This window comes from Vigna umbellata, chromosome 5 (assembly GCF_029865625.1).
Source record: "Vigna umbellata cultivar VRB3 chromosome 5, Vumbellata_1.0, whole genome shotgun sequence".
In the NCBI taxonomy this organism is placed as follows: Eukaryota; Viridiplantae; Streptophyta; class Magnoliopsida; order Fabales; family Fabaceae; genus Vigna; species Vigna umbellata.
In genome coordinates this window covers 55528050-55600138 of record NC_142169.1, presented here as the reverse complement: position 1 = coordinate 55600138, position 72089 = coordinate 55528050, and the positions used below count along the sequence as shown (strand labels likewise).

At 34.2% G+C, this 72089-nt stretch overlaps 3 protein-coding genes across 4 annotated transcripts; 1 reads left to right on the top strand and 2 right to left on the bottom strand.

Annotated features, from left to right (window-relative positions):
• Nucleotides 1–35234: 35234 nt before the first annotated feature.
• LOC124834190 (neutral ceramidase 1-like) lies at nucleotides 35235–41476 on the top strand. Of its 2 annotated transcripts, XM_088091748.1 has the most exons (11): nucleotides 35241–35385; nucleotides 35713–35753; nucleotides 35832–36242; nucleotides 36602–36810; nucleotides 37417–37761; nucleotides 38511–38775; nucleotides 38866–39133; nucleotides 39224–39349; nucleotides 39834–39897; nucleotides 40185–40351; nucleotides 40666–41476. In XM_088091748.1, the coding sequence occupies exons 3-11, from the start codon at nucleotides 35896–35898 to the stop codon at nucleotides 41212–41214; spliced, it is 2340 nt and encodes a 779-aa protein (XP_087947874.1). In that variant the 5' UTR covers nucleotides 35241–35385; nucleotides 35713–35753; nucleotides 35832–35895; the 3' UTR covers nucleotides 41215–41476. The 2 variants fall into 2 exon arrangements, with proteins under 2 accessions (XP_047164789.2, XP_087947874.1); XM_047308833.2 differs by lacking the exon at nucleotides 35713–35753 and having other exon boundaries at nucleotides 35235–35385.
• Nucleotides 41477–53653: 12177 nt separating this feature from the next.
• On the bottom strand, nucleotides 53654–56218 carry LOC148198665 (uncharacterized). The gene has a single exon (XM_088115889.1). It carries the CDS (start codon nucleotides 56216–56218, stop codon nucleotides 53654–53656), a length of 2565 nt encoding a protein of 854 aa, XP_087972015.1.
• A 694-nt stretch (nucleotides 56219–56912) lies between these two features.
• Nucleotides 56913–60842, bottom strand: LOC124820195 (uncharacterized). Its single transcript, XM_088116803.1, has 2 exons — nucleotides 60394–60842; nucleotides 56913–58423 (listed from the first exon to the last, which is right to left on the bottom strand). The coding sequence occupies exons 1-2, from the start codon at nucleotides 60826–60828 to the stop codon at nucleotides 58181–58183; spliced, it is 678 nt and encodes a 225-aa protein (XP_087972929.1). The 5' UTR covers nucleotides 60829–60842; the 3' UTR covers nucleotides 56913–58180.
• Between the last annotated feature and the right edge of the window lie 11247 nt (nucleotides 60843–72089).

Sequence of the window (72089 nt, the reverse complement as noted above, 5' to 3'; positions counted from 1 at the left end):
CATGACGTTAACCACAATCTAATAGGAAGAATTTAATTGGATTTTACAAATAAATTAGAGGATGAAATTTCAGAAATTTCCGGCGGTTACAAAAATATCAAATTTTACTAGAGGTTAATTTTTGGGGGTTTAGAAAACCTCCAGAAATTTCCGGCGGTTATATTAAACCCCCGGTTAAATATATTTTTTTTAATTTTTTAAAATAAAGTTCTTCAGTTTCAACTCTAAATTTCTCCAACTCGCTCATCTCAGACATTTTCCTCTTCACGTCTTCCCAAACCCTAGAAATTAAGAAACCAACCTCCTATTGATCCTGCCATTTTCATCGTTGGTGGGCATTGTGAGTGCTCTCTGGTGGTCATTTTCGTTCCCAAACCTTCTTCACTTCTCCGGTTCCTGTAAGATCTCTCTCACTCTCTTTGTTTGTTAGGGTTTTACCATAGGTCTAGACATTGGTTCCCATGACGACATCGCAGAAAGTGAGTCCTCCATCGCCCTTCACCATCGTGAAGGGAACTCCCAAGGTCTGGTTTTGAAACGCAGCTACGACAAGGAAGGGGTAAGTGTCTACGTCATGCAGTTGTCGATCCCCAAGGACAAGGATTCTGCCATGGACCAGTTCTTCATCCATGTCGATGTCTCCAAACCCTCGCGGAAGGAATCGCTGATTTTCCTTTGTAGTTTGTACGAATTCTCTGCTTCCATCAGGTCTAAGCTCCAAGACACTAGATGATGAAGCTCTGGATAGTGAGGTAGGGAAAAAAGAGACAGAATCTGATGTCGAACCTGGTGAAATCAAGGTGGCTGGAGATCGAGATGTTCAATCTAATAATCAAAATTTGGTATGTTGCGATTGATTTCGTTTATTTTGTTTTAGTTCACTTGTTTTCATTTTTGTGTATCAATAAATGTGATATTTGTTTAGTCTCGGAGAAACTAGAGGCCATTGAAGTAGATTTGAAAAAAATGTCGTTTTCGTAATGCTGTTTTTTGGTTGCGAATAATTTTTCGATCTCAATTTTAGGTGTTTCTGTGTATCTCACTTCCTCTCGATGACCAAATATCGCACTCGATTGTTTGTTTTCGGATGTATAATGAGTTTTCTTTTTCTAATTCTTGAGAGCTTTTGTATAGTACCCTCTCAGTTTCTCATAGATATGTAAGAACTTGGTTGCACAAGACAAACATGAGTGAATTGCAAAAGAAGTCTCTCTAGGCGTTTCAGTGAAGAATGGCTTATAGTTAATTCGTAAGAACTGGTTATGAGTTTTGTAAATTTAATTTTGCTCATGAACTGATTTTAAGCACTGTTTATTTCATTTGGCATTACCTCCAACACTTTGGTTTTTTTTGCATGTGCACTCAATTTTTCATTTGTGTTGAACAGGGACACCTCACTGTAAATTCAGAAACTAATGAGGATATCACGGTTGATAAATTTATTAGTCCTGCAACCAATGCAGATGATGTCTCTCCTAATCATTTAAGTGTTGAGACTCAAGATGGAAAACATGCTACATATGGTCTGGACAAATGGTTATTTGAATTCTAAATCTTCCAGGGCAGATAAGTGGCAGAATGGGGGACTTGGACATTTTAAATCACTGGGGGCTGCAAAGGCTACTATTACTATGAAATCTTTTGGTCCAGATGGATACTTATTGAGATTATAGTCTCTCGAACTTGTATGGGATGTTGGTCATCAGGTAATCTTTCGTGTTGTTTATTTCTTCTTCTTTTCTAATACAAGTTAAATAACAACAAAAGAAATATAATCTTCTTTTAGAGAAAATTCATTGCTCATGACAAAACTAGAATTCTATATTTTTTATTCTCTTCTGTACAATTTTCATCATTATATCATGTGTGATGTGTGTAAGAGAGTCTAAAATGTAACCGAATTGCAGGCATACCAACACAAGATTCTTACAGGTAGAAAGTCCAGAATGCACACCATTAGGAAGACTTTGGGGCTGGCAGGTTTTCCAAAAAGGGATGAGAGCATTCATGATGCTTTTGGGGTAGGACACAGTTCTACAAGCATATCTGCTGGTCTTGGTAAGATTCTTATATTTTAAGATGAATGTATTTTCGTCAAATATATGTGTAGAATCATTTATCTCACAATTGAGCAACAACTCTGAATATTTATTAGGCATGGTCATTGCACGTGATCTACTGGGGAAGAAGAACAACATCATATCAGTGATAGGAGATGGGGCATTGACAACAGGCCAAGCTTACGAGGCCATGAACAATGCAGGCTTCCTTGATTCTAACATGATAGTAATAATTAATGTCAACTACATTACTTGTTTTCATCAAGAATATTTTTCTCAGCGTGAATGTTCTGGGAAATTCTTCAATGCCCTTGGGTCTGTGCAGATTTTGTTTATATATGTAGAAGTTGAGACACAAACAGATACAAGCCAGGCAGTTAGGCAGTTCAAAGATTTATGCAAGTATTTGTTAATGTTTTTTGCTTTTTTTCATTTTGATTACTCATGTTGTTCATGCTTTATTTCTTTATCTTATTTATTTTCCGTTTCCTTTTTGGCCAGTTATCAGAGCTATAACCACCACCACTTTGAGATCAGATATACATTGTTTTGGATTTGGTTTAATCTAAGTAAAAAGCTTTACTTAAGGTATGTTTTCCGAGAATTTGCTTAGTATTAATCTATTATATTAGGTTCTAATGATAAGATTGCGAGCTATAGTTTTCTCTCTCCCATAATTTTTTTTGGGAGCTATATAGTCTATAGTTGTCTTTTTCCTTTAATTTCCATATTTTCTTTTAACTTTTCTTATATTTTTCTTTGTTCTTATTTTTTTTTTCTTTATTACTAGACAAGATTACATCAGACCAATTAAATAGTTCGATCAATAATCAATTCTCTATCTGGTTTGATTGTGGTTCAAAATTAATCGATAATAAAAATATTTCTTATATGATTTTTTTGGATAATCAAATTTTATATAATATATTTTATTATTTACCTATACTTAATACATAAAGATATATTTATAGATGAATTTGTTTTAATTTAATTCTAAAATATAAGTTGGCTATTTGGTTTCTATTATATCATATTTTAACATTTTTCAATCATTAATAATTCTTAAATTCGTCTAATAATTTTTTTTAAATATTATTAACAAATTATTGTTTTATATTATAGGTATTTGAAAAAGGAAACTAATCAAATGATGAAGACAATGAAGAAGTACTAAGTGATGAAGACAACAAAGAAGTATCAAATGATGACGATAATGAAAAATTACAAAATATAATTATTATTCATAACATGTTTATTTTAGTTTTTGAGAAACATTAATTGTATTTCTAATGTTTACAATTTATATAATAATATTTTGGTTTATATTTAATGTTTACATTTAATTTTGGTTTACTATCATCTAATTTTGGTTTATTAATGATAATCAAATAATTTGAATAATAATAAAAATTAAATTATTTACATGCGACGGTATTGGAAATCCCAACTATGTAAACTCAGGAATTACCGACGGTTTTTATAAACTCCCATAAAATACTGGCGGTTTTGCTTAATCCTGCTTATTTCCGGCGGTTTTAGTAATACACCTCTGCTAATACCGGCGGTTTTAGTAAAACCCCCGCTACTATCGACGTTTTTAGTAAAACCCCCGCTACTATCGACGTTTTTAGTAAAACCCCCGCTACTACCGGCGGTTTTAGTAAAACCTCCGCTAATTGTGACGGTTTTTCAAAAAATCGTCAATAATTACTTAGCGATGCAGCTTTTCCCAACGATTTTTCAAACCGCGGGTAATGTACTTTCCGGAGGTTAAAACCGCTGGAAACGGAAAAAATAACCCCAGTAAAAATCTAATTTTTTGTAGTGAAAAGTGCAAATTAAGTCTAATTAAATCTAATAATAAATACTAAATTAAGATATAAAATTAAAATAAAATTTAAATCATTTATTAAAAAATAATAAAAGAAGGAATGGGTAGTTACATAAAACAAAATGGTTAGCTATTAATGAAAAAATTACAAGCACAACAAAACAGTCATCCTCTTGACCAATTCTTAACATTAGTATACACTGTTTCTCTTGTCGGTTGCATTTGATTAAACTGTGAGGGATGATGAATTATGGTGTTGACGGGATTAACCTGCAGGAAGACGTTCGTTGTTGGTGGATTAAACTGTGCAGGTTGATGAACTATGTTGTTGGAATTCACACTTGCCATGGGATGTACTGGTTGCATCTTGGCAAACTGTGTAGGATGATGAGCTTTCTTGTTGAAAGAATTCGCCTCCATTACACTATGTGTTCGTCGAATCTTGTTAAACTGTGTATGATGTACTGATTGCAGTGGTTGCACCTGTGGTGGTTGTCTTTGGTTAAACTGTGTATGATGTACAGATTGCAGTGGTTGTCTTTGCAGTGGTTGCACCTGCGGTGGTTGTCTCTGGTTACACTGTGTAGGAGGTATTGATTGTTGCGGTTGCATTTGCAATGGTTGTATCTCATAAAATTGTGAAATTGCAGGATTTGTTTTAGAAGAAGATGAATTCTCATTATCAATATTAGTATCCAAAACCATGTCATGAATGCTTTTTCTCTTTTTTTGCTCTTCTGATCTACCTTGACGGATAAAATACTTTTGTGCATGACTGGCTACTTGAGTTACATTTTTTGTTTGAATATATGCTGAAATTTGTTTCCAGTTTCCTTTCTCATATTTACTGAGTGCTTCTAGAAACCGTCTATGGAGAATAAACAAACATATGAATTAGTATAATGTGAAGAAGGAATCATAAACAATAAATAAAAAGAATAATAATAAGGTGACAGATAAAATAACCTATGCTCTTCTGTAGTCCAAGTTATCCTTTTCGATTTTTTGGACTGAACTCGCATGTTGTCACGTTGTGATGTTTGAGACGACGACGACATCGGAAGAGATTCGACGACATCTTGAACAGGGCAGCTGAGGGGGGAGGTTGTTTCCGACATATCATTGAAGTTGTGCGATGGAGAAGACTGAGTTTGAATGATAGGCAACAGTTTTGAAGGCGAAGCACGAAATTCATTCTGGCATTCATCACTCTGCTCCGTCATCTTCTTTCTTCTTTCTTTCTTTCTTTTCCAACTCACTACAGAAATTCTATTGATGCTTTCTCTTTTTTCCTTCTTTTTCAATTTATATATTATTTATTGATAAAATAACAATAAATGATATATACATATCAACTAATCGTAAACATTAATTTATCTAAAAACAAAAATAAAACATATCACGATATCATGTTAATTAATAATGTTACGTTTAAAGCACTAATTAATCTTTTATTTATGTCAAACTGATTATTAATGATCTAGTTTAAACTAGGTGATGATAACTTAGTATAGGATAAAATGATAATAATAATGATAATATGTGTTCATCGACATTTAGATAACTATACTCATATAATGAAAATATAAATAATCAAAAAGCATAAATGATATAATTTATACTATATACAAGATAAAAAAATTAAGTAAATGATAGTAGGTTTAAAATACTATTTTTCACATTATAAAATCATGAGTAGTTGTTCAAAAATTGATAATGAAAATTCCCAAAGATATCATTTAAAAATTTATATTTTGTTTTATAGGTAATTTTTATTCAATTAAAAGATTTTTAAATTACAATTAAGATTTTTAAATGTCAATGGTGGTGTGATGTGACTCTAAAAATTATAATAATTATAAAATTAATAACACATGAAGTTAAATAGATACTTTAAGTAAAGAGATAGAATAGTTTATTAGTTATATCTAATTTAAAATATTTATTTTATTTGAAGAATATGATAAGAGATAAAATCATTTAGTTAAAAGAAATTCTAAAAGATATATAAGAGGATTTAGTAATTATTTAATTTGAAAATATTTATTCTATATACAAAATTTATAAGATATAAGATTTGATGAATAATATTTTAATTAAGAATAGGGTTAAATATGTTTTTAGTCCCTAAACTATTGGTTATTTCTGGTTTTCGTCCCTCTTTCAAAATAAAGTACAATTTGGTCCTCATTCTTTTCGAAACTTTGGTTTTAGTCCTCGAAAACTAACACCGTTAAAAATTTGGTAGTTTTCAAGTTTAGTTTTCGAGGACTAAAACCAAAGTTTCGAGGACTAAAACTAAAGTTTCGAGGACTAAAACTAAAGTTTCGAAAAGAATGATGACCAAATTGTATCTTATTTTGAAAGAGGGACGAAAACCAGAAACGGCCAATAATTTAGGGACTAAAAACATATTTAACCCTTAAGAATATATTAAGTAGATATTTTAAACTGTCGTATCAAAGTTTTAAGTATTTCAAAATAAGTGTTAGATAATATTATATTAGTATCTAAGTATATGTCATAATAAAAATAAATATAAATATTAATATTGTAATATGTCACAATAAATATAAATATAAATATAATTATTAAAAAATTAATATTAAACAAAACTTATGATAGATATTTGATATAAACAAATTTTAGCCAAGTTATATTTCACTCCCTAAATGTTAGTTTCTTGTTTTTATGTTTTAATATATTAAGTTTTAAATATCTTAATTTGGCATTTTAAAAGCTTTTAAAAATGTTTGTATGGACTGTGTTTAATTATCATTAAGTTGCACTGGTACAAAAATCACATACAACATCAAATATTTTAGACTTTTAACGGTAAATTCGCAAACGACGTTAGGAGACATTAAACGAATTTTAAAAATTCGACGTTAACTTAACGTCAAATTTAAATTTGACGTTAACTTAACGTCAAATTTAAATTTGACGTTAACTTAACGTTGAATTTAAAAAATTTGATGTTAACTTCTAAACGTCAAATTTAAGACGTTAACGTCGAATTTAAAAAATTTGATGTTAACGTCGAATTTAAAAAATTTGACGTTAACGTCGAATTTTCGACGTTGAATTTTGTCAATATTCAACGTTAATCAATTTTTTTGTTTTTCTAATTAATTATGATCGATTTTTACAACTCTATGAGACCTGAAAAGCAAAAGGCAACAAATTTCAGTTTTTGGTATTTTATAATGCATGAACTATGAACGTATAGTGTAGTATCAATAACAAACAATAATAACCAACAACAAACAAGTTCAATCAAATAACAACAACAAACAAGTTCAACCAAACAACAACACCAAACAAGTTTAACAAATAAGTTCTTCAAAACGAAAACTAACATTCAAAAGGTGGGTTCATCGAAATAAAGTTTCGTCACCCGTGAGAGAGAAAGCAGAATGCGCCTACGAAGGACAAGAGCACGAAAATAATCGATTAAAACAAACAAAATCATACATAAAGTAATTAATTAACATATGATGCTCGTTAAACTTCGTTCGAGAAAATTTTGAAAAGAGAATAGGGTATCGCGCCCTAAGATAAAGTGAATGAATTTTCAATCTCCCGCTCAAATTTTTATTGAATTAAGTAACCTTTTGACGTCGAATTTAAAGGGTATTCGACATTTTATATCTTTTACGTCGAATTATAATTCTAAATGATGTTTAATAATTGTATTTATTTACAAACATGTTATCACTTATTTTTAACGTTAGTTATTCAGTGGTTGAACGTATGACGTTATACACTATTTTTGTACTAGTGTTGGTTTGACATTTTTATGTCAATTCTATAACATTTTACGAAAAAAAAGGACGTGACATAATAAGTTTATTTATTATGTCAGGTGTACAATAAGTTTAAGGTTAAAACTGTTGTTGATTTTCATATTTATATTGAAATTTTAATTTTATTTTTAAATTTTAAGTAGTTTTAATTAGATTTTTTAAATAAGTCATTTTTATTAATTATGACGTCAGGTGAATTTTAATATTTAGTAAATGATGTCTGGTTTTCTTTCTTTCTTCTTCTCCTTACTTTTTTTTGTTTTTTCCATTTTTTTATAGACATGATATTTGATCGCGTGTGGATGTTTTGTGCTACTTTTGTAGGTTATTCATAACATTTTAATCTTTTGAACTATGTTTTCAATATTTTTCTACATTATTTGGTCACTCTTCAGTTTAGTTATGGAATGTACTAGAAATACTATTGAGTTGAACTTTGTTTTTGTTTCTACTGTATGTATGAAGGTCAGCTAAAAACTTGTGAATATGTTCTTTTTTTTTTTTTTGCTTTGTGTTGTTTCTACAAGAGTCTAATACTCCTTTAGCCAAGAATGTTTTGCCAGATTTATCTTTAAAAAAATTATATTTTATTGTCATTCGTGCCTTTCTATTTCTTTAAAGGTGTTTGTCATTTTTTAACTCTTTCCTAGATTTCAAAATAGCCTTACAACCCTTTTTTTCTAATAACGTCCTTTAAAATTTTGTCTACAGTTTTGTAACTTTTTTCATGGTCTTCTGTCATTACAAAACAGGTTTCTCTTTTCTCAACTTGCTAATTGTTAACATTCCTAGTGGGTTTTTTTTAGTGACTCCGATCAGTTTCAACTCTTTCAGTTTGTGTTTTTAGTTTCTAACACTTTTTATTCTATGTATTCTTTTCTTTACATTCACTCACCGAATCAAACTCACCTCAAGTGTCGTTAACCTTTTATCATCGACGAATGTTGAATGTATGTTGAAAATCTTGTTCCCAACTCTTTTCAATTGTTTCCAAATTTCTTGTTGGTTTTCAAATCCCTAACTCTTCTTGTATGACATTCGCCATTGTGCACCAAATTTCCAATTGTTGTGCTAAGCTGTGCAATTAATCAATTCTACATAATAAAATAATTCTCAATTTCTAAGTAATAAAATAATTCATATCACTATGTTCTATGGTATATCATTGTTAACCATTTACACATTATCAACGATTTAGACTTATTTTCTACACATTAAAAAAAACTTAATTGAAACTATTCAAAATTCAAAATTAAAATTCTAATACAAATATAAAAATTATCCGAGAATTTTAATCTAACTATAACCTTTATTAATTACAAAAATATTATCAATCAATTTATTATGACTATTACCCTATACTGATCACAAGTACTATTTTCTATTAGTGATTAATTAATAGAGTTTAATTGATATATTATAAGATCAGAAAGACTAGTTTACTTGGAATATGAATGTAGATTCTAAGATATTGATTTTCGATCAAATACGATTAAATGTGAAAATAAAATATGATTAAAATTACATTATGAGGAATTTGAGCGAATGATATTAAATATATGAAAACTTTTAAATATGTGTTGTACTATATGAGATCAGACATGCCAATACATCTCTAATAAATTAAAAACCAATTAAAATTAAACAAATTTGTCAATAGATATATAAACTGTACTTTATACTTTGACAAACAAGTATAATTTTCGAACAATTATTAAATATATTTCAAATGTACAAATGCTACCATTTCCAAATCATGATATGCAAGATAAAATAAATTGAAGATAATGAAAATAATTCCTCCAAACTTACAATCATTTATGAGAACTAACTAATAAAAAGGAGATAATAATAATTACAAAAGACAATACTAGTATTTTTAAGATGAGAATATCGTTTTAATTAGAGAGTAAAAACATAAGGGTATAAGTTAATTAATTAAGTTTTATTAACATTAAATATGATTACAAGATAATCAAATCAAAAAGCACAAACAAATATCTATAACCAATCAATACATCAAAACAATAATATTTACAAATATGAAAAACAAAGAAAGAAAAACTTAAAATAGAATAAAAGTGTGATATTAATTTCTCTCAACATAAACTTTCAGTTGATCTTAAATGAAAAACCATTAACTTGTTGTAAACATTTTACCTGGACCCAATAATTAACAAAATAATTATGACAACAAATTTTCTCTAGCTTTTATTAACTCTATTAACCTAAAAGACCTTTATCTATTTAAGTGTATAATCAAGATTGTTATAATATAACATATCATATTGTTCTTGAGCATCAATAATAGGAACCTCTATTTCATTTCAAACTTATTGATTATCAACATCACCATGTTTCTTTTCATTATGAAAAGAATTTTGTATTACATAATCTATAATTCCTTTCTTATAAAATAAATACTTTACATTTGTACAAATCTAAGTTTTCTTTTTAAAAAAATGACTTCTAAATTGTACAAGTAAAACAAAAGATTTGATATTATGTAAGGATGACAAATGAACTCAGGTTCCTGGATTAGGTTAGAATTTTCAATTCATCAACTTTTTTTTAAATAAAAGTTAAAATAAAATAAATTTAAAAGATTAATTTTTATATATTATATTACCCTAACCATACAAATATATAATAATATTATAATTTAAATCATCAACACTTATAAATTAAGTTTTTATTAATTATAATCAAATTAACATGTCAATACAATAATTATTTTAATTTATTTAATTAAAAATTTAATTAATCAATTAAAACATAAAAAATATTTATAATGTGTTTTGAATATATATATATATATATATATATATATATATATATACATATATATATATATAATAATAATAATAATAATAATAATAACAATAAATTTAAAAAATAAAATATTAAAAATAAATAAATAAAAATTTTGAAAATTTAAAAACAAAAAAGTTTGCGACCTAACTCTCCAATTTGCTCTCCTACAACATGCTAGTCCAGTTTGTTATGTTTTTTACGGCAATAATCAGATAAATAAAACAAGACGAAGTACCTCGTTTTATTATCTCTAATTGAATAATTCAAAAATAAAAAGCTTTTAGATTAGACTAAACAAAAATTATAAATTATTTCTAAATTGAGTAATCTGAACGTTCATTCTATAAAAAAAAATGACTTTTGAATTACAAATAAAAGAAATGGTGCATATGGTTAATTTAGGATTTGTAACACCCCAAAATATAAAACATCTCACACCCAAATTTATTTCATTAATAAAGAAAACATCGTACAATATTACAATCCTCCATTTAGGAGTAACATAGTTCACACTAGAAATACATTATAATTTCACACATAAATAAAACACTCTTAATTTTCTTTATGTTTTATTTTTTTTCTTAAAATATTCTTCATTTTTCTGCTGCTTCCTCCTTCACTTGAATTGGTTCAGACGTCGTTCCCTCATCTGCTCCCGTATAACAAAAACATTATACGATCATCGCAAAAATAAGATTTTTCCGGCACAAACAAACAAGTAAGGGTGAGCTACCATGCAACATTCAAAGAAAAACATTACACTATTGCTATACGTAATACATTCACCATAAATTCATGAAAAATGCAATTATCATTCTAGACTCTATTATCCGGATATAATGTTGATGGAAGTCTCGGGTGGTCATGCACTTGTGGTGATTTCAACAACAAAAATTTTGGCCAAATATAATATATCATATCACCCACAAGGTTAATCCATTAATGTCTATAAACATAGACTAGGACCTCCTACTACTCTCACCACATAACACATCCTTCTCTAATTGATACTGGAAGATTATTAGAGTTTTAGGATAACCACCAACAACAGGACCCTCAACATCAACATATACACTAATACCATACCAATATAGAATCTCTCCATGAGACTCATATCATGCTCATTTTCCTCAACTCATGTCATACTATTACAAAATCTCCTCATAAAACTCATATCATGTTCAGATTCATAATTCAACATTATAAAATACATTCAACACAGAAATCATACAAGATAAATATATTACAAACAAATTAACAATAATAAAATCTTACTATAAATAGTCAACGGAGAAGAATCAAATGTTTGACAATCATTAAAATAAACTTAATAAAAACTCTTGGGGAAACAAGAAGTTGAATCTGGCAGAGCCGGTTAGACAACTTCTCATCCTTCCAAGAATACAACATAATTAAATAATAAGAATAATGACAGGTTTGGGGAAATAAGAAGTTGAATCTGGCAGAGCCGGTTAGACAACTTCTAATCCTTCCAAAAGTAAAACGAATAAGGAAAACAATATAAAGTATGGGGAAACAAGAAGTTGAATCTGGCAGAGCCGGTTAGACAACTTCTCATCCTTCCAAGAATACAACGTAATTAAATAATAAGAATAATAACAGGTTTGGGGAAATAAGAAGTTGAATCTGGCAGAGCCGGTTAGACAACTTCTAATCCTTCCAAAAATAAAAACGAAAAAGGAAAACAATATAAAGTATGGGGAAACAAGAAGTTGAATCTGGCAGAGCCGGTTAGACAACTTCTAATCCATCCATAGGCAATTAATAGCATACATATGCATAACATAATCAACATCACATTTTACAACTATCACACTTGGATCTAAGCACAAAAGCATGTTCTCATCAAATATTCAAAATCATACAGAAACAAAATACTTCACACTCAAGATTTAAGATCAACCAAAAGCAACATATACAAGACTCAAAATAATACCAAACAAAATGTAACTCCCCTTACCTCTTGTTTCGGTGTACATTTTCCTGTGTGTCTCTGTTGCTCCTGGATGTCTGGGATGCTTGCATTTCTTCAACTGTTGTCCTTCGTATTCACCAAAGGAGGGGGAGGTACCTGCAAAGATACTCCGACGCTCAAGTCAGATGTGAGTTATGGAGCTGAAGCTCTCAAGAGAGTAATTGGATACTGCTCTGAAATATTATTCAGGATCTCTAGAGCATAAAGAGAACGTACCTGGACTTGGGTCCTGTCACTGTATTTATAAGCAAAATAATAATAACCACCTTACCTAAAAGTGTGGTTAGTGGCTTTGACTGATATTTTAACTGTCTAAAATATCTAAGATATTTATGTTATTACATAAATATCCTTACTACATAACATGCCCCCCAAGTCCGAGTTAACCGTTCCGTTTTATGAACGTGGTAACTCTAGGACTTATGAGTTTGATGGAGGCTGTCTTCGCTGTAATTAGAGAGCGTGTGCAAGTAAGGAATTTGATGGACAAAAAGGAGGCGAAGACGAACGGCAAAAACCAAAAGGTTGAACAAATTTGAGGCCGAACGGCCAACTTCTTGAGTGCTCGTTAATCATGAATGTCGAGCGATGTTTGAACGCTCGCTGATACGGATTGGCGAGCGCTTATGGAACGCTCGTTGAAACGGAATGTCGAGCGATGTTTGGACGCTCGTTGACGTGCATTTGATTGTCGAGCGTTGAGGTCGACCGATTGACTGAGTGGACGATCGTTGACATTTGATTGTCGAGCGTTGAGGTCGAACGCTGACTGAGTGGACGCTCGTTGACATTTGATTGTCGAGCGTTGAGGTCGAACGCTGACTGAGTGGACGCTCGTTGACATTTGATTGTAGAGCGTTGATGTCGAGCGTTGACGCTGTACGACTGACTGAATGGACGCTCATACACATGAGTTGGCGAGCGGTTGAAACCAAAGGGAGGCCGAACGGCCGACTGCTTGAACGCTCGTACATGGATTGTCGAGCGGTTGAAACCAAAGGGCGAACACCTTTGAGGCCGAACGGCCGACTGCTTGAACGCTCGTCCATGGATTGTCGAGCGGTTGATGTTCTGGGTGTTCTGGGGCGAACATCTACCAACGGGAGTGTGTCCCTTTGTTCGATGCACCTGGGTGTTCTAGGGCGAACATCGGCCAGCGGGAGTGTATCCCTTTATGCACGTGTTGTTCGATGCACCTGGGTGTTCTAGGGCGAACATCGGCCAGCGGGAGTGTATCCCTTTATGCATGTGTTGTTCGATGCACCTGGGTGTTCTAGGGCGAACATCGGCCAGCGGGAGTGTATCCCTTTATGCACGTGTTGTTCGATGCACCTGGGTGTTCTAGGGCGAACATCGGCCAGCGGGAGTGTATCCCTTTATGCACGTGGGTGTTCTTGGGCGAACATCTGCTGGGTTTAGAAGTACTTCAGGATGATCGGCTTTCAAGTGTCCGCTTTTATGTACAAGATATGTTTATCTGCACTGTAAGAAATAATATTAAGCATATAGGTGAGACTGTTTGGTCAAGTTGCAAACCTGGCGGCTGGACACTTGAGGCCGAGCGTCAAAGAGATGAAGTGGTCGAATGCTTCCTGCGGAAATATGCGAACGCTAATGAAGTGATTGGCCGAACGGTTGCAGCTAAGATGCCGAACGCTAATGAGGCCGAATGTGGGAGCGCTCCTCTTGATGTATGGTCGAGCGGTAGAGACCGAACGTGAGGATGAGCGGTTGAAAGCGAAGGGATGCCGAACGGTTTCACACTGATTGTTTTGACGCTCGTACGCACTGATTGTCGAGCGCTCGATTCTGAACGTCGAGGCCGAACTTTGGCTGTTTGGACGCTCGTACACACTGATTGTCGAGCATTCGAGCACGAAAGTCGAGGCCGAACGTTAGCGAGGTTGTGTGTGTGACGTTTTGAGGAGGAACTGACTCCGGATGGCTGATAATTGAGAACAGAGTGGACGAACGTGAACGTCGAGTCCGAACGTTGGCTGTTGGGCGCTTGCACACACTGATTGTCGAGCGTGCGAGCAGTAACGTCGAGGCAGAACGTCGAGCGTTCGAGCAGGAACGTCGAGGCCGAACGTTGGCTGTTGGGCATGAACGTCGAGGCCGAACGTCGAGCGTAGGAGCAGGAACGTCGAGGCCGAACGTCGAGCGTGCGAGCAGGAACGTCGAGGCCGAACGTCGAGCGTGCGAGCAGGAACGTCGAGGCCGAACGTCGAGCGTAGGAGCAGGAACGTCGAGGCCGAACGTCGAGCGTAGGAGCAGGAACGTCGAGGCCGAACGTCGAGCGTGCGAGCGTAGGAGCAGGATCGTCGAGGCCGAACGTCGAGCGTAGGAGCAGGATCGTCGAGGCCGAACGTCGAGCGTAGGAGCATGAACGTCGAGGCCGAACGTCGAGCGTGCGAGCAGGAACGTCGAGGCCGAACGTCGAGCGTAGGAGCAGGAACGTCGAGGCCGAACGTCGAGCGTGCGAGCAGGAACGTCGAGGCCGAACGTCGAGCGTAGGAACAGGATCGTCGAGGCCGAACGTCGAGCGTAGGAGCAGGAACGTCGAGGCCGAACGTCGAGCGTGCGAGCAGGAACGTCGAGGCCGAACGTCGAGCGTAGGAGCAGGATCGTCGAGGCCGAACGTCGAGCGTAGGAGCAGGAACGTCGAGGCCGAACGTCGAGCGTGCGAGCAGGAACGTCGAGGCCGAACGTCGAGCGTAGGAGCATGAACGTCGAGGCCGAACGTCGAGCGTGCGAGCAGGAACGTCGAGGCCAAACGTCGAGCGTAGGAGCAGGAACGTCGAGGCCGAACGTCGAGCGTGCGAGCAGGAACGTCGAATTGCCGAATGGTTGAATTTTAGGGATTAGAATTTGGGTTGAATGACGTGGAGGAAGAACCGAATCACGCGTGGATGGCGCGATTGTTGCGGAAGACGTGGAGAATGGGTCTGCGATCAGTTTGGCAATGCGGTTTTCTTGGAGGCGCCGAAATGGCTTGTCCCCGAGTTTGGGAATTTAGGGTTTTCGGTTTGCGAATTGTGCGATCATGGAGATGATAGGGATGACCTAACGGTGCTCCTGCAATAGCAGTGCCTGGTGGCGCGACGGAGGCTGATGGGTGGACCCGATTTGGGGATTGTTTTTGGATTTTGTGGAAATTGGAAAATTAGGGATTTCTATTGTAATTGGGTTTTCATTGATTGGAATTGTGGTTTTGATCTTCGCAGCGGCGATGATGAAGGCGGCAGCCCTCTCCGACGAAGATTTCCCACGTTTACCGACAAAGGAGACGGTGAAGCCAGATACAGTTCCGATGCGTCACAGTCCCTGCATCAGTCTTCAACCCGTTCTTGTATAATTGGATTGGGACATTGTTGTTTCCTCCAAATGGAAGGGAAAACTGGGGTGACGGCGTCGACATTAAAAGAGGCAGTGAAAGAAGTTTTCTCTCCCGCAAAGGGTGTGATTTAGCGGAGGTGCTCAATGGCGCGATTTCGCAGAGGTGCTCGCGGTGGCGTCAATGGCTCGCGGAGGAGATTCCTGGCAGTGATGCGGCAGTAGCTTTATCTGAAGAAGGGTTTCGTCAAGGCCGAGGCTCCTCTCGTGGCTTCTTTGGGTTGGCACTCGGCCCCACGGTGGGCGCCAAAATGTTTCGGTGTACATTTTCCTGTGTGTCTCTGTTGCTCCTGGATGTCTGGGATGCTTGCATTTCTTCAACTGTTGTCCTTCGTATTCACCAAAGGAGGGGGAGGTACCTGCAAAGATACTCCAACGCTCAAGTCAGATGTGAGTTATGGAGCTGAAGCTCTCAAGAGAGTAATTGGATACTGCTCTGAAATATTATTCAGGATCTCTAGAGCATAAAGAGAACGTACCTGGACTTGGGTCCTGTCACTGTATTTATAAGCAAAAATAATAATAACCACCTTACCTAAAAGTGTGGTTAGTGGCTTTGACTGATATTTTAACTGTCTAAAATATCTAAGATATTTATGTTATTACATAAATATCCTTACTACATAACCTCTATTCCAGACTTAGGTTCCTCTTCTCAAACCGTTCTCCAGAAACTTCCAGAATTTCCCCTCTTCAACTAGAATTTCCTCCAACTCTCTCCTCTCACAATTTCCCTAGAATTTTGGTGCAAATCTTCATCCTCCCCCCCTTGGCTATTTATAGCCAAAAATTTTTACTATTCATTTTTACTATTCATTTTTACTATTCACTTTTACTATTCATTTTTACTATTCAAAAATTATTTTTTATTCACCATTCTTATCTCTGAATAATTGATTCTACGTGGAGTGTCCTCTTCCACAATTTATTTTAATATTTTTTTTTTTAACTATTCACTATTCACTATTCATTATTCACTATTTACTATTCATTCATTTTTTTTTTAACTTTTAAAATAAATTCTCAAATTTTTAAACTCCTTCCTTTGAAATTATTATTATTGTTACCTATCATAAATTTTAATTAATTTTTTTTTTACCATACTTTTATTAACTTTATAAAAATAAAAATAAAAAATAAAAAAATAACTATTTATTAAATTTAAATATTTTTTTTTTCATGGGTCTTACATTCTCCCCAACAACAAAAATTTTCGACCTCGAAAATTCGACACTTCACAAAAAAAAGATGGGGATAAGAATGTTTTACATCATCTTCTAATTCCCATGTATAGTCACCTGTTTTCCTATTCCAAACCACTCTGACTAAGTTGATATTTCTCCAAACCATTTTATCATATGACCTTCTATACCGAATGGTTAAATTATTTTACTAGAAGATCCTTTCTAATTTGAATATTTTATACTTCCAAAATGCAGAAAAGATTAGATACTACTACCATTTATTTATTATTTTTTTTTTTAACCGATACTATTGAAGCCTCCGGTATGCCTGACCGGAACTGTGGGCACAGTGAGATTTTGGCTATATGAGGAGGAGCGAACCGCGTTGAGCGACACTTTGAGGCGTTGCGATTTTTGAGTGTGTGAGAGAGTGTGAGGTCTTCTAAGTGAGAGAGCTTTCGAGCGATCCTCTGGGTGTGAGTGAGATCTGAGCGCTGAGAGTTCTGAGTGTGAGAGCTTGTGGGATTAGAACGACTGAGTGTGATAGATCGAAGAGCCTTTCGGCAAGCTTCAATCTTTATGTTCCAGGGCTTTGCTCCGCCTCGAGTAAGTACTTCTTTTCTCTTATCTTTTCCTTTCCTTTACCCAGCTTCTCCTTCTTCTTTACTTCTTGCTTCTTTTCTTTCCTTTCTTCTTCTTGCTTCCTTTCATGCACTTTTTCTTTTCTGAGCTTTTATTACTCGCAATTATATTCTACTCTCTTCTTTACTTTCCGCTCGTTATATTACTTCTGCTCCTTTACTTGCTTTCTTCTTCTACTATTTTTCATTTTTTATTAACTAAAACTAAGAATACACTGTCTTAACAAAGATAAGGGTATATCGGCTGGAAACCAGACGTTAATCTCCCTTCGTTTGAAGGTATGGCAGAGACAATCGGGTAGAACAACGCCACGTACCCCATAAAAATGAAACTTTAGAAAAAAAAAACTTTATATGTATGCACAAAATGGACACGAACGTAGATCCGTTTAGGAACATTTGCGAGGACCGTGAAACAGATCTATTTTTGGACATTGAGACTTCAAAAATTGGACAATGAAAATTGAACTAACAAGAAGAAGCAAAATGAAAAACTTAACTTAAATTGGAACCTGACTTCACTGTAATAAATCTTTTTACTTTTACTTTACTTTATGCACCAAAAACTTAGAAAATGGATATGGAAGCCAAGACAGTTCATAAACGATGGCGATCTACCCCGGAACAAGTTGGAATCTTGCTGAACATCTTCAATCATGGGATCATTAATCCTAGTCGAGATCAAATTCGCGAGATTACAGGACGACTCAAGGAGTACGGAGAAGTTGGAGAATATAGCGTCTATTGTTGGTTTCAAAACCATGGAAATCGGGTGAAACATCGACGCTTGCCGCAAAACGTCCCTGGTACATCTGAACCTTCATATGCCCTCCTTCGGCCGTTTATGTATGGTAAACTTTTTTTTTTTTTTTCTAATTTTCTTTATTTATCTCTGACTACTACTATTATTATTATTATAATTTTTTATTTTTATTTTTTTTTTTCACTACCGAAGATCCTTCATGGGTAATTCCACAGGCTCCAAGGCTCCTAGATCTCTTTCCCATCCCCGCTATACATGAAGAAGAAGAGAAAGTTACTCCACCCATGCCGTTTCGCATCAAAGCTCCTTCCACGGGGCTTTCCTTACGACCGCCTTCTACCGATGAATAGTCTTTATGATTTTATTTTATTTTATTTTTGTTGGAGTGTAATAATTAACGATCACTTCTGATCGACTCTAGAACATCTTTATTATTAGTAGTAGTAGTATTATTAGTATTATTAATCAAAACTAACGTAAACTAACTAACTATCATTTTTTCTTTCTCTTGATTCACGGTAAGGTAAGTCAGATCTGTCGGTTTTTTTTTTTTTTTTTTTTTATCTAGTAGCATTAATTTGTTTAAGTAGTGTAACATAGATTTTATTTATTACAAGGGTAAGACCATCTTCGGGGTAATGGTTAATCGTTTATCTATGACAGTTATAATTTATCTCTGTGATTTCAGAATAGTTGGCTATATAAGGTTCTTCTAAAACTCTAAGGAAATAGCTATGAGCTTTTTAAGAATACAGTGTGTGGAAAATCGGAGCGGTTCTCTTTGAGTTGTCAAGACGGTCAACTACCGGTTCGTCTATCGAAGGAAGATTTTAATCTGTGCTGTTCTGGTTCGTTTGCCGAAGGAGAGTTTTTATCATTCTTTTTATTCACTCTATTGTAAATCTTTAAAAAAAATTTAGTGAAAACGTTAATCACTCTTTATTGTGATTATCAACTGGATGTAGATTCTTTTGAATCGAACCAGGATAAAAATTCTGTGTTGAATTTTCTTGCTCTCTATACTTTTTACATTTTACGCATACCCACTGTTTGATGAATTTTATCTAAGGAAATTAATTTCCTAAAACTGACCATCTTAAAACGAGTTTAATCGAATGGAACCTAATAATCATTTGAACGAACGGTAACAACTCAACACTTGACCGAACGATTCCCAATAATCATTTGACCGAACGGTAACAAACCAAACAGTACTAAATCAGCACTTAACTGAACGGTACTACAACAACCTTATACTAGACATAATATATGTAAATTACACACAGACTAATAATCCAAGATAATATCATGTGAAAATTCTAATACCTACTTCACAACACCAACCAAGGATTCATACACCATAAAGATTTGTCTTTTCTTCACCACTTATCTTCGTTAAACCCATTTTTAACTTGATCAACTTCTGATATATATAATCGTTTGTTTTCCTTAAACTCAACACTTCTTAAAACTATAACCACCTAAAATCGAATTGAAACTATCAAACCTCTCTTATGATCACGCCTTAAATCTATGAAAGAATGACAATTATTCACTTAGACTAAGATCTTAAAATACTTCATTTCTTCTATACTCTATGCCTTATCTGACTGCTTCTCAAAATCTTCTTCTTCTACTTATTTATTTATTTATTTATTTTTTTTTAACCACTATCTTATTGAGATTCCAACCATTACTGATACATCGATCCATGTTACCAATCTCACACAATGCCACTCCGTTTCTCACCAACACTTCCTTCTCTTATGACTTTTAATGTTACTGATATAGTAAACGAAACTGATTTCTCAAACCTTGCTACATTCATGCTTATCCAGAGCTTCTCTTAATCTAGCCTTTGAACTCAACTCTTCGTAAGATATCTAATCTCCTGTTTTGGTTCTGGAAAACTTCTTAAAACATTACTTCTAAACACCAACATCTTTACTCTTCCTTTGAAGCCTAAATTTTTAGTCTTCTAACACCTTATCTTCGAGGCAAGAATTTGTCTCAAAGGCTTAAACTAATTCTAATAAAGGTATACAACTCAAGTTGTCCTTGAATCTGCATTCCTCTACTATTATAGAGCACATTACACCACCACAAAGGCAAGAACAAGACATGAATTACTACAGGAAACAACACTAAAACTCTAACTCTTTCTTACCTCAAACCTTCAGAATTAAGAAAGGAAATTCCTCTTTGATAAAGTCATGAGTGTGCACCCTCATTTCTCTTTATCAAGATGCTTTTCTATTCTTAAAACCTTAAGTCGGTTGCACTCATTCTATGTTTTAAACTTCGAAAGACATGACAATTCATGTCATTTATACTCAACTCTTCACGGAAAGGCACACAACCCGCAAGTTCTAAGGATGAACTGCTCTGATACCACTAAATGTAACACCCCAAAATATAAAACATCTCACACCCAAATTTATTTCATTAATAAAGAAAACATCGTACAATATTACAATCCTCCATTTAGGAGTAACATAGTTCACACTAGAAATACATTATAATTTCACACATAAATAAAACACTCTTAATTTTCTTTATGTTTTATTTTTTTTCTTAAAATATTCTTCATTTTTCTGCTGCTTCCTCCTTCACTTGAATTGGTTCAGACGTCGTTCCCTCATCTGCTCCCGTATAACAAAAACATTATACGATCATCGCAAAAATAAGATTTTTCCGGCACAAACAAACAAGTAAGGGTGAGCTACCATGCAACATTCAAAGAAAAACATTACACTATTGCTATACGTAATACATTCACCATAAATTCATGAAAAATGCAATTATCATTCTAGACTCTATTATCCGGATATAATGTTGATGGAAGTCTCGGGTGGTCATGCACTTGTGGTGATTTCAACAACAAAAATTTTGGCCAAATATAATATATCATATCACCCACAAGGTTAATCCATTAATGTCTATAAACATAGACTAGGACCTCCTACTACTCTCACCACATAACACATCCTTCTCTAATTGATACTGGAAGATTATTAGAGTTTTAGGATAACCACCAACAACAGGACCCTCAACATCAACATATACACTAATACCATACCAATATAGAATCTCTCCATGAGACTCATATCATGCTCATTTTCCTCAACTCATGTCATACTATTACAAAATCTCCTCATAAAACTCATATCATGTTCAGATTCATAATTCAACATTATAAAATACATTCAACACAGAAATCATACAAGATAAATATATTACAAACAAATTAACAATAATAAAATCTTACTATAAATAGTCAACGGAGAAGAATCAAATGTTTGACAATCATTAAAATAAACTTAATAAAAACTCTTGGGGAAACAAGAAGTTGAATCTGGCAGAGCCGGTTAGACAACTTCTCATCCTTCCAAGAATACAACATAATTAAATAATAAGAATAATGACAGGTTTGGGGAAATAAGAAGTTGAATCTGGCAGAGCCGGTTAGACAACTTCTAATCCTTCCAAAAGTAAAACGAATAAGGAAAACAATATAAAGTATGGGGAAACAAGAAGTTGAATCTGGCAGAGCCGGTTAGACAACTTCTCATCCTTCCAAGAATACAACGTAATTAAATAATAAGAATAATAACAGGTTTGGGGAAATAAGAAGTTGAATCTGGCAGAGCCGGTTAGACAACTTCTAATCCTTCCAAAAATAAAAACGAAAAAGGAAAACAATATAAAGTATGGGGAAACAAGAAGTTGAATCTGGCAGAGCCGGTTAGACAACTTCTAATCCATCCATAGGCAATTAATAGCATACATATGCATAACATAATCAACATCACATTTTACAACTATCACACTTGGATCTAAGCACAAAAGCATGTTCTCATCAAATATTCAAAATCATACAGAAACAAAATACTTCACACTCAAGATTTAAGATCAACCAAAAGCAACATATACAAGACTCAAAATAATACCAAACAAAATGTAACTCCCCTTACCTCTATTCCAGACTTAGGTTCCTCTTCTCAAACCGTTCTCCAGAAACTTCCAGAATTTTCCCTCTTGAACTAGAATTTCCTCCAACTCTCTCCTCTCACAATTTCCCTAGAATTTTGGTGCAAATCTTCATCCTCCCCCCCTTGGCTATTTATAGCCAAAAATTTTTACTATTCATTTTTACTATTCATTTTTACTATTCACTTTTACTATTCATTTTTACTATTCAAAAATTATTTTTTATTCACCATTCTTATCTCTGAATAATTGATTCTACGTGGAGTGTCCTCTTCCACAATTTATTTTAATATTTTTTTTTTAACTATTCACTATTCACTATTCACTATTCACTATTTACTATTCATTCATTTTTTTTTTAACTTTTAAAATAAATTCTCAAATTTTTAAACTCCTTCCTTTGAAATTATTATTATTGTTACCTATCATAAATTTTAATTAATATTTTTTTACCATACTTTTATTAACTTTATAAAAATAAAAATAAAAAATAAAAAAATAACTATTTATTAAATTTAAATATATTTTTTTTCATGGGTCTTACAGGATTACCAACAAACATAATCTCTCAGAAGTATTATCGTTATGACATTCAATAATTACTGACAGCTTAATCCTTCAATAATTATTGACGGATTACACCGTCGATAATTATCAAAGGAAGTGATCGTCGATAATTATCGAAGGATTCGACCATCGATATATTACTAAAAATTATCAATAATTATTGAAGGATTAGGTTGCCGATAAGTCCGTCGAAAATATTTTGGCAGAATAAAGTGTTATTTATATTTCTTATCCAACTACAAAATCAAACCTACATAACATTTCCATATTCAAAGACAGACCTGCATAACATTTTCAAAGCACAAACAAACCTGCATAATATGCATTCCACAATAATTCAATCACTTATGCAATAAACAATATCACATTAAATATTGATTTTCAAAGTTAAGAACTTGTATTTGTAATAAAACATAAAACATGTTCATTTAGACCAAGTAGTACTATATGTTTGTAACACATAACCAAGTGTAAAAGAGATAAAACATGTGTTAGAAGAAGTATGTTCAATAACAACAAAACTAATAATCTACATAGTCATTATCAGAATGGTCTTATTGTTCATCATCTTCCTACTCTGAATGATGTTGGACTGATCTAGACTGGACTGGTGTGGACTGGACTGATGTAGGCTGCTATGGGATGGCGGATGATGGAGAGGGTTGTAGTTGGGTCAGAGGAATGGTGGACTAGCTGTGAAGCTTCAGACAGCAATGTCATGACCATTTGTTTAAAGTTTAAAACTTGTGTCTCAATTCAGAGTATTCCTGGTCACATTGCTCTAGTGCCTGTGTGAGGTGGACAACGGCCTCGTCAACAGTCATTGTGGAAGAAGATGGTTGGTGCTTCATAGTACCTCATCTTGTTGTGGTGTAATTTGCAGCAAGTTATCATGCATCGTACACTCATCCCTCACTAGTACAAAAATCATGTACAACGTCGAATATTTTAGACTTTTAACGACGAATTCGTGAACGATGTCATATCAGGAGACGTTAAATTTACGTCGAATTAAAAAAATTCGATGTTAAATTTAACGTCGAATTTTGTCAATATTTGACGTTAATCAATCTTTTTGTTTTGTTTTAATTAATTGTTATCCTTTTTACAACTCTACGAGACTTGAAAAGCAAAAAGAAACAACAAATTTCACTTTTTTATATTTTATAAAGCATGAACTATGAACATGTAGTATAGTATCAACACCAAACAAATATAACCAACAATAAACAAGTTCAATCAAACAACAACAACAAACAAGTTCAACTAAACAACAACAACAAAACAGTTCAACAAAAATAAACAACAAACAAGTTCAATAAATAAGTTCTTCAAAACGAAAACTAACCTGCAAAAGGTGGGTTTGTCGGAATAAAGTTTTGTCACAGTGAGAGAGAAAGCAGAATGCGCCTATGAAGGACAAGAGCACAAAAATAATTGGTTAAAACAATCAAAAATCATACATAAAGTAATTAATTAACATGCATTTGTATCAAATGAAAGAAAGATTACATGTGATGCTCGTTAAACTTCGTTCGAGAAAAGTTTGAGAAGAGAAGAGAGTATTGCGCGCTAAGATAAGCTGAATGAATTTTCAATCTTTCGCTCAAATTTTTATTGAATTCACTAAACTCTTGACGTCGAATTTAAAAGTCATTCGACGTTTTATATCCTTTTACGTCGAATTACAATTCTAAACGACGTTTAATAATTGCATTTATTTACAAAATTGTCACCGCTCATTTTTAACGTTGGTTATTCAGTTGTTGAACGTTGAACGCGTGACGTTATATGTTGTTTTTGTACTAGTGTCTTTTTTTTCCACCAACGACATCGACTCAGCATTGTGTCCTACAATGTCGTCCTCATCGTTATGCTCGTTATCCGCAATAGGAGATGACCCATGTTCAGATCTAACTTGTGAAAGTATCGTTCAAAATTCTTCTAGTTGAAACATTATACACAATGTAAGTAAATGATATAGTAACATAAGGAAAAAGTTTAAAGCAATTAATAGTAATCGTGTTTGCTTACATGAGTTCTCTGTGACCCTTCATCAACAAACTGTCAAGTTCCCTTCTGAACATGAGTATGTGCAAAAATCTCATCATACATAGACCGCTCGTCCCAGCCTTTGTACTTGTAATAGAATATGGTGTTATATATGTACATAAAATATAAAATACATAAGTTATATGAAACAGATACAAAAGTAATGAAGGTTTACCCTGCGAATGACGTATTCATGAACCGTGATCAATCCACCTGTATGTAGGGTCCTACCCTTTTCTCAAGCTCTATTCCTCTGGACAGTAGCACACTTATTGCGAAACTCTACCAAATTCCAATGAGTCAGTAAAGAGTTCCATATGTGCTCGCCATGCCAGTAAGGGCACTCCCCTACATTGCGGGCATCTCTAAACATATCTGACAGCTTATGAGATGTTTTAGTGTGAAAATTTCTTAGAATTTGAGTTTCATGTTCAGGTTTCCAGTGCACCTTCATTTGAAACAACAAAGGATACAAACATTGATTAATTAGAGTATTAAGTTATGATTTTCAATTAACATACTAAAATAAAAATCACAATTAGTTTGATGAGTTGTTCACCTTAAAATGCTGCCAGAATGATTGTTTGTCCTGTGTAGATATTGCTTCCCAAGTAGGCCACAAACTCATATATTATTGCTTAATTGATCATGTGATGATGACCTAAGAAGCAATCATGGATGGAAGAAACCTGTATATAAAGAAATAAAAGTCATTTGAGTTAAACCAAACTTAAAACATCAAAAATAATAAGAAAGAGATTTAGGTATTATCCTCGACCATAATTAAGATTCAATCATAGTCGATCATGAAGAGACAGGTCAACACCATATCACCAGCTGAATTTGAATCGCCATATGTTGTGGCAATCTCAAAAGGCAGTACAGAAGATGATGAAAGTATAGAAGTAGAGACTAATATGAGAGGAGGAGTTGGTGTAACAATCATGGGAAAGGAGTTGGGATAATAATCATAGGGGAGGAGTTAGATAAATTGAATAAATTGAAATTATTCAATAAAATATTAAAAAAAATGATTTGTGAGTAGTTACATAAAATAAAATGGTTTGTGTATATATTATTATCAAAAAGTTTACATGAATCACAAAAATATTTATTCTACTGTCCAACTCTTAACGTTTAAACTGAGTGGGATGATGAACTAAGTAGTTGGTAGAATTCAGCTGGTTAAACTGTGTATTGTATTCCATTTGTCGTGGATGATGATTTATGTTCTTCATATGATTTGGCTGCATCATTCCTGCTGTTGACTGTGGATTTAGCAGTGGTGGAGGAGGCATGTGCATGTTGATGTAAGAATTGAAGGGTACGTGCATGTTGATGTGAGGATTGAATCCTTCTTGCACTTGCATCAACGGATGATTTAAAGTATCGAGAGACCTAAAATAAATTTCAAAATGAAATTTTTTTATTAAAATTATATTTTATTTTTTAATTGTTTTGAGACATTCTTTTAGAAATATAAAATAATTGATACTTAAGGACTTAAAATAATTAGTACTAAAAAATGATTTAGATTTTTTTTTAAAATTTAAAACAAATATTTCACCTCCTTGGATTTTGAGGCAGCCCGACCAACATCTCATGAGATTGTGAAATTGGAAGATGAACCATGTCATGAATGCTGTTCCTTTTCTTTTTCTCTTCTGATTTACTTTGACGGATAAAATATTTTTGTGCATGACTGGCTACTTGGGTTGAATTTTTTGTTTGAACGTAGGAGGAAATACTTTTCCAATCTCCTTTTCCATATTTATTAAGTCCTTCTAGAAATCGTCTATGACAAATAAATAAATATCAGAATTAATACAATATCATTCCAAAGTAAATAAATTATAAAAGAAAATATTGACACTAAAAAAACCTGTGCTCCACCGTAGTCCAAGTTATCCGTTTTTTTTTCTTCGACTGAAACTGTTGCATATGTTGACGTTCTAATGTTTCAGACGGCGGCGACATTAAAGGGACTTCGGGGACAATCGGACATGTCTAAAACAAATTTGAAAATGAAATATATTTTACAATATTTTTTTGACAATATTTTAACATCATCTACTTGTTATTATGTGATTGGTCTAAAATTATTCTACAATCAATAATAATAATAATCATAAACATCAACATGGACCAATCACAGAATAACACACAAATGTTGTTAAAATGTTGTCAAAAGTATTATCGTATTTGAATTCTCAACAAAACAAAACTTTACCTGTTTAGATGTGATGGAAACAAGTTGGCTGAAAGTGACCGAGGAGGGTTCAGGCATAGTTTCGATAATAGACAACAGATCAGGATGGATCTTAGACAACACTTCCGAAGCCTCAGCGAGTAACTCATCAACCGTCTGTTCCGCCATTGCCATTTCTTTTCAACACTTTCTTCTTTCTTTCCAACTCACTACAGAAATTCACTCTATGCTTTCTCTCTTTCACTTCTATCTTCTCTCAACTTATACGTTATTTATAGATATGATAGCACCAAAATGAGATCGTACGTGTTATTTATGTAACAAGAAAATAAAATATATCGGATATTATATTAATAAGATTGTGTATTTAAAAGTGGATAATGGAGATCATAAATGATGTGTTTAAAGTACACGAAAAATTAAATAACTATTATAAGACATAATAATATTATGTGTTCATTAAAATTTGATAACTAGATAATATATACTTAAAAGCCTATTTTTTCTTCAAAATTATGCGTTCTCTTTAAACATTAATAATCAAAAAGTATAAAAAGATATCATTTGTAAATGCAAGCTAACAAATTGTATTATATTCAGGTTAAAATTAAATAATGATCTTGAGTGAATTAAATTTTTTAAATCTAGTCTAGATTTAATCTATATATCTAATAAAATAAATTAATTATTAATAATATGATATCATTAATATATATATATATATATATATATATATATATTATATTATATTGTTATGTGTTTTTAAATTAGTTCACTTTTATACGTGGTATTATTATTATATTTGGTATTTAACATTTATTTATTTTTAGTTAGAAAGTAGGTTAGAGGATAGTTAGTATATTCCATTAACCTCTTAAACGTTTTTGTTAAAAGAAATGAAAATGAACTTACAAAAATTATAATGTAAATAAGAGACTTTTAAAACTATACTCAAACCTATTTCATTTATAAAGTTGTTTTTCTCTTCTAAAAATTATAAAATAAAATTTACAACATTACCATGATTCGTATTTTTTTTAATATTTTAAAGAAAAATATGTTTTAATATTTTAATATTGGTTACAATTAAACTTTATAGGTAAGATTTTATTATTATTATTATTATTATTATTTAATACTTTAATTGTTGTTATATATATTTATGTAAAGAGAGAAACTTAATTTATTATGTTCAACCAGACCCAATTTTTTAGGGTGGAAATAATAAGACATGATAGTGAAATATAAAATTATCTTATCATATGAACGCAATAAAGAATATATTAAATAAAATACAGTTGCTATGAAACATGAATCTAGTTCTCCACTCTTTGAAAATATTTGATTTCAATCCTTTATATCTATATTCATATCTTGGAACAGTTTGTATGGTTGAAATACAACGATTAAATTTATAATATGTGTATTTATATTTAAATTTAACTCTGGTAACAATTTATTTTCATCAAAAAAGTTGATACTGTAATTAAATCCACATAATTATTTCACTACAAAAACAATTCTTAAATTATGATCCGTTTTACTGATTAAAAATAATTAAATGCTATAATGACTAATTTAGATATAAATTTATAAATTAAAAATTATTAATAACTAAAATAGTTTTTATAATAAATAAAAAATTATAATTATTTTCTAAATTGATAATTCAAACAGTTTTTATTAAAAATTCATATATTAATTAATTACTAATATTAATTACCAAAGTTTTGAGTACTAAAAAATTTGGTCTTTAATTAAAAAATTAGCCTTTAAATATATTTTTGTTACTAAAATTGATCATTATTTATAAATTTTCATATAATATTTTTTAAGTTTGAGAATTAACTAAATATTTTTTAAATTATAAGAAACAAAACCAAACTTAAAGAAAAGTGTAAGGATAAAAATAAATTTACCCTTATGTTTAAATTTAGAGTTTTTTTTTTCAAAATTCTTAACCAATTTAATTATTTAAATAATATAATATATTATTATGTTAAATTCATTTTAAAACAACATATCTTTTAATTTATTAAAAGTGATACTACTTATGTTGATTATTAAAATAATATGCATGATTATGTTAACTAACTTATTTATAAGCGAATCTACAATTTTATTTAATAATATTTGTACTGAGTGATAATTTGAATAAGTTTTTTTTTAAAAAAAAAAATAAGACTTTTAAAAGGTTAAACTAGATTTTAAAATAATTTATAAGAATGATTTGTGAAAATAACTAAAATTTTCTTAGAAAATAGAAATATAAAACCTCAAATATTTTATAATAAAACACCAAAATATTACACTATTCATAGTATATATTACAATAAACCTTCAAATAAATAATAAATTTTATTCCACCAATCTTTATTTACGATCGATAGACATTACCTTAAAAGGCATGATTACGTTGGCAGAAATGAGTGTCCTCCATGTTTATATATTGCATTGCCTTTAATCCCCCAATAACGACGATGCCCTCAAAACAAAAATAAAATCAGGACATCAACTTCAAATTGCGAAGAACATCAATAGCATGAAAAATCATACAAGATGCATAAAACACATGCAAAAGTCAGTGCTAAATTTAGTCGTATCAAGACTATATTAACTATCATGGTTTATCACTAAAACCAAAAGTGTAAAAGCAAATATAAGGTTCATAACATAAATAAAATCTCTTTATACGTAGAAAAGTTAAGTACAAAGGAATTGCTTAAGACTTTTATATAGGGAACAAGACAGTGACATTGTTGACAAACTCTTGAACATATCTGATATATAGAAAAGGCATGACAAAAATAGTTTATTTCATTTCTTATATTTCACTGAACAACCATGTTGACATGATTCTACAACATTGTTTGTTGTATTGATTGAATTTCATTTGATTGTGTTTGTTAAGTCATATAATTGAGAGAATTGAATTGCATTATTTCTTAAATTGGTTGTATTTCATTAAACGGTATTCGATGAGGTACGTTTGGAGGATTCAATTACACAGTTGCATTTTATAAAATGGTGGAATCACGATATTTGGATAATTTTGCTCCTAATGTTATCGGAATTTGGCTTATAATCCAAATTTTGTAATCTCTATAGAATTGAAAGATATTGTTCTTACACGATCATGTATATGTTGTAAAGACTCAATCAAACACATCAAATGTTTCAAGAGGATACTCGTTTTTTTAAAGAATATTGGTCATTTTCTAACCACGTAAGAGTTGTGTATATAGAAAACACTTTGACGTATAAGTCAAACCAAGTGTATCAACAAAATAATAAATATAGTAACTAATGACTAACATATCTATTATTTATAAGCTTTTTATCTTGATGAGTTTCGTTCATGTGGCTAATCATTTGCATTAGTCTTTAATTAGCTTATCCTTCTAATGATACTTTAATCTTGATGATAATTTAGTCACTATAGTCAACACTTGTCACAGAAGTTGTTTTGGTTAATATATAGTCAGTCAGACTATCATGATATGTCCTTCTACCATAAAAGTTAATTACATTTAAGCGTAAGTGGTCAAAATATATTCGAACAAATGGTACAATTATGTATTATAGAATTGGATTAGGAACTAAACTATGCATTCATGAAATGGTTTTAAAAAATACTCCTCAACATTGAAATAGAAAATTCAATTTCTAATCCAAATTTCAAAATGCCACCGTTTTTTGAGATGTAATTGAATCCTTAATTACAGGAATCAAAATACAATTAATGAATTTCAACCAACATAAGAAATGATGCAGTTGAACTCTTCCAACTATGAAATTCATCAAACACAATTTAATGAAATGAATACACAATTAAATTTACAATTAAATTTGTCAACCATGGTTCATTAAACACAATTTAACGAAGTGCAACCAACACAAGAAAGGATGCAGTTGAATTTTATCCACAACATGGCTCATCATCATACACAACTTAAATAAATGAAAGCAATAAATCATCTACCTTCATGACTCATCAAACAAGTGAATTCGACTATTTTACAATGTCTTTTCTTCTATATATTAGAGGCATAAATGTTCAAGACTTGTCAACGTAATAACTAGCTTTCCTTTTACCTATATAAAGGTATGAAGCAATGTATTAGTACTTAACTTTTCTATCAATAAAGACGTTTTATTTTTATTTTTAGTTTATCATCTTTTTCTATAGCTAACTTTATATTGTTGCTCTTGAGATATTTTATGTTTCAATAGACAATTGAGGTCACCAAAATAGTTCCTTTGTTTTTTTCTTATCATATTTATTACCATCACTTTGCGTTATATTGAATAAAATGTAATGCATTTATTATTGTTCCATTCATGTTGCAATTAGTGTAATGAGTATTGAGTAAATTTCAATTCAATGATGCGTATTTCTACTTTAAGAAATGTTTGGTATGAAAAAAACCGTATTTTGTAGATAAATATGTACTAAGAACCTAAAATGAAAAATTAGATTCATTATAAGAATTTTCATTATAACCGACATAAATAAATTCGTTGATAAATATAAATTTATTAACCATTTATTTGTAAAATTTGTTAGTAAAATTTATCGATAATTTAGAATTTGTGTTATCTCAGTAGCTTGTTTGAAAATTTCATCAATAACTTAATAACTTCTATTATCATCAATAAATTGAGAGCAAATTTTCCAACAAGTATGATGATATTTTTTATATATTAAAAAGAAATGAGTGAGAGAAAGAAAATAAGAAGAATACAAAGAGGAAAGGGAAGAGATGTTGGAACCAATGGCGATGGTGATAATGTCATGGAGTAGTGACAACAATGCAAAGGCATGATGAGGAGGCATGACAAGGTGACAACTAAAATTAGAGGAAGAGAAGGAGAAGGAAGGTGACAACAATGACCATGGATGACAATGACGGTAGTGGAGGTGTGATAAGAAAAAGAGATGAAAGAAAGGATGAAAAAGAAAAAATAAATAAGAAAGAAGAGGAAGAGGATAAAAAGCAGATCTTAATCGCCATTTTCATTAACGGATAACGTTCAAAATTCATAATAATTATTAATTAATGTTTATCAATAAATTTATCAACTATTAATGATAGCTTATTATTATCGAAAAATTTTAAAATTTGTGGACAAATATTTTATTCACCAATAAATTTGAATTACGAATAAATTTTATTCATTAGTAATATATGACTTTTTTTTGGCCATTTATATTTAACGAACAATTTTGTTTTATGAACTATAATGTTGTTGACAGAGAAACCGAGTTAAAGATGACATATGACATGTAGAAATTCACATTATCTGGAAGTATTAATGAGTTGGAATTTAAGTAGTTGGATAAATAATTGTTTAAGTCCATTTTCTTCATTACTAATGTAATTTTTGTACGTATTTTTATTTAAATATTTCACATGAATATTAAAATGATCTAGGTCAATATTTAGTGCTTATAGGCTTTCTAAACCATAATGATAAACAGTGGGATAATGGGGAATCAATTCTAGTAGAAATAAATGCTAGTGGGGATTTATTTTTAAGTGTTAATTAATGGACATTTACTTCATATTGGTATATAAGCTTATGTGCCTTTTGTATGATTTTGGAGGAAGATTTGAATTATAAAAAATAAAATAAAAATTTCCCTCAATTATATAAGAATCAATCTTTTTGTAATTTTGGAGAGATGGATGAATTTAGAAAGAAAATAGAATTTTAGTTTTATGATGACTTAATGAAGTTCTAAATTATAAAAACCTAAATTTAATTTAATTTCATTGACCTAGTAATCGATCCCATAATTGATCATTTATTTTTCTCGTTATTCCAATTATAACAAGAAAGAGATAAAGGAAGAAAAAAAAAAGAGAAGTAAAGAAAAAAAAGAGAAGAAAAATACATAAAATGAGCCTAAGCCAGATCAACCTACTTTATAAAATACTAATTATTTAACAGAATTAAAGTAATACTATTTCTTTAAAACACTTTATATATCAAATCATTATACCATAATAAAAAAACTTTAGGAATATATGATTTGAATTTGAAAAAAGCTTTTTAATTGTATAATTCGGAAAATATCTTTATACTATATCCATAATCACTTTTTATAAAAAAAAAATTACTTTTGGATTTATACCATCTATAAGTTGCTTTTATGCCAAAATGACTTCTAGGTTCATTTCAAAAGAAAAATAAAAACTTTTAAATTATATACGAATGACAAAATGAGTTTGGGTCACGGATTAGATTAAGTTATAAACCTGTTAACTTTTTTTATAAATATAAATTAAAATAAAAAACAATTTAAAAAATTAATTTTGTATATTATATTAATTGGAAAATGAAAATATATAATAATATTACAATTTAAATCATTAACACTTACAAATTAAATTATAATTATAAAATATAATAAAATAAATTATCATATAAAGATAATAACTATTTTAATTTTATTTAATTAAAAATATTAATTAATTAAAATTAAAAAAATTATAATGTACTTTTAAATATATACATATCCCCACCCATACCCTCACATAAACATATTCTCCACCAAAAACCAAACTCTAACTTGAAAAATTCTTAGTTTATATGTGTTATTTGGATGGTATTTGAAGAAGGTGTAATAATGAGAATATCTATAAATACATCTTAGATTCTATATTTGGACACACGATCAACTAGAAATTTTATATTGCTGTCTCCAATTCCAAGGTTGCAAAATGATTTACTTGGTAAATTAGAATCAATTTCTCAATATTATAATGATGAAAGATAAAAATGGTACAAGATAATACATTTATCACTTGGTTATTTCATTCCAATCAATCTCACTTAAATATAACTGAGATTTTCAATTTGAAATATATTTTCTTTCTATTTATGTTTGTCTTAAGGGCCAAATGAAGCATTAACTAGACAAAGTATCAAACTATTAAGGAGAATATTTGATAACAAGCCCAATATTAAAACTCTTATTGGCTTCTAAATTTGAACATTATGTAAAAAGCAAGCAAGAATGGAACAAAAAAATTGTAAAATTAGGATAGATTAATTTATTAGTGACAAACTAACCCTGAAGATTAATTTTTACTTGATGTATCTTTAATAGGTACCATCCTCCACAAAAACATTTTGCAAACTTCTCTTGTTCATAAACATTTTAAATAAGCTATGAAACCTTATACAAGCTTGTGTCAAAATTATACAAAAATAAAATTAAGGAACTTATTTTAATAAACTTTATCAAGAAATCAAATAAATTTTGCAATTAAGACGCAAAACTTTATGTTTTTAAACAAAAAAAAATTGTTAAGAGAGAGATAAAAGAAATTACTTTTCAGAGTAAATTGTAATGTTAAAAAAACAATCTCTCTTTGTTCTTTAAGAATATTCTTAGTACAAACAAAGTTAATTAATAAGAAAGTAATATGTTTGGAAGTGCACAAACTCAAATTCTACATTAAGAATATTTATAACATATGAAGTTAAAGTTTCACATTTGTCTGCCATTCAAATTTAATTACCCAGCATACACTTTACCACATTAAGTACATAATCACTTTTTAATTAATTTTTTTCACATAGATATTAACTTTATAATCACTAGGTGGTTAGCATTTGGTTTTATCGCAAACACTCTGCATTATGCAGGTAACCTTGTTTGAAACAATTTCATCGCGGCTAAGCCCAATTTTGATAAAAGGGTCCATGTGTTGTTTTATGTAACAGGACAAAGAAAATCAATGTTTTTATTTGTTTATGTTACAAGCTTAGTTTGTTGATTTATTAATAATGTCAAAGGTGGAAGCTTCAAATTTCATAGGGAAACTACCCGTTTGTGTCTTTGCAAGGTCGTTGGCCGTTGGCCCTTGTAGCTGCTTCGAACATCATGTCATGTCGCTAACATAACTTTTCCTTCCACCCTTTTTCGATGCTTTTACTCCTCCATTAGACCCTCTCTTTCCTCTTCTCCCTCTCTCACACATTTTCTGAGCTACTGTCTGTGTAATCAATAGTTTCAAGAGTGGAGTGGTATAGCTTATACTGCTACCCTGTGTTTATATTCAGGTAAAGTTATCAGCTTTTCTTTATGGGTGGTGAAAAAAGATTTGTCTTCTTTATTATTGTCAACCTATATAATTTTGAAATTGAAATTTTTTATGATTGATTGTGAAATTGTAATCGATTGTGAGAGGTGTTGATCATGCATCGCACACATTTTCTGGTTCATTTTCTATGTAATCAGTAGTTTCAAGAGTGGACTGCATATCTTGTAGTACTTCCCCAAGTCAATCCTTATGTAAAGTTAGTTGCTTTTTTTTTTCTCTGGGCTCCTTTATTATTGTTACCCTATATAATTTGAAATATTATTTTTTTTTATGGTTGATTGTGAAGGTGTGATCGATTGTTGGGTCCTGATCATGGTGCATAGTTAGGTCAGGAATTTCAAATTTGATTTATGTTTTATTGTTAAGATGACTGAAAGTTTCGTTTTCGGGTGTGTTTTGGTGAAGGGGAATGAGAAGAAGTTGCTAAGCTTGGAAAACTGGTCATTTTTGCTTTGAAGTTGAACGTGTGATGGAGTTTCCTTTCCTTTATCGTTTGAATGTTTGGAGCGCATGTGCAAATATGCGAGTTTGGACCCTTTTCTTACTCCTGCTGCTACTGGAGACTGGTATTGTGTGTTCTAATTCTGACTACTTGGTTGGTCTTGGAAGTTATGACATTACAGGCCCCGCTGCTGATGTTAACATGATGGGGTATGCTAACACCGGACAGACAGCTTCCGGAATTCACTTCAGGCTACGGGCTCGTGCTTTCATTGTTGCAGAGCCAAAGGGGAAGAGGGTAGTGTTTGTGAACCTTGATGCTTGCATGGCTTCACAGATTGTGAAAATCAAACTAATTGAGAGGTTAAAAGAAAGGTACTAGCAGTATATAGTTCAGTTATCAAGAGTTACTGTGACAGAAATTGTGGTGTCTTGAGAAAATTTACTTAAATTTCTGCTTGTAGTAAAATGGATCTGAATGCTCTGTAAGTGAGCAGTTCTCAGAGAGTAAAATGAGCAATCTTAATCATTGATGAGAAAAAAATGGTTGATATACATACACGTACATAACAAATCATGATTGTATAAGATTATCAACTGTTGATTTTTTTCATCAGAGCTAGAAATAGCTGATTTTGCATGTACTTACTTTAGATGAATGAATCAAATCTTTGTAAGATATTTTGATCTCAATAGTTGTGTGATTAAAGTACTATTTCCATTTTGTTTGACAGATATGGTGATCTATATACTGAAAATAATGTAGCCATTAGTGGAATTCACACTCATGCTGGTCCTGGGGGTTATCTCCAATATGTTGTGTACATTATAACTTCTTTTGGATTTGTGCATCAGTCCTTTGATGTCATTGTCGATGGCATTGAAAAATGTATTATCCAGGCCCATGAAAATCTCCGCCCAGGATCAATATTTGTCAATAAGGGTAAGGGATACAACTTGCATACTCTCACACACAGAGCTTTTATATCAATTTATATATCACAGATGGTATTGTGCTTGTGCATACTGTTGAATCATTTCAGAAAAGATGAAAAGCTACAGGAACTGAGTTTAGCTTTGCATTTTGTGTTGCATGTTTTTTAAAGTTTGAAGACAAAAAAGCATATGACCTTAAGTAGGAGGAGGAATTAGAGTTTTCTTATTTTGAATTGGAACATTTGTGAAGTTATTCTTTCAAGACCTCATCACAACTTTCGCGTAGAATTCTTATAAATGAATTCTAGTGTTAATTGCTACTCATTACCACGGCTTGGTTGATAAAAAACCGAACTCAGAAATATGATAAGAAAGACGAAATAAATACGATACACACAGCAGGTGTGAAATAGAAGCGCACAAAGTTTATTTATTTTTTTGCTAATTTGTAGGTATGGTTCAAATTCAATACTAGATCTCCATTGTTGTACTAGTTCTGTTGTAGTATGAAATCACAGGACAAAATGGTTACTGCTGATCTTCTTTCCTATCTTTAGGTGAACTTGGATGGTAATAACTTATAACTCATTGGAAAGTTATCTTATACTTGCAGGAGAACTCTTGGATGCTGGTGTAAATCGCAGTCCCAGTGCTTATCTAAATAATCCTGCTGCAGAGAGAAGAAATTATAAGTATAATGTTGATAAAGAAATGACTCTTTTAAAATTTGTTGATGATGAATGGGGACCTGTTGGATCCTTCAATTGGTTTCCTACTCATGGAACATCAATGAGTCGGACAAACTCATTAATTAGTGGGGATAATAAAGGCGCAGCTGCACGTTTCATGGAAGATTGGTTTGAGCAAAAGGGTTATGAAAAAACTGATTCTGCTAAAATTGAAGATGGCGGTTTGCCACGAAAAATATCAAATATAATTCCTGGCCTTCACAATAACAGTACGATGCTTACAGTTTATCTTTTGATGTAATGCATCTGTTGTTGAAAATTTTGAATTTTTTTCCAAAACTGATCTAAGAAGCAATATAAATATCCTAATTGATAGCATGAATATTTAGTTTTATATGTCAGGTGGATCCATCATTTGGAATGCTAATAGTTTTTGAAACTCATGATGACATTTTAGATATTTCATTATCTGTTTCATACTTTGGTTGAAGAACAAAACAAATGTTTACCATGTTAGTAACCAAATGTATTTTATTGTTTGCTGGACTGATCGAGGGTTTTATTCAGTTCCCACGTGCTAGTTGGGAAGTAACAATCGGTTAATGCCTGGTCCTATAAACTTTGGCAATCATTTTTTTTGTGTATGTCTTCAATCATAGCTCAAATCAAGTTATTGCTATAATGCAGTTTTGGCTGCATTTGATTTGTCTACATGCTTTTGGCTGCCAATTTTTGTTGTACTTCGGTAATGTAGGCTGGGTGACATGATATTGTTATGCAAATTTGAGGGTAGATCCTTTGCATTCAAATGTTACAAGCTTTTCAGTTTGAAATTCCTAACATTTATTGACTATTGTCTACATACAAGAGAGAGAAAGATGAAAATATGCAAGCTATAGCTTAGTGAGCAATTATTGAAAGAATGATGTCTTACTTTGTGTGATTGATGTTATTTAACTAGGTCAGCAGTAGTAAGAGATCTGAAAATTATATTCTGATCGAAAATTCATTGGTGCAGAGCATGAATTACTTGAAATTGCTACCTCCTTTCAGTCTTCTCCTGGTATATCAGCAACGAAAACATCAAGTGTTTCTAAACGTGTGAGAGCTGCTCATAGGAAGGATGGCAAACCTAGATTTGTGTCTGCATTCTGCCAATCAAATTGTGGAGATGTTAGTCCAAATGTGCTTGGAGCATTTTGTATAGATACTGGATTACCTTGTGACTTCAATCATAGTACATGTGGAGGCAAGAATGAATTATGTTATAGCCGAGGACCTGGGTAATTATTTATTACATACTCATCGTCACAAGTGCATTGAAATTCCATCTAAGCCTTTGGAAGTACTAAATTGCATTATTTATGTGATAGCTACCCAGATGAATTTGAAAGTACACGCATTATTGGAGAAAGACAATTTAGAAAAGCAGTAGATCTTTTTAATACTGTGGATGAAGAGATTGAGGGGGAGGTTGATTTTCGACATACCTATATAGATTTCTCCCAACTTGAGGTGACCGTTTCCAATGAAGGAGATTCTGAGGTTGTAAAGACATGCCCTGCTGCAATGGGGTTCGCATTTGCAGCAGGAACAACAGATGGACCTGGAGCTTTTGATTTTACACAAGGTGATGATAAGGTAATCATTCTTTCATACTGCATTCTCCTAGACAGTAATCTTAAATACTTGTTATGGTGTATGCTCATTATTTGTTTTGATATGTGTCAGGGAAATCCTTTCTGGAAGCTGGTGCGTGACTTGCTCAAGACACCAACCAAGGAACAGATTGACTGTCATCAACCCAAACCCATTTTGCTAGATACTGGTGAAATGAAGAAACCGTATGATTGGGCTGTAAGTTACTCATAAATCCTTTCCCTTGGTTCAGTTTAGTTATCTCCTCTGTGTTGATTGAATAAGGGCTCTTTTTAGCAATTAGCATTCACATTCCCCAGTCTTGCCTTTGGGTAGACTTTGTCGTGTGAATTATCCCATGCCAGTGACATCCTTTTTTCCATGACCTCTGTTTTATGTGGAAATTGCTGAGTTGGATAACTATTCAAAGCTGTTGATCTGAATTAAGTTTCATGTAGAGGTTGAAATAAGATGAAGTAATGTACATATTTATTGTAGATAAGAATTTTGTACACATGAGGATCTATTATTTAATTACATAAGTTATATTTACTGATTCACTGTGTTTTAAATTTTGTCCCAAATGCTCTTTGTTAACAGAAGTTCTGTGTACAAGTTTTACTGTATAGCTTTCAGATGGTATGTGCTAACAAAAAGTAACCTTTACTTAGATGAAGCTTTCATGTTCGTGCTAATTTTGCAGCCTTCAATACTTCCGATTCAGATCATTCGAATTGGGCAATTGGTCCTTCTTTGTGTACCAGGAGGTACCAACTTGTCTCCTGCTGTCTTGTTTTATTGTAATATGCTATTGTTGGATACTCTACCCTTCATGTTCTCAACTGTTGTTTCGATTATGACAGAAACTATTGCATATAAGTACATATAAATTTTATTGGATAACTATTATTGATATAATGTTATTCGTGGATTGGTTTTGCTTATACTTTTTGCAGCTTATTTATTCATTTAAGTGTTTGTGAAACAACTTATTTTGGTCCTTATATCTCTTTTTGGTGCTTCATTCTTGTCTGCCACTGTTTTCATTTGACAGAATTCACAACAATGGCTGGGAGGCGTCTTCGAGATGCAGTGAAGACAGTGCTAACTAGTGAAGAAGATTTTGACTTCGATGACATTTACATTGTTATAGCAGGGTTATCTAACACCTATTCACAGTACGTCACTACATATGAAGAGTACCAGGTGCAGAGATACGAGGTCAGTTGTAAGAGCATGAAACTCACAACAAACATTTGATTACCATGTAGCAATGACAATTGAAACACTAACAAAAGTTTATTGTTAGTGATCCAAATTCTTAATCACATCACTCTATTGACAAAAGATAGATGGAATCAGACAGGGTTTTTGAGCATTTTTGAAAATGTGTTCCTCCTTCAAGAGCTAGCCAACTAAACATTCTGCACAGTTGTGCTAATATGCAAGGACATATCGATAATGTTACAGTGACAATAGCACATTTTTAGGGGCTATTCGGTATAACTTTCTGACTTGACCTTTCTTGTTGTCAGGGTGCTTCTACACTATATGGTCCCCACACACTGAGTGCATACATTCAGGAGTTTAAGAAACTTGCAGTGGCCCTCATCAACGATGAACCAGTAGAACATGGACCTCAACCCCCTGATCTCTTTGAGAAGCAAATAGGCTTGCTTCCACCAGTTGTGGTGGATGGAATTCCCCTTGGAGTAAATTTTGGGGATGTTTGTGCTGATGTGCCACAGAACTCAAGCTTCAAAAGTGGTGAGATGGTGACTGCTTCATTTTGGTCTGCTTGTCCTCGCAATGATCTTATGACTGAAGGCACCTTTGCACTGGTGGAGTTTCTCCAAGAAAAGGATGATTGGATTCCTGCATATGATGATGATGATTTCTGTCTACGCTATAAGTGGTCAAGGCCTTACAAACTCAGTTCAAGGAGTAGAGCAACATTGGAGTGGAGGATACCAGAGGGTGTGACTCCTGGTGTATACAGATTTAGACATTTTGGTGCGGCAAAAGGTTTATTTGGATCAATTCATCACTTTACAGCTTTATCCAGTGCCTTTGTAGTAACATAAACTAAAGGGAGGCATATTCTTGCTTGCAGACGATACTATAGTTATGATTTGTCTTGCTGAACTTTAACAGAATCCCTTCAATCCTAATGAAGGTTGATATGATCACCTTTATGCTTTTTCCCTCAAATTCTGCAGCTAACCTTAATTTTTATACCATATCTCTGGTATAAAAGGTATTATCAGCAATGTATAATGTAACATAAAGTACATATTTTATTTTTACTTTTATTATAAATGAAGGAGGCATATTTGAATTGGTAAATGATAATTTCTTTTAACTATAAAATATTTTGTAGTTTTCATATATTAAATATCATTTTTACAAATTCTTCTGAAAAGATATTTTAATGGTATGGTATTTAGTTAATTTTATCATATTTTCCAAGAATATTGTTACTATTGAGATAATGGATGTGTCTAATTGTTTTACTATTAGACCTTCGAAATTGGGTTGTGGTCAAGTGAACTGGTAATGAGTGCATAAATGAGAGTAACTTATATTAGCTTTAGATAAATAAGATGCTTGTTTGTAGGATAACATTTACTTTGATTGTAAATTTTAGGTTTAATACATCATTTGGTCCCTACTTTTGGGGGTTTTGTTCAAAATGGTCCCACCTTTTGAAAAAGTTCAGTAAGGTCCCATATTTTGGTTTAAAATGTTCAATTCGGTCCTTTTCGTGGACGGCGTTAGAAACTTAACGGTGGTGGTGTCACTGTGGCAAAATTTGAGTGAGCTGTTATGTTTTGATGGTTACGTGGCACTGTAAATTGGGGAAATATCCTAAATTGGGGACCCTAGAGTGGAAATTAGAATCAGAAGCCCTAAATTGGGGAAAAATCCCCAATCTTCTCCTGCTTCTTCTTCATCTCTACTCCCTGCAACCTCATCCAGACTAGACACACCTTCTTCACATTCCGAACCAGCACTGCAGCAACTGCGGTGAACACTCTTCTTCTACTTCTTTTTCTCCTTCGCTAGACGATTGATTTCAGCTTTTGCTTGGTTCAGCAGCCACTCCACGGTATTGCTAGCTTTGTCAAAGCCCAACATATCTTGCAAACCAAAAAACCTCCTTGCAACATTAAGGGAAAGTCTCATTCTCCTATCCCTCAGTCCCCTGCGGTGCTGTTGGAGGGAAATATGAGAAAGACTAATCGGTTGAGGGTCGGGGTTTTGATATTGGGGATTTTTCCCCAATTTAGGGTTTCTGATTCAAATTTAGGGTTTAGGGTTATTAAAACTTTAGGGTTTTCCCCAATTTAGGATATTTCCCCAATTTACAGTGCCACGTAACCATCAAAGCATAACAGCTCACTCAAATTTCGCCACAGTAGCACCACCACTGTTAAGTTTCTAACGCCGTCCACGAAAAGGACCGAATTGAACATTTTAAACCAAAATATGGGACTTTACTGAACTTTTTCAAAAGGTAGGACCATTTTGAACAAAACCCCCAAAAGTAGGGACCAAATGATGTATTAAACCTAAATTTTATATTAAAATCCACTTTTGTTATATTTTCTTTCATTACTAAAATAGGAGTAATTAGTAAATTGTGCATTTTGCCATATTAAGTCTAATAAGGTCTATCAGGTGTAGATAGAAGGAAGCAAGAAGATATTTCAAGTCATCGAAGCCCATAAAAAGTAATAAGGATCAACTTATGCTTTAGCTGGAATTAGCACATGTTATGAATTTTTTTTATTTAGTTTTATATCACAGGCAACAATAAATAAGGAAATTCTAGGTAAGTTAGCCACTAAATATAAATTTAATCACTACTGACACATTTAATTTAAATGGATTATGAGTGTGAAGATTTGCTTGTATGATATAGGAGTAGATTAAACACATAATATAAAAGTACTAATAGACATACAATTGTCGAAGATAAGATAAAAGCAAGACAATTACCTCCAGATATCTGTAACACTTTTCGGAGTTTTCTTGACTAATATTGGTGAGACTATTTTTTAATAGATATCAATCAGACTTCTTTCATTAAAATTTTGTAGTAATTATTTTTTCTCCATGATAGAAATAGTATTTCTAGACAAGAAAATTAAAATTTAATAAAGTTGAGTCGTCTTCCTTATCTAAATAAATATTTGATAAATAAATAATTTAAAGTGTATTTGGAGTTACTGAAAATTGTAAATTTTACTTTCTATTCCCATAGGCCTCAAATAGTAGTCCAGAAGCATCTTGATTTAAGACATTAAGTCTGAAGAAGAAAAACCCTTCTGATCAAATACTCAAACACCTGCATACACAAAAGAGTTTAATGATGCTAACTATATATGGAAATTAATTTGATGTAAATGGTACACCTTTAGGAACAGTTGAAATCTCACTTCTTGATCAGACAAAACAGGCTCTATTCAAGCATTATTGCTTAAATACGATTAACTCCTATAAAAATATGCCTAACTGCTTATTGAAAATTAAAGGCACAAATGCTATGCTGAAAAAACAGCAACAGAATTTAAGAAAACAATTATGGTTGTCATATATTTTTACAAAACCCCTACTTGCTTTTCTTACGTTCCTATGTAGCAACAGCATTCCAACCCATGTCATGCATTAGGTTCTGCATCTTCTGCCGAAATGTGAGATGTATACTTCAATGGAAAAAGTAGTGGTCATCCAGAAAAAGAAGATTGAGTGGTTGGCGATTAGTCAAAAAGAAGGGATAATATGAAACCCAAGAATCCTCTCAGGCAGAGGATTTCTCTCAGTTGACTTCAACAGAGATAATCTGCAGCCCACAAACATAGGAGTAGAGAAGTAAAACATGGATTACTTAGTCAACAGAAGGAGTTTTCCATTCGGTAAGGTGCGAGTGCAGTTAGGAATAGAAGAAAAGAGAAACAAGATGTAAGAAAGGATGTGTTCAGCTAACACAACCGAGTTATATAAAATGAAATTGTATAATACTGAAATTCTCTTTCAAAAATTCCTTATTGAGCTAAAACAACATGTGATAGGTTCTTTTAATCAAGAACCTAAGAATAACACTAGAAACACCACACAGGACAAGTTCTCTGAATTATACAGCCTCCTTTTATTGCCAAAGAATCAAGAAGAATGGTGAATACAAGATACTCAGAGAGCTTAACCTCTCCCCAAAGAACTACAAGAGTTCTTGCACAATCAATAAGACTCCAAAACTACTGACATACACTCGTTTCCCCCCTTTTATACCAACTACTAACAGAATTAACAGAAACCCATTTCCCCATTTCCTAACTGCCTTGGCAGTTAGGCTCATTGCCTTTACCTCTTCTCCTATATACAATTAACTCCCTATCATTACTCCCCTCTCCACCAACAACCTTGTCCCCAAGGTTGAACTCTGGATATTGCTCTTGTATAGTCGCCTGATCTTCCCATGTTGCACTCTCTTGTCCCCCTTCTTGCCATTCTATCAATACCTCAGGTATTTCCTCTGTCCCCAGCCGTCGAATCCTTTTGTCCAATACCTTCGCTGGCCAAAACATGGGCCCATCTGCTTGTAGCTCCGCTGGAAGTTCCCTTTCAACTCGCTTCTCCCCCACCGCTTTCTTCAGTTGGGAAACGTGGAATACGGAGTGTATTCTGGCTGCCTCTGGTAATTGTAAACGAAAAGCTACCTTCCCCACTTGCTGTAACACCTCAAAAGGACCATAATACCGTGCCGATAGCTTCGGATGCAACCGAGTTGGCATGGAAGACTGTCTATGGGGTCTAATCTTCAAGTAGACCCAATCTCCCATCTGAATGTCTGCTTCTTTCCTTTTTTTATTCGCCTGATTAATCATCGCTTCCTGCGCTTGCCTTAAATGCACCTTGAGTTGTTTCAAAGCCTCATCCCTTGTCATCAAATCCTGAACCACCGACTCCACCGCTGTCTCACCTGGGATAAAACGGCTCAAAGCTGGTGGAGCTCTTCCATAAACGATTTCAAAAGGGGAGCATCTTGCGGCACTTTGGTAACTGGTATTATACCAGTATTCAGCCCAAGGGAGCATTAACTTCCAACTCTTCGGCTGTTCTGAGCAAAACCACCTCAAATACCCTTCCAAAATTCTATTCACAACTTCCGTTTGGCCATCCGTCTCAGGATGGTATGCCGTGCTCATACTAAGTTGGGTACCCTGCATCTGGAAGAGTTCTTTCCAGAACACGCTCAAAAACAAGGGGTCTCTATCGCTGACCACTGACATAGGAATTCCGTGTAATCTAACTATTTCTTGGACAAACCTTTCTGCAACCGTACGGGCTGAATACGGGTGTTTCAACGCTATAAAGTGACTGTACTTACTCATCCTGTCAACTACTACCAAGATTGCATCAAACCCGTGTGATTTGGGTAGCTTTACAATGAAATCTAGACTTATCTCTTCCCAAATGGCTTGTGGAATTGGTAGTGGTTGCAAAAGACCCTGAGGGGAGGCGCTAAGTACTTATGCTGCTGACAAATCACACAACCCGCGACGAACTCTGTCACTGTTTTCTTCATCCCTGGCCAATATAATGATTGTGCAATTTTTCGGTAGGTGCGAAACACTCCAGAATGGCCCCCTGTACTCGTCACATGAAACTCTGCTAGAAGCTTTGGAATCCAATTTGATTTAGCAGACAAAACCAACCTTCCTTTATAGTGAAGGCGGTCATTCTCCAACGTATATGCGTCGTGGCTAGTTGGATCCCCCTTAAGGTCCTCCATTATCTTCCGAAGCGCAACATCTTCTTCCACTTCTTTCAAAACCTCTTGGAAATCATGCCAATAAGGCCTGGAGATGGCTCGTAGTTCTCCCTCCTCCATACCACCTTCTTCTCTCCGGGATAAAGCATCTGCTACCTTGTTCGAGCTTCCCAACTTATAAACTATCTCAAAATCATACCCCATCAACTTGGCTATCCAATTTTGTTGACTGTGCGTTGTTATTCTCTGTTCCAGCAAATATTTGAGGCTGCGCTGATCAGTAAAAACCACAAACCTCCTCCCCAGAAGATAGGGCCTCCAATGTTGGATGGCCATGACCAACGCCATCAGCTCCTTCTCGTATATGGATTTAGTACGCGACCCCTCAGACAGCGCCCTGCTAAAGAAAGCAATGGGCTTCTTATTTTGCATCAACACAGCTCCCACACCACTCCCAGAAGCATCACACTCCACGTGAAAGTCTTGTGTAAAATCGGGCAACGTCAGTACCGGTGCAGACGTCATCGCAGCTTTCAGAGTTTCCATGGCTGTCCTGGCTCTCTCCGACCACTCAAACTTCCCCTTTTTCAACAATTCCGTGAGGGGTCCGCTAACTCCCCATATCCTTGCACAAACCTCCTATAATACCCCGTTAAGCCCAGAAATCCCCTCAATGCCTTCAGATTCCGGGGCTCTTCCCATTCCAGCACTGCCTTCACCTTATCTCGGTCCATCTCTACTCCTTGCTCCGAGATCTGATGTCCCAAGTATTGAATTCTCCGTTTCCCAAACTCACATTTTTTTGGATTGGCCACCCAAACATGCTGTTCCAGTAGCTGCAGCACCAAATTTAAATGGTGGAGATGTTCTTCCCACGAGGAGCTGTATACCAAGATGTCATCAAAAAAAACGAGCACCCATTTCCTCAAGTAGGACGCCATTAATCTGTTCATGGCACTTTGAAATGTCGCTGGCGCATTCATTAACCCGAAAGGCATCACCAAAAATTCAAACAAGCCCTGGTGAGTTCTGAAAGCCGTCTTGTGGATATCCTCTTCCCCATCCGTATCTGATGATACCCGTCTTTAGGTCCAACTTAGAGAAGAACCTGGCACCCTTAAGCTCATCCAATAGTTCTTATCCGGTACAGTGGCTTTGTTCAATGCCCGGTAGTCTACATAGAACCTCCAGCTTCCATCTTTTTTTTTCACCAAAATTACCGAGCTGGAAAACGGACTCTGACTCGGCCGAATGATGCCCGCTCGCAGCATATCCGCTACCTGTTTCTCCAGCTCTTCTTTCATGAAAAAAGGATACCTATAAGGTCTTACGTTTATAGGGTTTGTGCCCTCCTTAAGCACTATTCGGTGCTGCGCATCACGTGAAGGCGGTAATCCACCTCCCTCCTGAAACACCTTGTAATGGGCATGCAGAACTGCTCTGATTTCTGCCTGCTGCTGCTCCGTCAAATCATCCATCCCGTCACCGTCTACCTGGGTTCCACTATGCACATTTCCCAAACCAAGAACCATGACTCAGCATCCGTGATCTTTGCTAGTGCGCCTGGCTCTACCAGCTGTCGAGCCAGGGCTGGATCGCCGATAATCTTCATCTTCTCACCATCCACTACATATTGCATGGACATCTCCCTCCAGTTAACAACCACTTCCCCCAATTTTGCCAACCACGCAATACCCAATATCAAATCGACTCCTCCTAGTTCAAACACATGCATGACTTCCTCCACCGTCACCTTTCCCAGCTTCAATTCCACCTTCTCACACCTTCCGCTCTTCCATCTCTTACACCCGTCACCCAGACTCACGGCGTAGGAGGGTGTTTGGAAGTCCCAGTTCCTCCACCAGTTTTCTGCTAATGAAGTTATGGCTGGCTCCGCTGTCAATCAAGACTACCACGCGTCTTCCTCCTATCAGCCCGGTCAACTTCATGGTCTTGGGAGGTGTCAGACCCTCCGCCGAACATGCTGAGAGCTCCATGGGTTTCACCTCCAGGTTAGCGCTTTCCTCCAACTCCCCTTCCTCATCTTCCGCGAGTAACAGTACTCGTAACCCCCTTTCCGCACATCTGTGACCCGGTGCAAACGGACCTCCGCATCGGAAACATCTCCCTTCTTCCCGCCTCTTTAGAAACTCTGGGTAGGGCAAGTTTCTAACCATCCGATTCTTGTTTTCTCCTCCGGTCGTGTTATTACCCTTCGCGTTGGTGCTATTCGCCACTGCCGAACCGTCTCTTCTGGCCGGGCCCACTCCGTCTGTCCCGCCGATCCTTGTCGCGAAACTGCGATCTCCCTCAGCCCTTACGATCGACGCCGAGGTTCGCGTACCCGCGTGAGTCGCCTTGATCCCATTCCACGCTCCTCCGCCTCCACGGTTTATGGCGTCCTCCACGTCTCTCGCCACCCTAATCGCAACCATCAAGTCTGGGGGACCCTGGATTCTGACTTGGCCCTTAATGTCTTCCCGCAACCCCGCCAAGAAGAAACCCAGAATCAACTCCTCCGACAGGCCCTGGGTCTGACCCAGTAACATCTCGAAACTCCTTACAAACTCTTCAAGCGTTCCCTCCTGTCTCATAGTGGCCATTTGTTCGTAGACCGTCCCCCTGGACCCACCACCGAAGCGATTAATCAACCCCATCTTCAAACCCATCCATGTCCGGTTCTTGGTTTTCTCCCGCCAATACTTGAACCAATAACTCGCGCTCCCCTCCATGCTAATGTAAGCGAGTTCCACTTTGTCCTCCTCAGCCACTTTCTGGATTTCGAAAAATCTTTCGGCTCGATTAATCCAGATGTATGGGTCTCTGATAACTTTTTGGCAAGTATACCAAATCGTTACAAGTAATACAGTGATAAATAAAGTATCGTTCTCCTCAGGGAATTTGTGTTACGTTATTCAATTAAAATTTATTTATCAAAATCAATTGAACAACAAAATATAGGTGAATTAACAGTTTCAAGCTAGATGACAATTTAAAATTGAAATTAAAATTTAAAGAAAGCTTCATTGGAATTGACTTCATGACCACATTACAGTGACTAATCTGAGCAATATAACTTGCGTTCACACATCAACATCACAGTATCTTGGTTTAATTCCTTAAAACAAGTTCTAAAGAATTATGTTCAATTCTTAATTCCTTAAGTAAGTAAACATAAACTTTGCATTAAGAACGATGTTATTGATGACCAGGAGAATTGAAACTATTCCTAGCATCTTTCCTTCTGGTTGCTTTTCTTGCGTTAATACTCAAATTTACTTCCCAGTACAATTTAAATATAAAAACAAGTTTATTTTACTTCCGTAAAATAAAATAAAAAGTAAACAAGAAAAGCATACGAACACAATTTATATTGAACAGGAAAGATTACATCAAATGTCAGCCATTACAGTCAATTCCAACGAATAAAAGTTTAGCCTATCCTAGACATCACAAACATACTCATTTCTGCAATTCCTTGCATGATGTGCAGTCTTGATGTCTTCAGAGAGGTCTCCTGATGGTCTCCAGATCAGTTCTCCTCCAAAAATTCTATTTTTCAGTCTCCCCCCTCTCTATACTCCAAAGCACGTCTTTTAAGAGACAGTTTATTTCTCATAAAACTGCTCTATTCGCTCAGCGCACAGAAGCAGATTCGCTGTGCGAATTAAAATTAATTCAGCACTCAACTGCACCAACTCGCTAAGCGCACAGCCTCTGGTGCGCTGTGCGAATGCAAGACTTGCAATCTCCAAACTGGCATGATTCGCTCAGCGAACCAATTATGGTGCGCTATGCGAATGGATTCTCCTGGCTCTGCGAATTTTGCTTCTACTATGCGAGAATTGGCTGACAAATTCACTTTTGTGCAACTTTTCCTGAACAATAATTTACAACACAATCTACTTCCTATTACGACTTTTCACTGAGTAATAACATAAATAATTACAAAATTGAGATCATTTATAAGTGTCAAAACATCTGTTTTTCACACTTATCAACTCCCCCAAACTTGAACTATTTCATGCCCTCAGGAAATAACAGAAACATATGAACAACACATAACACACCTTTGACGTTTTGATAGAATGACTTTACACATCAGACAAATCACATGCATTCCTAAAGATTCAAACAGGTATGATACAGTACAATACTCAAAAATTCACCTGTGTATAGAATATGTAAAACCAGATCAGCATTTATCAGTCTCACCACTCACAGTGTTTGTCCTCACAGCAGAATTGTCATAGAACTTCATCAGCTTTTACATTTCATTTGATTCACACACTTCACACACTATTGGTTAAGTCCAAAGGTCTTTTCAGGTTAAGGCTTGGCTTGGCTAGAAAAAGAATCATGGTTTTTCTTGGATTCAAAGACACCTATTAAGAAGAGAACAACTTCAATTCCCAATACAGTACTCAAATCCCAAAATATATCATTTATCACATACCATTTTCTTTCACAGCTCAACCTTTTCTTTCATTTTGAGCTTCTTCCTTTTTTTTTTTTTCTTTCATATTTTTTTCTTTCCCCCAAACTTGAATTCAACCTTAACCTCCTTTAAAACATAATACATGTTCTCTTCTAAGGTGTAAGGTAGGATATCATCTAATAGGCTCAAGGTGGAAGGAGAAAAAAAAAAAAAAAAAAAAAATTTTCAAGGCTCAAAAGGGTTCACAAATGTATCACAGTGTCTAAAGGTAGGCTATCTGGCCAAGTAGCTATATAATCAATACAAACAGGGCCTTTTTCATCCTTAACCAAAAAGTGTGTGTACGTAGAATCAAACTCATGCAAAATCCAAGTCCATATCCAGACAATTCAATATCTCTCAATCAGTATATGCGCTCAACACTCACAAATCTGGTCATATTCATACACACAGATAAAAATTTTAAAGCACAGTAACCACAAACATACATGTCATCATCATCAGGAATCACATAACTTAATCAGACAATGCATAGTCATTAAATCAAAACCTCAAAGTCTTTACAACCACAACCAACATCACAAATAAACTGAGTTCCACAATAACATCTAAACTGAAACATCTAAAAACAACATAACAAAAACATAAATAACACATCAATAACATCTGTCCATCAGCACTCTACCACTCTACCAGGACGCATCTGGCCTGGATCTCCACTGGCTCTCCTGCGAATGATAACTCTGCTGTACCCATCTGGGATCTGGCTCCTCTGCCTCCTCATCACCATCACCTGCCATCATGTCCTCCTGCTCATCTAACTCTGGCTCAGGTGCTCCTGGAAAGGCACTCCCCCACCTAGACTCTGGCCTGCCCTCAGGCCATGGAATCTGCGCTGCAAACTGCTCTCCAGTCATCAGTGAATCTGGAGGAAAATCAGGGATGCCCAAGGACAAATGATACATGCTCTCCTGTAAGGACACCTGACCCTGACGCATAGTATTGCACCAGTCGTGGATGTCGTCCTGTCTAGCCAGACTCTGCTGCATGTAGCGTGTGAAAAGATCAGGTGAAGGAACAGACGGCGCTACAGGTGGTCTAGCTCTGACATTCCGACGTGGAGGAGGAACTGGAGGAGGGGCATGCTCAGCAGACAACTCTCCCCTGTTAGCACAGTTACGGTCAAAGAATCTTTTGTTGAGGGGAGGTTGCAGTTTCAGAGTGATGTCTGAGACCCCTGTAACTCCATTCGCCTTGCATAAGGCAGTGATCAACGCAGGGAAGCCAAGTTTACAGGCGTCATTATCAGCCATAAGAGCAATCTCCTGAGAAATGAACGCTCCGATATCCATATCAATACCTGTGATAATGCCATACACCAAATAGGAGCGTTCCAGGTTGATATCAGATGTATGAGAGTTGGGGCAGATGTTGGTGAAAGAAAATGTGCTCCAAATAGTGGCCAGTGAGTTCAAATGCTTCCTCAATATCCGCACTGGTGTACCACTAGTACCAAGCTGATACCCATAACCTGGTAAGCACAAAGTGGAGACAATCAAATCATGGTCAGGATGTCCTGACATAAAGGTCCCAAGTGGACAGGGGATGTACATGAGAGTGTGCATCAGCCTGTTCAGAGCCTTCCTGTCAAAGCGAATGAGTTTGCCTCTCACTGTAGAAGCTCGCGTGTTAGGTGACTGTGCTCGCTCAGGGTCCCAAGCATTTGCATAAAACTCTTTCACCAACACTTCATCAATTTCATCTGGCAGATTTGCTAATACATAGTCCCATTTTCTTCTCTCAACTTCTGCCCAGATGTGGTCATACTCCCCAGGGTTCAATTCAATCCTTCTCTCGGGCAACAGTCCTCTGCCCATAATGTTCTGCATGAAACGCTCCTGGGCTATCTCTGAAACAAACCGGTTCTGATCATAGTTGAGAACCAGGTTCTCCTCCTGTGCTTGTGCCGGTTGTGATCGAGAAGAAGACCCTTTTGTGGTCTTCCTCTTTTTCTCTTGAGTATTTTTTTTGGAGGTGCCATCTGCAAATATCAAGAAACAGTGCAAACAGACGCATAGGATGGATTAGAACAGAAAATTGAAGCAAGGGAAGGTTTCTGCCTGAGCAGTTTCGCTATGCGAATGCTGTCGCTAAGCGAATAAACTCGTATTTTTGGAAAATGGGATTTTCCTCTCGCTATGCGACCAATGTCGCTGTGCGAAATCAGTGGAGCTCGCTATGCGCACAGATGTGGTGCGCTATGCGAGTGCATCAAACCAGATCACAGAAAAATGAGAGCGCTATGCGAGTGATTCGCTTGGCAGTGCAGCAAACCAGATTAAATCATTTCCTATGGAGCAACTATACGTTCGCACAGCCAATGGACTACTAAAACATGGACAAAACAGAAGCATGGAACTCCTAGACAAATGAAATCCTATGAACAGAACTATGAACAGAAACTTCAGAGAAGAAAAGAAAACCAACCTTGATGAGAAAGAAGGAACAATGGAGAGAAGTGGAGATGCAAGGGTGATCAGAACCACTAGCAAAGTGGTTGATTGTGGTGGAAACAGAGAAGAAATGGTCACTGGCGCTGTGCGAACGTGAGAGAGACAGAAAGTGAAAGTGAAAGGTTATTTTCTGAAATAACCCTTCGCAGTGTAGATTCGCATAGCGCACGAAGGTGTGTGCGCTATGCGAATCGGTGTGCAGTTAATGCACACTGACACACGTTTTATTAATTTATTATTATTATTATTTTTTTTTTTCATCTTTCGCACAGCGCACTAAGGGTTGTGCGCTATGCGAAAATCATTTTTTTTTTTTTTTTTTTTTTTTTTTTTAAAAAGTACTAATTCGCAGAGCGCACTTCAGCTATGCGCTGTGCGAAAAAGCACAACTTTCCTTCTCACATACAGTTTTCGCTCTGCTGTTTTCGCAAAGCGAAAATTAAGCCTTCAGCTCCCACAACCATTGCTCGCTCAGCTTGTCTTATGCGCTATGCGAATAAATTAATTCAATTCTAGATGCAAAGCGCATAGGATTCGCTGTGCGAGACTCTACACACTCGCATAGCGCATGGTGTGCGCTGTGCGAATAAACTCTAGCTTCCAAAAATTTCAACTTCTCGCCTAGCGCACCTCAGCTGTGCGCTATGCGACAAGTGTGTCACAGCACATCCTCTCCACACTCAACATAAAAATTACAGCAAACACAATCAACAAACACAAATATATACAAACATGTGCTAGGGTGCCTCCTAGCAAGCGCTTCTTTAACGTCACTAGCTTGACCCAGAATCTCATGGTTAAGTTGGATTGTTGATGTTGGTGTGTTTCTTCCTCTCATGACACCAACATTTTCTGAGTAACTTTCTTGTCACCAACTTAATTCTTCTTGAATATGGAGCCTCAATTTCGAGTACTCCATTTGCCTTTATGTCCTTGATGACCCATAACCTGTTCTTCAGATTCACAGGTTTTCCAGGTTTGAGTTCATCACTTTTCACTTCAATTTGTTGATGAACTCTTTGCTTTTCCTTATCTTTATCTCTTTCCTTCACTTTTGGATTGAAACAATTAAGATTATTCTTGGCCAACTTGGCAACTTGCCTTGAAAGACTAGTAATTGCTAAAACTTCATCTTTTACTTTGGAACTAGTCTTTTCCTCTTGATTTTTCTCCACCTCTTTAAAGACATTAAATATCACCTCTTCATCTTGGTCTTTTAATTTTACAGTTCCATCATCAACATTAATGACAACCTTAGCTGTCTTCATGAAAGGTCTACCAAGAATGAGAGGCATATCTACACCTTCCTCCATTTCCATGACTACAAAATCAACAGGGAATTTTAGGTTATCAACTTTAATCACCACATCTTCCACTACACCATATGGATGCTTAATGGACCTATCTGCCATTTGCAAGATCATTCTTGTTGACTTGACTTCAAGGCCACCAATCTTTTTGAGCATAGATAGGGGCATCAAATTAATGCTAGCACCTAAATCAACAAGAGCCTTCCCTATATTGTGATTTCCAATGGTGCAAGGGATAGTGAAACTCCCTGGATCTTTGACTTTTGGAGGTAGAGCTTTCTGCATAATTGCACTGCAATTTCCTTGCACTTCAATTGTTTCCTCATCTAAATACTTCTTCTTTTTACTGAGGAATTTCTTCACATATTTTGCATAAGCAGGAATTTGTTGCAGTGCTTCAGTCAAGGGCAAAGTAATCTCAAGTTGATTAAATATCTTCTTGAACCTATCCATTTGTCTTTCCTTATCCTTCTGTGAAGTATTTTTAGGATAAGGAAGTTGCTCCACCAACACTTGCTCTTTTTGTCTTCCAGCTTCATTCCTGTTTCTACATTCTTCTTCTTCAATCACCTCCTTTTGATCATCCTCTATGTGTGCTTCAACCTCTTTATTTGTCGGCTTCTCCTTGGAATCAAACCCCACTTCTTTTCCACTTCTGGTTATTATGACATTACATTCCTCCCTGGAGTGAACTTCATTCTTAGCCACAAATTTCTTTTCAGATGTCTCATCCAACTTCTTTGCAATTTGACTCACTTGTGTCTCCAAGTTTCTAATAGAAGCTTCAGTGCTTTTATGGTTGGAGATGGATACTTGCATAAATTGTTGCAAAGTTTCTTCAAGCTTGGATGTCCTATCAGAAAGAGTAGGTTGTTGTTGAAACTGTTGTTGTGGTGGTCTACTAGAACTAGCCTGACCCATGCTAGGATGAGGTTTCCAGCCTTGATTATAATTTCCATAATTTCCTGAACGGCCTTGATTTCCCATGTAATTGACCTCTTCCTTTGCATTAGACTGAATAGCACACTGTCCATTTTGGTGCTCTCCACCACACAGTTCACATCCTTGCACAGTATGTTGTGCCTGTGATACATTTTGAATTTGTAGCTGTGATACCTTTTTCATCAAAGACTCAAGCTGTTGAGTCATAATTTTATTTTGGGCTAATAAGGCATCTTGGGATTGCAACTCAAACATTCCCTTCTTTTGATTTTGTCCTCTCTCACTCTGAACATCATTGTCACTAGATGCCATATTTTCAATAATTTCATGAGCTTCATCAGGTGTCTTCCACCTAATGTTACCTCCTGCTGAGGCATCTAGCATCAATTTTGTGTGAGATTTTAACCCTCCTAAGAACAGGTTCAATTGAGTGGGGACATCAAATCCATGTATGGGAGTCTTTCTTAACAATCCCTTAAACCTATCCCATGTCTGACTCAAAGTCTCTTCAGGTTCTTGTTGAAAAGAGGATATCTCTTGCTTGCCTTTGTTTATTTTTGATTGAGGGAAATACTTATGCAAAAACTTTGACACAACATCATCCCAACCTGTCAGACTTCTCTCAGGAAAAGAATTTAACCATTTCTTGGCATTGCCTGCCAAGGAAAATGGAAAAAGACTAAGTCTGATTGCATCCTCTGACACATTCAACATTTTCACAGTGTTGCAATATTCATTAAAAGTTGCCAGATGATCATAGGGATTTTCGTGTGACAATCCTGAAAACTGATTACTTTGAACAAGATGTATCAATGCTGGCTTCATTTCCATGTTAGCCGCAATTATCACAGGTTTGGCTATACTGTTGAAAGATGTAGGTACAGTCACTGAAGCATAATCTTCCAACGTACGCCTTCTTTGTTCATTTTCACTATTTTCCTCCATCTTTTTACCCTCTTTATCAGATGAAGAACAAGCGTTTGAAGATAAGCTGGATTCTCTAGCTTCTTTTTTTCTATTTTCTTTTCTACGCCTACTATTATTTCTACGGGCTGTCCTTTCAATCTCAGAATCAAACAATAAATCTTCAGATTTTGTTCTGCGTGGCATACAGAACAAAAATCTCCAATGACCAACCCAAGAAATAACAACAGGAACAACACAATATATACAGATACACAGAAAACTAAAACAATGAATTTACGGAGATGGGAACAAAATTGAATTTGATAAACAACTAATTAAATAACTAAACAATCAATTTCCCCGGCAACGGCGCCAAAAACTTGATAACTTTTTGGCAAGTATACCAAATCGTTACAAGTAATACAGTGATAAATAAAGTATCGTTCTCCTCAGGGAATTTGTGTTACGTTATTCAATTAAAATTTATTTATCAAAATCAATTGAACAACAAAATATAGGTGAATTAACAGTTTCAAGCTAGATGACAATTTAAAATTGAAATTAAAATTTAAAGAAAGCTTCATTGGAATTGACTTCATGACCACATTACAGTGACTAATCTGAGCAATATAACTTGCGTTCACACATCAACATCACAGTATCTTGGTTTAATTCCTTAAAACAAGTTCTAAAGAATTATGTTCAATTCTTAATTCCTTAAGTAAGTAAACATAAACTTTGCATTAAGAACGATGTTATTGATGACCAGGAGAATTGAAACTATTCCTAGCATCTTTCCTTCTGGTTGCTTTTCTTGCGTTAATACTCAAATTTACTTCCCAGTACAATTTAAATATAAAAACAAGTTTATTTTACTTCCGTAAAATAAAATAAAAAGTAAACAAGAAAAGCATACGAACACAATTTATATTGAACAGGAAAGATTACATCAAATGTCAGCCATTACAGTCAATTCCAACGAATAAAAGTTTAGCCTATCCTAGACATCACAAACATACTCATTTCTGCAATTCCTTGCATGATGTGCAGTCTTGATGTCTTCAGAGAGGTCTCCTGATGGTCTCCAGATCAGTTCTCCTCCAAAAATTCTATTTTTCAGTCTCCCCCCTCTCTATACTCCAAAGCACGTCTTTTAAGAGACAGTTTATTTCTCATAAAACTGCTCTATTCGCTCAGCGCACAGAAGCAGATTCGCTGTGCGAATTAAAATTAATTCAGCACTCAACTGCACCAACTCGCTAAGCGCACAGCCTCTGGTGCGCTGTGCGAATGCAAGACTTGCAATCTCCAAACTGGCATGATTCGCTCAGCGAACCAATTATGGTGCGCTATGCGAATGGATTCTCCTGGCTCTGCGAATTTTGCTTCTACTATGCGAGAATTGGCTGACAAATTCACTTTTGTGCAACTTTTCCTGAACAATAATTTACAACACAATCTACTTCCTATTACGACTTTTCACTGAGTAATAACATAAATAATTACAAAATTGAGATCATTTATAAGTGTCAAAACATCTGTTTTTCACACTTATCAGTCTCCGCCTTCAAAGGATGGCAATTCCACTTTCTTCCTCCAGTTGTGCGATATTCCCCCAGTATCGCCTCTCCCCTGATTATCATTCACTGAACTGCTGCTTCCCTCAGAACCACCCCCTTGATGGTTTGCACCCCCACTCATCAACCTCATCATTTGTTGCAAATCGCGTCTGATTGCCGCGGTCTCCTCTTTAATTCCCTCCACTGTGATCTCCAAGTTATCAGTCTTCCCTCCGTCTCGCTACCCATCACTGGTTCTCCTCCTATCGGATCCGGTAGGTCGGACCAAATGATAGGTTCTTTTAATCAAGAACCTAAGAATAACACTAGAAACACCACACAGGACAAGTTCTCTGAATTATACAGCCTCCTTTTATTGCCAAAGAATCAAGAAGAATGGTGAATACAAGATACTCAGAGAGCTTAACCTCTCCCCAAAGAACTACAAGAGTTCTTGCACAATCAATAAGACTCCAAAACTACTGACATACACTCGTTTCCCCCCTTTTATACCAACTACTAACAGAATTAACAGAAACCCATTTCCCCATTTCCTAACTGCCTTGGCAGTTAGGCTCATTGCCTTTACCTCTTCTCCTATATACAATTAACTCCCTATCAACATGTAAATGGAGTTGCAAAATGAACAACTAATGTAATCCATTTTAAGTTTCCAGAGAAGAAAAACAAGCATTAAAGTACAAAGAAAAAACATGGAGAAAACAGAAATAAAGAAGAAAGGAAATATGCAGTTAAAAGGATATTGGGAGAAATGGCAACAGTCTTCCGTGTCATTACTGAAAGAATAGATGTCATGCCATTCCTTGCAATCCCCAAGGACAGAGAGAAGCTGCAAAAGAAAAAGAAAATTAAACAGGATGGCAAGTTCAATTTGAAGAATTTCAAGAGCATGGGAGAGAGAAACTCTGTTACTGACAGAAATTGTCTTGGTAGCAAATCAAGATATTTGAAAAAGAAAAACCCAACTAAATTGTGACAATAGAAATGAAGCTATTATTGTGGGATGATGTAATCTATTGCCTTCACTACACTCCTGTCTGGTATGAAGGGACTAAGCGCATAAAAAGTTATCTAATAAAGAGAAAAGGATGGTGCTGTCTCGTTTACAACAACTCCAAACTTGTTAGAACTTATAATGACATTCGCATCCAAACAAAAACTACATTTGAATTTCGTTGGAATAAAATTGGATTTTACAGATAAACCTCAAATAATGCTGCATTCATATATTGTGGAAATCTTAAGACATTTTGACAGCATAAGAAGTGGTTTAGGACTGGGTTTTGGGGTTTTTCTAAATGTTTTTAAGTTTGTAGAATCATATGCTTTGTTCAGTTCAGCTCTTTTTAGCACTATACTAACGTAGCAGGTTTTTTCTTCAGTAGGAATTGATCACATGTCAAGGAGTTTATTATAATTCATGCACTATGGCCAACAAGTAAACTAAATCCCAGCCAATGTTCCAGATTTTTTATTATTTTTTCTTGTTTCAGTTATCCTACCATTGGTAGTACCCTTCTATAGTCCTCAACAACAACATCATGATTGACAAACAAAAATAGTCCTGTTATGGAGAAGTGTATGTTTTCACTTTAAAGGCTCCACAGTAAATAATGACCTATACAATGTTTTTAAAAGCATTTCTTAGACTAGAACTAGGCAGCACTGAATTCAATTTTACACAACTTGAGCTAGAAAACTTAGAAACAAAAACAGATGTAGGATATTTTAATCATGTTGAGGCAAAATGATGATAATAAATGTGATAAACAGAAATCAAAAAGTAATGGTGCAACTCAATCCCCTACTGAACCATAAAATACCTCATTACTAATAACACCTTTACAAACATTCTAGGAAAAACCCAAATACATTGGGACAAAATTGCAATGAAGCTATTTCAAAGTGGGGACAAAAATAAATAAAACAGTACTATCTCTTAAATCCCTTAAAATTATAATCTTGATATTCATGGAACCCAAGAAGGAGAATATCTGGAAAGTAGTTCATACCTTATAATTGAGGCTATACATAGAAATACATTTGCATCGTTTAGGACTAAACTTAGATCTTCATGTATAAATCTTAAACAGCGATATACAGTATATTTAGGACACACTTTATCTTAAAATAAAAAAGCAGGTGTGACCCTGAAGTTTAGGACTGAGGTTGCGCTTGATTTACTGCAGAAAGTGGTGTATGTTAAGAAATGAAAATCAGTCACGGCAGACAAAACGGCTATAACTTGGTCTTTCATTAGTTGTTTTCAGTTTAGAGCTTAGGGTTTTCAGTTCAGTTAAGTTATTTTGGTTTTCTATACAGCAAGATCCAGCAACTAACTAGTCTTAAGTCCATCAACATTGTCAAGAGCACTCTTATGGGGGGAAATCGTTTTCTTTCTGCTATTGGGATTCATCAGTAAGTATTGCCCAATTCAGAAAGTTCTACCCAATATATCCTCCTTAAAGCATGTTTGCAGTGGAGCTTTTCTGAATTGAATCTTTTGCAACCTTAGCAAGAAAAGTTAAATTGATCAATCCAATGGTGAATTACCTATCCCAGTTGGTCTATGAACAGTATTGTGTTAATTACTCCAACTTGTACAGAAAATCAAAATAAAAGTAAAATAGCCTGGTCTATTTTGCAGATAATAACTCATGATTTGGGGATTAATATGCCCCGTAATGATCAGGACAAATAGAGAAAATTAAGACTACATAATATGAGCATAAGCATATAGCAGAAACACAGCTAAAAAACTACATATTGATGAACCGGGCCATATCTGAGATGCTACACCTGGGAGTCCTGCGGTTGCTGTTCTGAATTTGGCATGTCAGAACCATTTGGAGGTGTTCCGGAGAGCAACTGAGTGATGAAGTTGAAATAGGGAAGGAGCAGCTGAGTGAGGAAGTGAGAGAACAAGAATTTGACTATCAGTAAAACAAGGAAGTTAACCAGAGAGAACCAGAAAAGCTGAGCAATGAGAATCCACAGCAGTGTTTCACATGCAACTATCCCTGACAAATAAAATATAATGATGGTGTTTGGATTGCCCATGTCAGCTGCGGATGCAATAAGATGGGAACACACAGCACTGACGAGAAGAGAAAGAGTTGAATTCTGGAAAGGATTGGTTTTGGAGATTCCATACTTGATTCCAATACAACCTAACAGAAATGTTATGAGACCAAGGTAAGCTGCCTTTATGCTTTTCATGCTGAAGAAACTCATCACAGTTTAGGGAGGTTATATTCTTTAAAAGAAAGCTGTGGCCTTTTTCTTAAGAGTGGATTATATATATACACGAAGGGTAATGATAGGTTAAACTCATTTTGATTATTTAGATGTGTGTCAAATCATATTTTCTCACATAATAATGGTCATAATAATGGTCGAATGTCATGGTGTATTTTATCATAAGTGGGATGTCAGGTGTATCATTAGTCGAATGTCAAGGTATATTTATCATAAATAGGATGTCACCATGTATTTTATCATAAGTCAAGAGTGGATTATATATATAAACAAGGGTAGTAATGTTCCCATTGGTGCATTGGGGCTTGCTAACTCCATCACCCAAGTGCTAATGCACTTCCTCGTTATTTTCTTTTATTTCAAAAATGTTTTACACCTTTCTATTATTTTCTTTTATTTTAAAAATATTTTACACCTCCTCACTATATTCAACAATCTTTCTCTTTCTTTCTCCACATTAATGGAGCATTCACATAGCTCATTTCCCTTAAATAAGTTTGATTCAATCTTATTTTCACTGTTCAATATATATTTTTTTCTTCAAATTACTTAATAAATGATAAAATTTTGTTCTAAATTTCTAGAAAAATGTTTATATATGTGTGTATTTTTTTTACATTTAATATCTATAGTTTTTAACATTATATTATGTTTTAACTTACCAACATGTTTGACTCAAATAACTTGAATAAAATATTTAATTTATTAGATAAATAATATAAAAATATTATTAAATACTTAAAATATAAAAGAAAAGTTATTTGTTAAAGATTTGAAATTTATTTAGTTCTTTCGTCATTATAAAGTTAATATATAATAATAATAATAATATATTATTTACTATTAATATTATTATGTTTATTATTTTGTATTTACATTTAACTTTTAAGTTTATAAAATGAAAGTGGTAGAAGCACTAATATTGAAGTTTTCTCTGAATTTTATATTTTGTAATATATCACAAATTTAAATCTAAGCCATATAAATGCTCCATTAATGCAGAGAGAAAGAAAAAGATTGTTAAGAATAGTGAGAAGGTGTAAAGTATTTTTGGAATAAAAAAAATAATAAAAAATTGTAAAATATTTTTGAAATAAAAGAAAATAATAGAGAGATACAGAAGCATGAGGAATCAACCAAAAGTACTAATGGTCGCATGGTATATTTTATCATAAAAGGGTATGGCTCCCATGGTGTATTTTATCATAGTCCGATGTCGGGTGTATCATAAGTCCAATGTGAAGGTATATTTATCATACGGATGCCACCGTGTACTGGTGAGGGCCTTAGTCAAAGATTAAATTACAAAAATATTTCTTTTGACATCAAATTAAGGGTATAGAAAGCGGGTCCAATTGAGAGAAAAAGGAAGTTACCTATTATTTTCGTACTTTTCATTACCCTCATTTTATTTTATTTTTTGTCTCGTTTTTTTCTAATAAATAAAAACCATAATTAAAATAACAAAAGGTAACAATAATTGAACAAATTAAAAGAACAGAAACATATTTAATCCAACAAAGAAATCTAAACGAAGAAATATGATGAACGTATATCTTAGACTATGAATAGTTGAACGTTTGAGGAATGGAAGACAGTAGAGATGTGGCGTAGTAGGGGTGAGGTGAAGAGGAAAGCAATAGTGCAAAGAAAAAAAAATGGAGGTACTAAGTTAAAGAAAAATGTAAGAATAAAAGTGCCTGAGATAATTATTATAGAAGAGAAAAAAAAATTATTGTAATAAAAATTAAAGGTGGAGGAAGAAAACTGGACCCTCATTACTCTTGGTCTAACAGTTGCCGTCCCTACTCCCCCATTTCATACTGATACAGATACACATAATAATCTTTTAATAATATTAGTTGGTGTAACGAGAGATGGAACTCCGAAAAACAATAAGGTTCTATTTTATATTCCTTCTTCAACAAGAACATCTTAATCGACTGGTCCTGAATGACGTAGCTTTGCATCGAATGACGTAGCTTTTGCTTCTTCGGTTTAATAGAGATGTTTTTCTGGATTGTCCTACTTCGGTATGATAGAGATGTTTTTTTTCATATAATATAATAAATTAGAAAACTAAAAACTAAAAAACTGCAATGTGACACATCCGATTTAATAAAATTTTTAAACATATTTTAATTATTATTTAAACAATAATACATAAATTAAATTAATAGTAATTATTTTATTAAATTAAATTAAATTAATTTATAAATAATTATATAATAATTTAAAAAATTAAATAATATTTATATATTAATTTAAAATACAATAAATTAAAATATTAAAAACTAAAAAAAAAAGAATGGAACGTGTCTTATACATGAATTTTGACTTTGACTTTGATACGTACACGAATGAGACAAAAACATGTACCTGAGGTTGAGGTTGAGGAAGAGGTCTTGGTGCCATTAGTTATCTGAGAAGCAGAGAAAACAATCGTTAGTTAAGTTCAAAGAGTTTAAAATAACTCATCAAACGAACATTAAGCACACAGCAAAAACACAGTGCACTCATAACCTACAGTGTTCTTTAAGGAACAAAACTGCTCTGATACCACTAATGTAACATCCCAAAAATATAGCAATAAACCATATAATAGAATATTTACAATTAATAATAACTCAAATCAGTCTTAACATTTAAAAGAACGTACGGTTATGGCCGAACGGCCTTACGTATAATTTCAATCTTAACTGTACAAGATAAGTGAAATTTGACCGAACGGTTTACAAAACCAATACTGAACGATCATACAAAAGAAAGAAAAAGGTGATCTAACGACCACCTTACCCAATAACCAAACTACTAGCCGAACGTCCTACTGTTCGGTCTTCACCTCTACATCTACCAAGTTCTCTTCCTCTAGCGCCTCTTCCAGTAGCGCGTCTCCTTCTGCTCACATCCACACGGATGATCATTGCAACGACAAGGACGGACGTACAACAAGACAACACAAGGAAAACACAGGGTAAGCTTATATAATTTAATTCATACATCAACATATATATATATATATATATATATATATATATATATATATATATATATATATATATATATATAAAACAATCCAACACACAAGAGAAATTCAACATATGTATCATACCAAGCCTATCACTAGACTGACCGTCCGGACTGTATGACATCTGTGTAGTTACGACGTTCGTGCACCCGGGTGGTGTAGTAACTGGGATACACTCAACAGCTACCACCGGAGGTTAGCCCTATCTGTCCAAAGTACCCCTAAGGACTAGGACCTCCTACCGTTCCCACACATGACCTACCCTCCTCTACATGAGGACGAGTAGTCACGGAACATCAGGATGAATCGACAGCTTAGCATTACCACAGTCATATTTTACCAATTCCAATATTCACTCAGGAGTCGTTCCTCCCTGGAACGCTCGTTCATATTCCACATCATTGTATACGTCTCATATACTTTTCATCTATTATTATCCCTCATTTTAACTTCATCTTTATCATCAATTCTACTAACAATAAATACCGAACGTTCAGTCCTCATTCAGAATGAGGACGAACACTAGGAACGAGACCGAGAAGTCGCCTGTTCCAGATTAGAATAAGACCGAGAGGGTTACTAATAGATTTAGGAATAAACCGTGTACAATCTTATAATATATGACGAACGATATTTACAACGTGAATCAGTTGAATGAACTGACTCTCGTGAGTTCAAACCCATACTCAAATGATAAGTCACGTTCAGAGACTCTAGACCGGATCCAAGGAATGTATACACGTCAAAAGAATTAAAGAATAGTACGAAGAGGAATTCCCATGAATAAACCGAGCGTTTATGAAACTTAGATTAATTAAATTTAGTATCCAAAAATACGTATGTCAGTTAATGACTGCACACTATAGTGAGCGAACCCTAGTAGCTTAGACGAACGCTCGTATTAGAAATTTAGTTTAAAGAGATAGAACAAGTGCCTGGTGGAAGACCAAATACTTTCTTAGGACGAACACTTGGTATGAGACCAGGTGCTACTAACTTATATAAAAGAGGCTTGATAAATAAGCTAAGATACTATTATATTAGTATTTCAGATAACTAAAATATACAATTTCAGATATATATATATATATATATATATATATATATATATATATCAGGATATCAAAACAGAACTATGTTTGGCCGAGCGCTCAAGCATAGTATTCCGAAGTATAGACGCTCGTCCTTAACTAGGATTCTTTCCAAATGAAAGAATCCAATTTCAACCAAACTTACTAGAAATACCGAACGTACAAATTCATAGTGGACATTTCATACCAGAATTATTATATTCGAACTCACTTCTTAACATATAACTTATAATCTTTCCCATTTTTATCATAATCAATTCCACATTTAATAACATCCAAATATAGAGATTTCATACATTTCATGCATCATAACATAACTCAATCATTTTTCATATATCATCATCAAGTCAACGAACGTTCATTTGGAATGTAAACATGTAAATTAAATTAATAAGCTTCCCTTACCTCTAGTGTGAACGGACGTCCTACAGACTGCAACTCGGTTTGCAAAAACTAAGATTCCTTCTACCCTCAACGCTCAACTACTCTTCGAACCAAAATCAAATAACAAACCAAAAAGGGTTCAGAATTAAACTAAGGACTCATGCAACCAGAACTTGGTTTGCATGTTTACAAGAACGAACGGTTAAGGGAAAGGAAACTTACCAGTTTCAGAACTCGAAACTGTTCGGTTCAAATTGAAGCTTGGGACGCCGGGAGTGCTCCTACGGTGCCTGAACGGTGATCGGAGAGGAGAAAAGGTGAGTTTTGGTAGAGAGAAGGGAGAGTTTCTAGAGAGAAGGAGGAGAAATGGAAGACCAGAGTTTGGGAAGAAGGGTGCATGCAGAGGAGAGTAGGACGGAAGTTTCATAAACAATCATTTTCTTCCCACGTCCAAACGAGCGTCCGCCCTCCTGCCGACACCTGTCTTCCACTATCTGATTTCAGAATCCTAAATGCTTGACACCTGGCATCCGCGCAGAGGGGTTTTGGATGCGTTTTAAATGAGGTCTGACAATAAATATATATATAATTTTTTATTACTATCCTATCAATTTAAATAAGTGGGTCGTTTTATATTAAAGGGTTAATGGTGTATATAATATTAGGATGACACAGTGGGTATTGTTCGAATTTAATGAAAGATCTAAGACTCTAAGTAAATGAGGCAAGTTAAGTTTTGTATTTATACATTTTTAATTATATACATGTATATCACATAATAACAGCTACTATATTCAAATATACAGAAATTTTTCGAAGAACTTCTATGTTTTGATTGGGAATTCCTGATAAATTTCTGAATTGATTAAATATGAGTACGAGTAATATTTGAACTTTTTAATTGATATGAGATGGAGATGTTTATACATATATATGTCTCATCCCATCTATTAAAAAAATTTCAAAAGTGACAAATAAAACGATAGATAAAAAGTTTTAATGGATAATTCATTCTTCATCTCTCTTTTATTTCACTAGATAAAGCAATTTTTTTACAAGTGATAATAACTTCAAGAAGAATAACGCCCAACTGATAGATGTCTTCCTTTTCTGATTGTTTGCGTTGCATATGAGTTTAATAGTAACTTATAATTGGCATATAACAATGGAATAGAAGAAAAGATTTTTGTTTTTAAAAAGAGAAATACCTACCCATATGATTGGTGCAATGTGTTAATTATGTGCACTCTGAAAATTGATCGATGCAAGTTAGATTTATATATTCAATTCTATTGTACAAATATTATTGAGAGTGATCAAATTATGTAGTCTGTCCAAACCTTGGATGGCAATGGAATACTATATCCACTGACACTTTTGCATTGAGACTATCATCCAACAGAATGTTCTCAATCTTTAAATTGTTGTCATATGTCAGGAGCAACTCCTGTGTGTAAGAACTGGACTCCTCTTGCAATGCCTATGCTCATTGCCATTCTTTGTGACCATTTTAACATTTCCCTCTTTTTCACATTTGTTGAATGAAGACTCAAGTTCATGCCGCAATTTTTAGGAATTCCTCTATTTTCATTAGCATTTCATTCTATGAGAATGTTTACCTGCAAGTTCATCCCTTAATGACACATTTGAGATGTGCTCAAATATAACGAAGACTATGCTTGTTGTTTAGGGAATTTCCTATTCATTAATGATACAGTGTCCTCACAGATTTTTTTTCTATTACTATTTGATACCTATATGTTGATTTGTATGATATCTTTTGGTTTGTACTCATTGTACTTCAACAATGCTAACCTATTAATTGTAATAACAGATAAAGATCTCGTGGAGGGTTGAGATAAGTATTAAAAAAACTTCATTCCAAAAAATTTCATAGTCTGTTAGAGATGTTTAAAAAAGCTATAAGAGATGGAGAAAACTTAATTGGATGAGGGATATTGTTTGGAACAGTTTGTTAGAAAAGTGGAACATGCTAGTTTATACACAAAAGTGTGATACAACTAAGAAAAATCGTACATCTGAAAAGAGTGGCAGTTTGCACACCAAGAGGTCTATTAACGTGCATAACCACGATATTCGTTTGGTATGATATATATATATATATATATATATATATATATATATATATATATATATATATATATATATTCAATTTCAAGATATAAACTTAATAACATTTGTTTACTTTATAATTTTTTTGGTTTGCAAGAGCTTGGTCACTCTGTTCATGTTGACTTTCAACACACACATATTTATGGATGAAAATTCCTACTGAGAAGGAAAGACTCAAGCACGTATGTTGGTTAGAAGCGACAAGTGAAAAATATAAAGGACTAGCAAACACAAACATCTTCTAGTCAGCAAGCAAATGCATAGGAGATTATTCAACTTCAAACGGGACTAGCAAATAGTGAGGAGTAACTAGTACATAACGAAGAACAAATTCAACAAATAAATTCACAATTGATACTTTACAAAACTTCATTGGTGCAATCATCCAGTACCTTCCACCTTCGACAACAACGATTGCACAAAACATATTTCAAGCGTCAACTAATGAACAAAAAAATCAAGCGGACAATTATGGAGTGCAACGACAAGATCAATCCCAAGATGAACAAAAACCTTATACGGATTATTAGGAAACTAGAAACTGTACTACTATATTGTTTAACATCTTATGAACTTTGGAATTTATATTGTATGGCTTCTTAGGAACCATACAATTTATTTATGAATATTAGACATTTTGTAAACTTATTTGACAATGATGTTTATGTAATATATATCTATTTTAAATGTAAAATGCTTGCTATGGTGCTAAATGAAAACTATTTTTGTGGCTGATTGTGTGTGTATATTGTAGGTGTGTGACTAATGTATATGCAGGTATTGAATTTTCATTAAATTGTCAGCAACGTTACATATGAAGTTTTTTGTATGTAATTACATATGGATTTTTTGTCTATAATTACATATGGATTGTTTCGTATGTAATTACATACGAAAAAATCTATATATAACGTTACTTATGAGTATTTTCTACAGATTTTTGTTTGTAGGTAATCCATAAGTAACATTGTCTTGCCTACGAATTTTTTACCTTACACACGGTTTTTGTTCGTAGGTAATAACGTTTTTTCTTGTAGAATATTTGCTCTAATATTCATCCTCGTTAGGGATGACAACGGGTCGGGTCGGGTACGGATCTTGTGATACCCGAACCCGACTCGCATGTAAAAACTATACCAGTTACCCGTCCCGCTACCCGTTGGGTATCCGCATAAAAAAAAGACCCACAGATTTTTTCTAACACACAGATACCTGTTGGATACCCTTTTTCCAATAGTGTGTATATTATTTATCCAAGTCCAAATTTTGGCCCAAATTCTATTCTCCTTTCTTTTTCAAAACTCACAAACCCTAGATCTTCACTTCAAAGAGAAACCAGGACTCCAAAAATTATTGAGTTCATTTTGTCCAAGTTCAGATATGCATCAAAGCATCTAAGATCTGCACCAAAGCATCTCAGATCTGCACCAAGGCATCTTAGATCTGCCTCTCGTCGTCATCTCCTCACTTCGTCGACCACTCCGTCCGCCACCTCTGTCGCCTCGCCGCAAACTCAGTTATCACCGTCGCGTGCGCCTCACTCAAGCTCCAAGCCACACTCGAAGCCTTTAACTCGAAGCTTGTGCCCGTGTTTGCCTCCTCCTCCACTCGCGACAATCGACTACCCTTCGTCCACCAGCTCCCTTTTCCTTATTTTGATTTGAAGAAGAAACTCTAAAAAGGATTTGGGTTTTGGCCCAATGTTACAGTAGATTGAACAGAAAAGAAAGCCTAATTGAAAAGTTAGAAAAAAAAACTTAATGGATAAAATTGTAATTTCATTTTTCTAACGGATAGCGGGTAGCTGCAGGTACAAATAGTGTGATACCCGAACCCGACCCGTTAACAAGCGGGTATAAAAATACATGCTACCCGCGGATACCTTTTACTCACGAGTATTAAATACTCGTAGCAGATTTTATCTGCGGGTACGAATTTTTTTGTCATCCCTAATCCTTATCCTCATCCTATCTCCATTTAAATTACTAAACTATTCATAATTATTAGATTATATATATATATATATATATATATATATATATATATATATATATATATATTATTCTTAGATTTTAGTTTTATAACATGTCTTTTTCTTTTAGCTATATATTTTTTTTCTTTTTTCTAATTGTTTTACTTACCATAAAATCAATTTACATCTTTAAAATATTTTCTCTGTTGTCAAAACCCTCATGTAGTTATATTCAAATGATGTATATAAATTAAATATTTTTTTATTTCATATTTGAATATTTTAACTCTTTTTTAATATTTTTATTTATTGTTTATATTTTTTCACAAGAGAATGTTTAACTCGTAATGTAAGTGTTCAATAACATAAACCTTTTATTTATTAGGTAATATAAAAAAAATATTTTCTTTTTCACACCGTTTCATTCTAGCATTTGAGTATTGTTTATACCATTTGATACATTATCGCTTCAATGTTAGTTAGGGAACGTGTTTGACACATCAAAAAAATTTAACATAATTGAGTTAAAAGGACTATATCCATTATTTTTAAAGTTTCAGAACCAAAATGTACAAATTTTTAAACAAAAACAAATTTCAATTTCACGTTAAAGTTTAGGGATTAAAAACATATTTAACCTTTCATTTTGTATACACTTGTTTATTTTTGAATTTGGTCGTTCATTTTTTATATTTGTTAATTCGCTTACATATAAAATGGATTATTAATTCCTGGTGGCAACCCCCTCTACGTACTAAACTGAGTACATCCTACTCGTAAATATGGGTGGCAACCCCACTTTATGTGTTGGGAATCCAAGTGTGAGTCTAAGTCCCACATTGGATAGAAATGAGAAAGTAAAGCACCTTGTAAAGATGAAAGATCCATTAACCCATTGTCTTAAGGTTTTGGGTAGAGAGTGATGTCAATCCCTTATATGTGGGCTCATATCTCATTGGTATTGTATTTCCCCGGTGAACATCCTCCTCGATAGATCCAATAGTGGTATCAGAGTCGATATGGTTTGTCAAAGCCAGGTTTGTCTTGGTGACCAACTCAGACAAGTATAATGATCCCTATACCGAAAGTCTTTTTGACAAAGGGTATTCAAGTAAGCAAGTCCCGTTAAGATGAACGGAGGTTGGAAAGGGCTACTCGTGGTTGTGGTGATTGAGAATGCTTCCGCTAGAGGGGAAGTATACTTATGTGAAAGGGACTCACCTTGACGGGGAGATTGTTGGGAATCCAAGTGTGAGTCTAAGTCCCACATTGGATAGAAATGAGAAAGTAGAGCATCTTATACAGATGAAAGACCCATTAACTCATTGCCTTAAGGTTTTGGGTAGAGAGTGGTGTTAATTCCTTATATGGTTGGACTCAGATGTTATTAGTGTTTGTATTTCTCCAGTGAACCTCTTCCTCGATAGACCCAACACTATTTAGTAAATCGAGTACATCCTATAGTAAATTTGGATGGCAACCCCACTCTGCATACAAAATTTAGTAATACATCTTCCTCGTAAATCTGGATGGCAACCACATTTTATATACAAAATTAAGTACAACTTACTTGTAAATTTAGGTGGCAATGTCACTCTACATGCAAAAGACCTGAGTACAACCTACTTAACGACTTAACATTACCAGTGACAACTCCACTTTATGATGGCTTAACATTACCCAGTGACAACTCCACTTTATGATTACAAACAATTACAGCTTATGATATCGACTTAATTAAGCCATAAGACATTCCCGTTATGTGATTAAAAAATGCCAAAAAGATGTTTTACTACATAAGGTATATAAATATTCAAGCAAAAAATCAATACAAAATATAACTTAACTGAATTACAAGTCTTTTTAAGTTAGAAAGATTGGTTACTCTTCTACGAGTTGGTCATCAACTACTTCCTTATCTACATTAAACTTAGATTGATCAATGGAAGGTACAAAAAGAGTTGCTTGACAGTTTGACCTTTGGCTATAATTGAACTTCCCTGTATTGAGTACCCTTTCAATGTTAATGCAGAAATAGAAAACCCCATAGGCATACCAGATTGTCCATTTGGTCCATCTAATTACTTGTACATGTTTCTTGGTTCATAAAATGCGTACATATAAGCTTAAAATGCATCTGATAGACTAAATTGACCAATATGATAATAGTTCATCAATCTAATTTCACTATTACAACACAATTTTAAATCAATTCAACAAAGATCACAAATTCATGCACATCAATTTCTAAATATTAACCCAATTGTCGTACTATTTATCAAAAATATTCATAAAGCTCAATCCAAGCATAAACAAGTATAAAAAGAACACTAGTTTCTCTTATCTGAAGTAAAAACCCTTGACTCAAAAGTTATTCCTACAACTTTAGTTTTCATAGGATTATTCTCTAACTACATAAAGAAAACCCCTATCAAAGTTCAAAACACATTCTCATGATCACAAACGAACATAGATTCACCTTGAAAAATTGAGTCACATCCATAAACCAAAGATCTACATGCAACTAAAAATAGTACACTACCTCAAAAGGGAGAAAAGTGAACTTATTCTATTTTGAATTTTGATGTGTTAAATGTGTAAAGCTTTCTATAAAGATCCCTCTTACTAT

Excerpts from the sequence above, each read along its gene's own strand:
- LOC124820195 (XM_088116803.1), bottom strand. The coding sequence starts at position 60,828 with ATGAGTTTCTTCAGCATGAAAAGCATAAAGGCAGCTTACCTTGGTCTC. Across the intron at positions 58,424-60,393 it reads AGCAACCGCAGGACTCCCAG|CTTCTCTCTGTCCTTGGGGA; the intron begins GTGTAGCATCTC and ends TTTCTTTTGCAG.
- LOC124834190 (XM_047308833.2), top strand. The coding sequence starts at position 35,896 with ATGGAGTTTCCTTTCCTTTATCGTTTGAATGTTTGGAGCGCATGTGCA. Across the intron at positions 36,811-37,416 it reads ATCAATATTTGTCAATAAGG|GAGAACTCTTGGATGCTGGT; the intron begins GTAAGGGATACA and ends TTATACTTGCAG. Across the intron at positions 37,762-38,510 it reads TCCTGGCCTTCACAATAACA|AGCATGAATTACTTGAAATT; the intron begins GTACGATGCTTA and ends TCATTGGTGCAG.
- LOC148198665 (XM_088115889.1), bottom strand. The coding sequence starts at position 56,218 with ATGCCACGCAGAACAAAATCTGAAGATTTATTGTTTGATTCTGAGATT.